The sequence below is a fragment of the Andrographis paniculata genome, unplaced genomic scaffold, assembly GCF_009805555.1.
Source record: "Andrographis paniculata isolate CXL003 unplaced genomic scaffold, ASM980555v1 Contig49END, whole genome shotgun sequence".
Lineage (NCBI taxonomy): Eukaryota > Viridiplantae > Streptophyta > Magnoliopsida > Lamiales > Acanthaceae > Andrographis > Andrographis paniculata.
In genome coordinates this window covers 3052839-3124927 of record NW_026137583.1, presented here as the reverse complement: position 1 = coordinate 3124927, position 72089 = coordinate 3052839, and the positions used below count along the sequence as shown (strand labels likewise).

Sequence of the window (72089 nt, the reverse complement as noted above, 5' to 3'; positions counted from 1 at the left end):
ATAATAATAAAATTTTAAATTAAATAAATTAAAAATTTAATATTATAAAATAATATATATGAAAAATATAAATAAAAATATATAATATTATTTGATTAAATACAATATAAAAATTAATATTAATTATAAAATTAAAATATAAATATAAAAAAAAAATATTTTTTCTTATAAATAATAAAATAAAAATTACAAAAAATAAAATAATATGCGTGAGAGTGCCCTTTTGCAGAATTTTGCCTCATCTTCTCATCTCCAACTCATTCTTCAATGCTCCTGTTTACACTTATCTTTGTTGATGTATTATTTTTCTTTTACAATTATTACTATTTTTTTATTTTATTAATATTTTCATTTGATCTCATAATTTTGAATTTAATTTATAATGTAAACTCTCTTTCTTTTAAGTAAATATGTTAAGGTTTGTTCTTTTTTATTTTTTCCCCACACAAAAAATATTAATATATTACACATATTTATTATTTTTATATTTTCTATATAATTTCTTATTTCACATAAAAATATATATATATATATTTCTTGAAATCATTTTTATAAAACAAACACACCCACGTAGGTGTGTATTTTTAGTTTCAAATCTCATTTTTTTAATAATTAAATTGTGTATTTTTTTAATTTTTTTTTTCTTTCATAACACGTCATGTCATACATTATTTTAATATATCAAAAGAAACACACCTTATATGATGTGAGTTTTAAATTACTTACATCAAATTCATCTATTTTATTATCAGAACTTTGTATTAATAATGAGACTATTTTGTATTTTAGTTCACTTTCGTCAAATTTTACATTAATTTTCATTTTTAATCACCTTAGCTTTATCGGGTTTGTTTTTTTTTTTATTTTTTCTACACATTTTTCTAAAAGTATTAATATACCACACGCATTCATTATTTTTATATTCCCTAAACAATTTTCTATATCCCACGTAAAAAAAATTACTTTCCAACCATCTCACAAAACAAACACACATCGTATTTCCATCTTATGATATTTTATCATTTTTTTTTTTAAAATAATAAAGTTTGAATTTCCTACTTTTCATTACGTTTTTCCATGATGTTTAAATGAATTTTACTTTTGTATGTCTTTTTCGTAAGAGATTTTCATTCCACTTATGCTAAGAGCTTGACATAATAATCTTACTTCCTCAGCATTTGGACCTATATTGGCTTTTATTTTTTATTTTTTCTTTTTTATGAACATTAATAGTTAATAAAAAATTACTTTTTCAAAATTTATGAAAATTATTTCCTAAACTTGTTTTAAACTACTCAAAATTCTTTGTGAATTTTATTTTCAATATTTTTTGCAGTAAATATTATTTTTATTATTACTATACAAAGGGTTGGTCAATATTAAGGCTGCTTACTAGGCAGTGCATGGATGCAACTGTTTTACCTACCAACTGTAATTTATAATTAAAAGACTCATTTTTAAACAAAAAATAAAATAAAATAAAATAAAATAATGCAAGAATTTCCATAGCTGGTTCACCCACCCTGCCAAATATATCAATATAATTAACCACAATGAAATAAACTCCATCCATATAATTACATATGTGACACAAAAATATCAAATTCCCTAAGTTATGGGAAAGGCAAAATCTGTGACTCAAAAAATCTTGAAAACCCTAAGGGAGAAAAGAAGCTTTACAAAAATCAAAAGCCTGATGATGAAGAGGAAGAACAAAGTGGGCCCAATCTCGTCGTCGTCGCCGCCGTTGTCGGCGTACAAAGGGAGCGCCGATATCGTTGCGCTGAGTGACCGGCTCGGGGATCTTGATCGTTGGGACGACGAATACTTGCAAGCGAGGAGGGCGATCCTAAGAAGCTATCATCTTAAGGATTGCGGCCGCGGCCGCGACTATAGTTTGAGGAAGAGGATGAAGAGTATGACGAAGGGGCTTTGCCGGGGCGTTGCGAAGGTGGTCCGAGATAGGGTTGTGTTTAGGGTTTTCCGGTTCACAGTGGGATGGCCGTGGAGGCGCAACGGCGGCGGGAGCCGAGTTCTTGCCTTCAAATGCTACCTTCCACACCTCAAAGGTGTTCCACCATATTGAGTACTCAAGAGATTTTACCCTATCTTGATATGCACATGAAAAAAGTTATGTTTTTGTATAAATAGTCATATTGTGGGTGAGAGATGGCTTAGTTTGGCTTGTGTTTGTATTTTGTATTTAAACGGTGATCGAATGTGATATTTTATAAGAAAAAAAAAATGTGTTATTTCATAGAGGGCGTGCCGATGACAAATACTAGAAATCACATACATATAAAATAAAATTGACAGTACGTACTAATATAGTATATAATATGTTTTGTCTTATATATATTTATATGCTATTTATATATATATATATAATATTTTTATATGTTGATCGGGGAATCACCATGATATATCCCCAATCAACATCCTAACTAAAAGAAATATATACTAAAAAAAGAGGAAAAAAGCCATCGATATTTAAAAGGTAGAGCCTATAAAAAAATATATTTATTTTTTATTTTTTACTTCCTCCATCTTGTGTTCCTTTACTAAATTTATATGAAAATTTAGAAAAAAAAAATATTATTAGTAAATAATATAATTAAAATTTTAAAAGACTTTGAATTACACTTTTTAAATAAAATTAAAATATATAATATTTTTTAAAAGAAAAAAAAACGAAATAAGTGAGACAAACACGAGTAAAAAAATGAACAAAATAAATGGATAAAGAAAAATATATTATACTCTTTCCGTCCTGTTGGAAGGGTACGGTTTGCTTTTTGCACATAGACTTTTTAATATTAATATTATATTAGATTGTAATAAAAAAATAAAAATACCCATATAGTACGGTGTAATATAAAAGTAATGACATTTTTGTAATATTTTGTAAGTTGAAAGAGTATTTATTATATTAAGTAAATAGTATAATTACCAAATTAAAAAATAATAATGAGACGGATTAAAATAAAAAATGGTAATCTTTCAATAAAATAAAAAAATAGTAAAAATTAATTTATATTCAAAATATCATATCAATAATTATTTATATAAAATAAAATAACTATTTTAATTACCTTTTTTGCGCGTAAAGTTGTGCATGCTAAAAGAGAGGGCCAGTCTATTGGACACTAGTGTATTTACAGCGAGGTGAGAAGATGGGCGCGTTAATAATTAATTTATAATAATTAATTTTAATTAACATATTGGGATGATCTGTACTCTTCATTAAATGCCATATGAAACAGAAGCAGAGCTGTAGGTGTCAGCCAGGCAGGCAGCCATTGCTGTCCACAAACAAGAATCAGAGAGAGCTCCCCACAGCCATACATTTGGATTCTGCTTTCTTGCCTCAGCCCTCTCTCGTGCTCTCTTTTGATACGCCAATCAATCCTAACTGCCTTATCCCTTCCCCTCCCTTCCTTCTTCACAACTCTCTACGGAGACAGACATACATGCATCTGAGATTTTTGTGTTAGGAGAGCTCTCCCTGCCTGCCTGGACTATACGGACAAATATTCTTCTGATCAGATCAGGATCAGGAATTCAGATTTATATTGTGGTTTTGTTGTGTGGTTGTTGAATTTTGGTGATTAGTTTCTGCCATCGGAGTAGCCGATTTTGATTTTAGTTCGTGGTAGGAATTGGAATCGGAATCGAAATTGAAATCGAAGAAAAGTGATTATTGTTGTTGTTGAGATGAAGATCCAATGCGACGTGTGCGAGAAGGCTCCGGCGACGGTGATCTGCTGCGCCGACGAGGCGGCATTGTGCCCTAAATGCGACGTGGAGGTGCATGCCGCAAACAAGCTTGCCAGCAAGCACCAGCGTCTGCTTCTCCAATGCCTCTCCAACAAGCTTCCTCCCTGCGACATCTGCCAGGTACGGTACCTACCTCATTCGCATCTCCTCCGATAAATATCCATTGCTGACGTCACTCTGTTACGAAGGAGGTAAAAATGCCTCTTCTGATGTGAAACTCCTTTTCGGTATGATTTTGCACCTTGATATTGCCTTCTTTCATTTGAATTTAATAAATCATGTAGCTCAAAATCACGAAACCTAACTGCACAATCAAATAGTGGCTATAACCTGATATATGAATCTGTTCTCCACAGCTATCCAACTTTACCTGTGATTCGTTATGCAAAATGACTTTAGATTTAACTTTAAGGAGCATAGAGTGCTGTGTTTGCAATTGCATCCTTCGTGACCTCCTAGGATCGATAGCTATAGAACAATGGATTGATTTATGGATTCTGTTCTTGTTCCAAACCTGTTTGATTGAACCAAGTTATTAATTATTGCCATGTAACTTGCATTGAACATATAATCAAGAACTACCTGTGATCATCTGCAAGTTTTAAGGCACAAGGTGTCTTCTGTAAGAATTAACAATGTCCTGAGTTTCTGTCGATTCTCTTTCTGTATTGTCGATAAAAGCCACCTGTTGTGTTGCTTCTTATTTATTTCGGTCTGTTACCGAACACAGGAGAAGACGGCATTCATATTCTGCGTCGAGGACAGAGCCCTCTTCTGCAAGGAATGTGACGAACCGATTCACTCCAACAGCCTCACTGCAAACCACCAACGATATTTAGCTACTGGAATACGGGTAGGTTTGAGTAGCAGCTGTAATAATGGAAGTAGCAAGGGCAATGTGGAGCCAAAGCCCCCAAAATCGAATCTACAGCAGATTGGTTTGAAGAAGATGCCGCAAAATGTTTCTGGTATTACGTCGCCATCTTGGGCTGTTGATGATTTGCTGCAATTCTCTGACTATGAGTCCTCGGACAAGGTAAGATTTGCTATTGTATCTCTGTTGTTTCTTACCTAATGAATGTGTTCATTCAAAAATGGCTTCATAATATTCGGAAAGTAGACTTGTTACACTTAGCTCACTTTCTACACTTAGTCATCTCATTTTCTTGGAAACTAAAATCTTACACGATCTAGCTATTCAAGAAAACCATGTTGGCATAAATAATATTGGCTCCATTCCTAATCAAATGAGCCCTTCGGAATTTTGTAATAAATTGAAAAACAATAGTATATTATTAGTCAATGGAAGTGTGTAAGAGTTCTTAATATTTTTGCCGTAATTGCATGTTTAATGATATGTTTGTAATTTAAATAAAAGTTAAATCTATTTTAGTAGTAGTGTACGATTACTTTTTCTAAAATAGAAAATTAAAATGATAAAAAGGAGTATTTTGAAGTGAGACAGAGAGAGAAAGAGTAACATTTCTTAAAAATGTGTTCACTTTCCTTCTATGTTCGTCTCTTAGAAATGTTGCTATCATACTACTTTTTATATTTTTTTAAAACCAAAAATACTTACTTTTACTTAAACTCGTGTCCAAAAGTATGAACATATTTTTTTGAGACAGAGGAAGGAAGTATCGACAAAGTGCCAAATGGGCCACGGCATAACATATTTACTATGCGCGTGTTGCTTCCGCCGTCGCTTCCTAACCAATGGATTCGGAGACATCAAATGACACATCCGAATACCTTAAAAACACAATCTATCCAAATTGCTGAATTTTTACTTCTTGTCCAAACATTGCAGCAGCTCGAGTTTAATGAGCTGGAGTGGCTAACCGACATCAATATATTTGGCGATCAAGTGGTGTCCGAGGAGGCTCTGGCGGCTGCGGAAGTTCCTCAGCTGCGCGGTTCTCAGCCTAACATGGCCGCCATGTGCAGACAAGGGAAACTTTCCTCGGCAGCACACAAGAAGCCGAGGGTCCTATTTTCCGGCGACGATGAAGAGTATTTTACAGTTCCCGATCTCGGATTGGGCGGTGATTGATGACTATAAACATTGGACTTGAAAAAACCTCGATCATACTGCGCGGCTAGCGAATGTGTCATGAACTAGCAGTAATGTAACATATGTCGTGCATTTGTACTATAGCTTTGATAATATACATCAGTGTGTATATGCAAGCTCGAGATTTTGTAACGTTTATTACGAAAGTATTTTTACCAAACTATCGTACGAGTGTAGTTTCTACTTTTGGTAAGCTTTCGGTAAAATAGAGTTTGCAGCAAAAACTAAAAATAGCTTAGCATTATGCCCTCGAGTTTTTTTAGAAAATATTATATCGCAGGGATCCGTTCAAAATTCATTCAAAATTTTGTACTTCTATTATTATTTAATAAACAAATATTTTTATATACATTCAAAACTTTCTATATATTTCTAAATTAATCTATATTAAGTATAAATAAATATTTTATATATTTTTTATTTATTTATATTATATAAGTTTTTATTCTCGATATTCATAATGTATATTTTATTAAAATAATTAAACATATTTTTAATTTTTTTAATTTGATACTATATATTACTATCGTAAATCAAATATTAATTAAATAAATTATTTTCTTCTCCGATATTTTCATCTACTATCAATTTATCGACACTTTTGAGGACCTTGTTAGGGTAAATCTTGCACAAATATATGTACTACACAAACTTTTTTTTTAAAAAAAAGTATTTTTAATGCTCTAAGAACTATTTACTATTCGGTATTTATAAATAAACTTCATACTCTTTTTTATATGCAATTCATCTTCAATACTCAATAGATAGACAAGATTATTTAGATTTAAGGGTTAAGATTATCCTCTTCAGATTATATGAAATTTTTATGTACTTGTCAACAATATCTTAAAAAAATTGTTTGAATAAATAAAGACGAACTTACAAAATATCCAAAAAAATTTCAATTGTTCCGAAAAGTATCAAAATTTTATATATTTTTTTCTCTTACTTCACCATATTGAATTTGATCCTAAACGATTGAAACCATTTAAATTATTATTTTACTAATTAAATATAGAATATTTGAATACTTAGTTGTTTGGTTATAGTTTTTTATTTAAATTTAAATTTAAATAATATTTTGATATAATATTTAATAAAATAAAATAATTTATTTTTATTATGAATAATGTTGATTTTAATTTGTGGTAAAAATAAATTATTAATTGTCCATTTATCGTATATACGGTTTCGAAATAACTTTTGAATTTATTTCGAAATTTGAAATTGAATGTTATTTTGAAAATATCATTAGATGGATCCAAATGTACTTGACTTCCATTAAAAGCTAATTTTTTTTTAAAAAAAAATATATATATATAATTTTATAATTGTTTTGCATAGCGGTGCAAAATTACAAAAAAAAAAAAATTAATTTTTTAATAATAATAAGTTCGTAAAATATATAATATATATATATGTCATTTTGTAGATAATAAAATTTTATATAATATAATTACATAAAAGTAAAAATATTTATTTATAATTAACACAAATTAATACTCAAATTATACTATTATTAATTTCAAAATTTTAATTTAATATATATTTTATATCATTATTTTTTTATATATCAAATCAATGCACATCAAAACTCTCAAATTCAAACCAAACTTATAAATAAAAAGAAACATAAAAATTCAAACCCAACCTAAAATTTAAATTCAATTCAAAATTGAAACCTAATTCTCTCAAACTTACTGAAAAAAAAAAAAAAAAAAACACCCTTAGTTTTGTAATAAACGAGGTGACTTCATCGGATGGTTTAGTAGACCCGCTCTCGCTAGTCTGATCTTTTAATACTTATTTTTATGTTGTTTTTTTTTTTAAATTTATTTATTTATTGACATTATTAAATAGTATTTTCATTAATGATGCAATTTAAATAAAAAATTATTAATATTTTTTTATTTTGTTTTACTTGTAGTAAGGGTCCGTTTTGTTTTTTTATTTTGTTTTGCTTGTATTTATTATTATTATTAAGAAGGATAAAACAATAATTTTAACTGAAAAGTACTTCTACTTATTTCAAAAGCTACCCCCAATGTGCTTCTGAAAAAACACTTTTCAGCTTCAAAAGCTGCTTCTGCTTTTGGATAGAAGCCAATTCAAACAAGTGCAAACTGTTTTTTTAGAAGCAGAAGTCAAAAGCTCATGCCAGAAGCCAATCCAAACGGGGCTAAATATTATTTGTAGTTTTATTATTAATTGTTTGCCGTATTTTATTTTCTAAGATTCTCTTCTGTGTTAAACATATATATTAACATGGTGAACATACATTTATATACTATTTTTTATTTTTTTTAATTAAACATTTTATTAGTTTTAAAATATAAAAAAAATCTAATAAAAAGTTAATATAATTTGTATTCATAATTTTAAATAATAATTTTTTATTTTGATAATTATTTTTAATATACATGTACTACTTTAGAATACACCTACACATAAAAATTAACTACATAATACTTTTCATCGCATTCAAAATTCTACCACTTTTAAATAAAATAATATTGTGTTCAACAATGTAAAAAATAAATAAAAAAAATAGTTCATGACAAAACATACAAATCAAACAATGCCAATTAAAAATTTGAAATAAAATCAAGAGTCTTGTCTTATTTTTGCTTTAAGTTCGTCAATTATACTTGAACTTGGTGTTGCATATGGAAATAACATGGATTACGACACACAATTTTCTCCTAAATAGAGTTGTATACTTGGACCTCCTTGAAAATCATCACATGATAGTATGCTTTGACTCTTTTTTTCAAAAAACATTTTTTCCTATAACAATAATAAACATTAAAATACTTTAATAACAAATTATAATATAACGTAAAAAAAATTATATAGCATATAATGTAACTTACTTGATGCGATAATTTTTCCTTTATTTATTTATTTATTTATTTTACTCTTGTCATCTCAATGACGCTTATGAATATTTACCATGATTCGTCTCTCTTTCATAGTCGGTAGATCGTGTACAAGAACTTCAGTTCCATTGGGAAACACATTATTGCAAATATTTGCATTATTTAAATCTATCATTTCCAACGAAGCTCACATTTATTTCTTCTATGTTCTTCGTACCCCCAATTATAACCAATCTTATTTTTGCATTGGTTTTGGCTAATGAAGTAAGATCATAAAACTTCTTCATTGTTGTATTGACAAATGTCACCTCAATAAACAAATTACTATTACTATTTTGAGTTGCATTGTCACTTGATGTAGAGAATATGCACTTTTGGCATCTTTGGTCCATCTTTTCAAAATATATTTTTCGGGTATCATAATTTGTCTATTATTTATAAATAACAACAAAATATGTCGACATAATATACCCGTAGTTTCAAACTTATGACAATAGCACCAAACTTCAGCAGTATTACTTTAAAGTCGCACAATGTACTTCCTCGAACTACCATTAAGAGACATGATCTTAAAAATCCTCAAGTAACCATCCAAATATTGAGGTTCTTCTACACATCCAATAGATAACACTTCTCTCATTTTTGTATCAAACAATTTGAAACTTTTGTGTGTGAATATCATGACAGCTTGCTTGAGTAACGGGTTATGAGGACTAAAAAGTGGGGGTTGTTTATAGCGTGATTCAATGTCATTTACCTTCTCTTTTGCTCGCCAACAACTTATGACTTCTTCATAACTTTGAACAAAATGTAGCAATGTCGAAGTACTATTTCCAATTTCAGCCTTCAAAGTTGTATTAGTACATTCACTCCGAGATATAGCCATAAGCCAAGCACTAAACACCTCAAGGCTAAAAGTAGTTGACCATCTTTGTCGTAAATTATACATCTTATTAAACCAACTATTTTCATTAATTCCGTGATCAACCACCATCTCTTGTCATGTTGCCTCGAATTCTTTTTAAAATTCACAAAAACTCATGCACTTTCTCCATGATCTTTTGAACTTTAAGTCGGAGTTCAACATTCCAAAATATGATGTGAAATTTTGATTAATATGCCACTGACACAATCTATGATGAGTAAGGAGAAACTTGTTGTCGACTGCATTCATGATTGCTTGACTTTGATCCGTAAACACAACTCCCAATTGTTTATTGTCCATGGACTCATGAAACACATCAACAAGCCATTCAAATGATTTTTGACTCTCGTCAGTTAAAAATGCAAACCTGAACATGACATTTTCATTTTGATTGTTAATTCCGACGAATGGATAACACACAAGTCCATCTTTATTAGTTTTGTATGTTGTGTCGAATGAAATGACATCACCAAAACAAACATAATCTGTTAAGCATGTGGAGTCTCTGAAAAATAAATTTACCATCGTAATATCATCTTCATCCACCTTTATGTTCCAATAAAAATGTGGTTCATAAAGTGACTTTTTTCTAAAGTGTTGTACCACTCCAATTGCATCACGTCCACTAATTTTTTGTTTATTTCTTCTCTCTCTAGCAACTTCATCACATGTATCTTTTTGAATGAATCTTAAGTTGGTCTCTCCTTGTGCCATAGTCTTCATCAATATATATGCTTTAGCAGGCTGCATACCGGCATTCAACAGTGTATTATATACTATTCTATATTATTCACTCAATCCATTGTGAGATTACAGTATATATGTTTTGTTTCATCGGAGCTATACAATTCATTGTTATGTTCACGGTAAAAAATTGTAATATTCCAAATTTGATCCTCACTCTGAGAAAGTTGTTCTTTTTGTAGTTTGTTACTTTTTGATTGAAGATTTGTCGTCCTTTTCACCTTCACAAGACTATCTTCCTATTAAAAATCCTGCATTTTTTTTTTTTTGCTATACACAGTCTTTCCTTTTATGACTCCAAAACACTTTGCACGAACATATTCTAAATATAACGTATATGTTGTAGCTTCATTTGGTACACTTTGACGGGGATAATGTCTATTTTCCATCTCTATAATTGACATTAAATTTTTCTCATTCATTTCAATTCATACTTCATTCTCGTGACTTCATCTAATGGAATATTTAAATCTAAATTCATTTCTGTTGTTGCCTAAAGAAAAATTATTATTATTATTTATAATATTTTATGATATTAAACTACATCTGTTGAGTTAAAAAATAAAGGAAAAAAATCTAATGAAAAAAAAAATATTTTTTTATTAAAAAAATTGGTAAATCAATTAAAAAATTGTGTAAAATTTTCCTAAATATAATATATAATTTCTTTTCACATGCTTAAAATATCTTGATACATAAAATAGTAAATAAAAAATTTCTAATAATAATAAAAATATTATAATTATATAAAATCATGTGTAGTTATTAATTTTTTTTGTCACTATCTCTTGAAATAAAAAGGAAAAAGAAACGTCTGACTGAATTAAATAAATTAAATATTTTTTTATGAAAAAAATATTAAATTAAATAAAAAAATATTTATAAATTACTTAAATATATTGTGTATATATTTCTTCTCATACATTAAAATACATTGATTCATAAAAATAGTAAATAGAAATTTTTTAATAATAAAAAAAATATCATTAATTTTTTTCACATCAAAAGAAAAATAAAATATTTCCAATTAAAATAAATTAAAAAAACTTTTTTCTTTTATGAAAAATTCATTTTATATAAATAAAAATAGCAAATAGAAATTTTTTAATAATAACAAAAATATTACTATAATTATATGAAATCATGTGTAGTTATTAAGTTTTTTTCACTAGTTGAGATAAAAAGAAAAAAAAATATAATTGTAATAAATAAGTAATATGATTTTTAATGAAACATTATTATATCAAATAAAAAATTGTAAAAATTACGTAAATATTATATATATTTTTTTCATAAGTTTAAAGTGTTTTGATATAATAAAACACATAATATTAGAAAGAAATAATTATCTTGTACGTATATATTATAACTATATAAAATCAATAAATTATTTTAAAAAATATATATATATTACATAAAAAGGAATAAAATAAAAGAGAATAAAAACTTACAAAAATTTAAATTTGGATTCTTATGTGTCTAAGATTTATCTTGTATATTACTTTACCAATTCAAATTTGTCTTTGTTATTTTTCCACATCAAAGTTTTATTAGTCTTATAGATCAAAATATATAATGTATTTTAACATTTAATTGAATTTTTTTTAAAAAAAATAAAAATAAAAACTCTTACATTTACAAGAAAAGAAATAAATTATATTGCTAGCTACTGATTGATTTCAAAAACTGGTGAAATGTTTCCCCCCATTTCAAATTTATCTCACAAAAATTGATCCAACAATTATTATTATGTTTTTATTTTTTATTTATTTATTTATTTATTTTTCATATAAGCAAAATGCTACAATTGTCCACAATACATTATTAAGTGATATTGCTAATGACAGTGTTTGTTTGGGGATTTGGATTTTGAGTTGAGATTTGAATTGTAACAGTTTTGTATTTAAATAGTTGTATGATGTGATATAAATAGGTGTTGATGCGATGTTTTGATTGTAAAATTGATTTTTAGTATAATATTAAAAATGAAAAATATGTGTTTGATTTGATATTTTTGGGGAAAAAAAATGAAATGAATAGTGAAAATTAAATCCAATCCCCCGAACAACCCACCTAAAAGCAAATACAATAGTTTTCTATCTCAGATTCTCTCACTTTAAAGCGAAACTTTTTTTTTTTTTTTTTTTTTTTTTTTTTTTTTAAATTTTTTTGTTTTAAGTTTGTAAAAATTCGCACAGATTGGCTTCTTAATTGAGGCCAAACTATCGACCCTCCTTGGACATTGCCCGGTGCAGCAGAGGTGTCGTCCAAGCTTATTTTTCTTTCTTTATTGTTCTCTCTCTTTCATGGTGACCATGAATTGAACAAATTTATGTTTCAATTGATTGAAGAAGAGATCACAAGAGCTGAAGAAAATGAGAGACTATTACTTTTACCATTTTTATTCAATGGCTTGAAAGCGATTTTGATTGTTTGGTGCATTTATTTTGATGAATTTGAAAAAATTTAATTTAAATTTATATGAAAATAATGTTTGACAATGAGTTATTTTAATACCAATTTTACCAAACATCCCATCCTTTCTTTCATTTCTTCCCCTTTACCCCCGTCCACTTCTGCGGGCTTGGTTTCCGAATTGCGAATGGCTGAAGAAGAATTGTGTTTGGAAGGAACCGTGAGGGTGATTGAGGCATCCCTATCTCAAATCAAATGGAGGCTCAAGCACTCTTCCAAGTCTCGACTTCAAGTCGGTCAGTCCCAACTTGTACCAGCTGGGAGAAGCCGAATTTGATACTATTTTAGTTTTCTGATGATTTTACATTGGATAGAAATATCTTTGACTGTTGGGGTTTGATTATTATTATTATTTTTTTAATTTATTTTGGTTATCAATTTGAAACCAAATTCAATTGTGTTTCTTTGGCGATTGATAGATTAAAGATTGAAATAATTCAACTGTTTGTGCAGTTTCCTCAGTTCTTGTTTCGCATTTGTTTCCCTTCTGGATTGATCCCTTTTGTTATATCTGTCTGCAGATATTTTGGCTTTGCTCGCAGGGATGAGGCCCTGCATCATGGTGGATTATGGTGGGATGATGCCTGAATTGGGAGATCATCTTTGTGCATTTCTCAATCATTGCAGAAAGGTCATTCTCCTGTGGTTCAGTTTGTTACATTCATCACTTTGTTATCTTATTCCCTTTAGTTTCATTTTTGTACCTTATTGATTATAATTTGTTGACCTTACTGTGGTGGAGTTTATTGATTTTTGCTTGATTGGTAATATATGTTGCATATCTCAAATTTAAATCCATGAAGTAATATAAGCTAAATTGGGTATAAGAATTTTGTTGCTACCTAATTTTCATGTATACCTGGAGTTCCACTAATCTTCAAGCAGATTAGGGAAAGAATATATTCTTTCTTGCATAAAGCTCCCCTTATTTTCGTTTCATTGAGTCAGTGTGATGTAAAAAAACCTAACAAAAGATGGTGAGAATGATTGGAAAGGAAAAAGAGAACACAGCGAGATGATGAAAGAGTGAAGAGGATAAAATTTAGTCCAAAGCAAAATTTTATTGACAAATCCTAAGGAGATCTTCGAAGGACATCACTAAATAAAAAGGTCACTAGCTACATTACATTTTAGGTTGAGGGTGAGATGAGCAGCCTTTTTATGCTACTAGAGCGCATGTTAACTTCTGTCACAGGAGAGAGCTCTGCAACATTAGCTGTTATGCATCGATGTCTTCATGAAGTTTAACAACCCATAGTTGTCAATAGTGTGCAATAGCAGCGTAGCGTAGCGGAAAGGCAGTCTGCTGCTACGGCCGCTCCGCGATTTCGTGTTTACGCAATAGCGGTGTAGCGGCTTGTAGCGGCACTCTGCTACGTTAAGCTATATCGCGATTGTAGCTTATTGAATTATTTATTAACACGTAAATAATTGAAATCTTACTTTAACCTATAAGATGTATATTTTTTATTATAATATAGACAAAAAAAATATTTATTTTAAATTTTAACTAAATTTTTAGATTCATTCCGAGAAAAGAAACAAATTAGATAGTCAAAAGTTGATTTATATCAAGTATAACCAAAATTTGTTAGATCATTTTGATAGCAATGATGTGATTGGTTCTATTGTTTTGAATGATTCTAATGAGTGGTTAATTAAAAAAGTTGATAATTATAGAGGATAAGTTAGTATTTCACAATGATAATTTGACTAGGGGAGTTATTGATGCTAATAGGTCTGCTATCTACACTAAGATACAAACATCAATGAGAAAGAAAGCTATAGGTACTTCTAACTCTAAAAAGGGAAATGATATTATACAAGGTGACAAACATACAATTGAATAAATAGATGAGAATGAAGAAGAGGAGAAAAAATATACAGACAAAAGTAATTAAGCAGTGAGGATGAGAATGAGGAAAGTAATTAAGCAGTGAGGATGAAAATGAGGAAAAATTTTTTTTATCAGATTTTAAATCTGATTAGCTTTGATATATCTATTACACAATAGTAATCTAATTGTTTTTGCTTATATAACTATCTAATAGTTATGATTATATATATATATTAATCTTTTATTGGTTTGGGTGATAATTATGAAATTAATTTATAGGTTTTTCTTATGTATTTTTGTTATAAGTTTGTATATATAATAATTTTATATATATATATCCTTAAATATTTAAATAGCGGTCATACCGCTATCCGCTATCCCGCTATAGCATTTTAGATATTGACCGCTACACACTGCTATCCGTGATTGACAACTATGTATCAACTATATTTTACTTTAGTGCATGAACCCAGTGACTTTTTCCATTCTTTCTTCAGAAAATCTTTCAGCATCATCTGAATGGTGTTACAAATTTATTTAGACCCACCTGTAAAGAGCACACTTTACTGATAGCTACCTAAGGTACATCCAGATGCAGTTCCTCTTTTTCCACTAAAAAGGAAAAAGAATATTCAGGATGACTACTCTTCAACCTTTAAGATGTGTGCTTTTGCCTTTACGGTAGGTCCTATAATCATTCTTTCAGCATCTTCAAGCATCAGCCAAAGATATAGTTTTGAGCTATACAAAGTACTGAATGGTATGAGTGCATTAACAAAATGAATGCTGTATTTTTGTTATTTTATCTAATGGTCATTGGTAAATTCATTTCTAATTTATCGCATGTTGTTGTAATGCTTACTGTTGTAAACTTTCATTATTCACTTTGTATCGATCTAAATGAATGACGTACATTGAAGATGTCAAGATTGCTGGAAGACCCGTTTATCTTGTCAAACTGTTCTTTTTGCCTACACATTGTATGTCAACCTATAGAAGGTCAATATTCATTGCTAGGATGAACAGTTGTTTTGTGGTGTGAAACAGAATATACGCAGATGATCAAAACAAATGTATTAGCGTTTTTAGTCAACTATTACTTGCGACGCCTTCATTTTCTTCATCTTTTTATCATGGCTTCTTGCAAAAGTATTAGTTTGAGAACTCTGATTTTGTCATTTATATATTTTTTTATGACTGATACACTATATGCAATTTAAACAACTATCAGGAATCTTCAGCCTTTGAGCTTCTGCGTGTTATGGTGATAGATGATATGGTCTACTTGATTCATGTCAAAGCATTTGCAGATTTTGTCAAATCAAGCTTGTGTTTGGAGACTCCGCCGCTCTTTGTGAACCTTGAGCATGATCCTCCAAAGGTTTAGAAAAGAACAAACTTATGACTTCCTTCTTTATTCCCCTTCTCTGATAATATCTCAATTTTGTGATTCCAGATGGTAACAAGTTCAGAAGAAAGTCCTCCATTAATGCAGCTTCTTTTGGCTCAGAAAATGTTTTCCTCAGTTTTCCTTGCAGATAAGATCGGTGGTCACTTGCAAAGACATGGTGCTTACAAGGCCATTTCCCCTACCGATGGACAAGCTGATTCTGTGTTAGTTGATCTCAGTTGCCACCTTAAAGAATGCCAGGTCACAATCCCAACCCTTAACGGGTAACCTTTTCGTCTTACATGGAATAAGATTATAGTCTAATTTAAGTTAATACACTGCCTGATCTAATTTACCAGTGATTGCATACATCTTACAGCTCTTTATAGCTTTTTGGAAGATAAGAAGTTATATTATAGCGAATCTAGCTTGGAATTATAGAGGATATAAAATCAAGTTCAAAAACCAACAACAGATCTGCCTTTAATGCTCTAATTGTGCATGCCTGAAGCACTGAGACTGATTAGAAAGTCTTGAAATGAGCTACTTTGGAGAGACAAACAATACAATCCTTCACATTTGCAGCCTCTAGCAAGATATAAAGTCCTTATCTTTTACCCCTCTAGGGCATCTTGTGAGTTTTGGCCTAGCTTTCGAGCTTTTTATTAAATGAAGGTCCCTAACATATTCCGGGACAATATGTTGGATTTGAGACAGGCTCCACAAGGCAAGTCTTTGAAGTTGTGGAAAGTGCACAATGGTGTCATTTTTAACAACGAGGATTTCTCAGTTGAATGGCTTACTTTTGGTTTTCGACTTACGGTAGGGGATTGGTATCTTTGCCTTCTTGGTCAATAATCTACGGATAAATTCTCAGTCTTTCAGCTACACGTAGGGTTATATCTTTGGCTATGTGGGTGGCTCTGGATATTGGTTAGTGGAAGATAAAGGTGCATAGAGCGACATTTGGGAAGCTGGCATTAGGGGGGTAATTAAAGATCATCAAAGCCTTGTTAAACCTATCGAACGCACTAACAATTTAGGAAGTGAATCCACATAGGCAATATGAAATTGGGTGTAGAAAAATATAAGACTGGTTTCATTTCCAAGTGGCATAGAGGTAAATGAATGTCTATAACCCAACAATCCATAGATTGAATAAACTCTCTAATGAGTAAATCTCCTCTGTCAGCTTCCAAATGAACGAGTTAAATTCTTTTCCTAGATGAAGTGGCCTAGATTCCAGATTTGTCCATAGAAGTTGATCAAGGTCAAGCAAAGTATGGGTTTTATTGATCCTTGTCAATCTTTTGAACTATTTAACAGATGATAATGATAACTCAAAAAACTTTTTAATTAAGTTTATTTGATCAAATCTGATGAGAGATTAGTATACAATAGAACATGTTCAAATTACAATATGCAATTTCATAAAATTTATCAGTACTTTGTGGCAGCTGGGTCCATTCGAGAAATCAAAGAGGCTCTATACATAACGAGATGCATGTACATGATGCCAAAGTCAACATTTGTTGTGTTCTATGTTGAACACTACCAATTATGTCTTTTTCATGAACATTGTAATGTTATCACAGATGGTTGCTGGGCTACCCTGTCATTTATTTGTTCGGAAAGGACTGCATTCATCGTGCTGTGTATAATCTCTCAACGAAGTCTCTTCACATCTATCAGATTTTTGTTGACAGGTACTTTTGCATATCGTGTTGGGTTTTTTTTTTTCATTAATTCACCTTGACCAATTTGCTCTTTTTCACCTCCATTTTCATCTCGCTTCATGCTATTCATTATTTTACCAAATGGAATCACATATAGCTAATTAGTGTTGTTGTAAAGACCATAATTTGTGTACAGAGAAGTATATTTTTTTCTCGACTTTGTCACATCTAAAGTCTTGAAATTCCTTTATTATCAAAACATGTATGTCTTTAGTTTTAAATACTACAAATGTAGCCTGTTCATCTGATGGACAATCTCCAAGTTTGAGAGGTGTAATGAATAATGATGATCTTGTTTGATATCCACATGGCATAGGAGCAACGGAAAAGGATCTCAGAAGGAAGAACTAATGAGGTAAGACTCATAATTGTCTGTATTCAATATGCAGTGCTCTCTGTGACCATTTTAAGAGAATATGAACCTCGTCATCAAATGAATTGCCTTAAGTTAGAAAAAGAAGAGCTTGCACTACATGGCACTTCAAAACATAGGAATTTCAATGATAAAGATTAAAGAAAATATCTTGTTAGGTTTGACTGCCCACTATGACTGCCTGTTAGGTTTGAAATGAAGATTAAGAACCCAAAAATTATTTATTTATTTATTTTCAATTCGGTTTCCTAAATCAAAATAGAAGAGCTTGCAATCTATTTCAGTGTATTTTCTTAGCTCAAATAATCTCCTTCCAACTTTGGTGTTATAATTGTTCCTTTCATCTGCAGAATATAGCATTAGATGTTTGCATTAACGATGCTTTTCTGGGGCTTGTGTTTTTGAACTTTTAGGGTGTGTTTGTTTGAGAGTTTGTATTTTGGGTTTGGGATTTGTACAGTACAAAGTTTAAACTTGAATAGTTATATGAAAATGAAAATTGCATGCTTGATTTGATGTTTGTGGGAGGGAAATTTGAGTGAATAGTAAAAATTTTGTGAAGTTTGAGAAAAGAAAAATATCTTGAATAATTGTTTGGGGGTTTGGATTTTGGATTGGGATTTGAATAGTAAAAATTTTGAATTTGAATAATTGTATGATGCGATATAAATAGGTGTTGATGTGATGTTTTGAATGTAAAATTGATTTTTAGTATAATATAAAAAATGAAAAATAGGTGTTTGATTTGATGTTTTTGGAGGAAAAATTTTGGATGAATAGTAGGATTTTGTCAAAATCCTACAAACGAACACACCCATACTGTTTGAACCTTTGTATGCAATTGAATGTTCTTAAACATTTCATGAGATTGTTGGTGAATTATCATCACAAAGCACTTTTAAGATTGATAAATATTATTGAGTTATGAGCAATAAGCAAAATAACTGATTTTCTTGGAACTTAAACATTTTTTTCTTTCTTAAATGTGTGGATAATTTCATCTGACAGATCAGAAAAGCCAGATTGTTGCCAAGGATATGTGCCTAGACCATAAAGATACCATTTGCCATTGAAGTTAAATTGATTTACTGTTTGCTTATAAAAATTCCATCATTTTTGCAGTTTTACTGTGCCTTATGAGTTGAGCTTGGAAGGAGGCAATGAAACGTGGGCGAGATCATTCTACGCTCTCATGCAGGCTCGGTTGGAGAAGTGCCGACATATCTGGCGATCTGTACACATGGAGGTCATTAGTTCTTATCCACAAGCAATTGCTTTATAACAAGTTTTCAAGTGTCACACTTTTCAGGTAAAAACAAATGTCTTTGATGAATAGTATTCCTTCCGTCCCAAAACATTCTACAATATTTTTTTCTTACGTGCTTCGAACTTACCGCAATATTTTTAAATTTAGAAATAATTAATTACATATATATATAAATATATATTTTACTTTATTTAGAGTCGGCAATAGATCGATTCGTGTCGGGTTGACTATTTTAAATGGGTTAAATTACTCAACCCTAATCCGATCCGTTTATTATCGTGTCGGGTTCGTGTTAATCCGTTTATTATCGTGTCGGGTTCGGGTTGACTTGTGTTGACCCGTATACATAATTAAGTCTAATTTCTTGATTTAAATTAAATAATTTTTTGTTTTGTTGTCGTATTATATTAGTTTTTATTGATTTGAGCTTAAAGTAGGTTCAATTATTTAAAATTGAACTTAGTTTAAATTAATTTATGAAAAAATTATTAAATTATGATTATTTTATATATATAATAAATATATTAATCAATATTAATATGTTATAATCGGGTTGTCATGTTCGAGTTGAGAGTCTCAACCCTAACCCGACCCGTTTATTATCATGTCGTGTTTGTGTGAATCCGTATACATAATCGGATTGAAATCTTTGACCCAAATTCAATTATTTCGTGTAGGGTCGTGTCGGGTCAATTTTTATCAGCTCTAACTTTATCATATCACATCACTCAGATAAACGTAAATAAATATATATTTTTATTTTTAATTATATCACCTAATTTTTAAATTATCTCAAATTATCCTATTTAATACTAGCTACTTAAATTCTAGTGTCAAAGTCAAATGTTGTGAGGTGTTTGAGACGGAGGGAATAGTTTTTTTTTTTTTAAATACAGTTTCGAATTTTTTGCTTGAGAAGTTCATAGAATCCACTCGAGTTTCGGCCGGTTCGTTCTGAGAAGTGTATGAAAAATATATCGGGCGACAAAAATAATTTAATTATTGTGCTTGTTTTATTGTTAATGCAATATTTTAATTGATTTCTAATTAATTTATATTTCATGCATATACTTTTTTTTTTTATTAAATATAATTATTTGATGATAAAATATACAATTGATGAAAACAAATTTATTATAATTATTATATAAAATGTAATTGCTTTTTATACAAATATTTAAAATTAATATATATTGTATTAGTTATTTTATAAAATCAAAATAAAACGTTATAATTTCATATAATCCTTCCCGGATAATATGATTAAAGGGACAAATTATATAAAATGAACCCAAATAAAAAAAAAAAAGTGCACGTATTTTATATGTGACAAAAGAAGTAATATTTAATGTTTTTAATATAGATATAAATATAATTTTTATATATTACTAATATTATAAGGGTGCGATAACATCTTCGTACTAATTTATTCGAATTTAACAAAATATCCAAATTACCCTTTCTTTTCATTTCTTCTTCGAAAAATATTTGTTCAAGTACTTTTGCAATAATTTATTTTAATAGATATTATAGTTAAAAAATATTATAAATATCAATAATTTTTTTGTTTAATATTTATTTGAAGTTTATCTTAAATTTGTAATATTTTTAATCAATGAAATATAAAAATGTAAGAATAAAATATAATATATTCTAAAAACTAATTTATATATATAATAAATAATAAAAAAAATTAAGTTATATATTATATATCGTTATGATAATATTATAATTATAATTTAATGTATTATTGTTTTAATTAAGCCATTGTATGATTTTTACATTTTAATATTTGTGTCAAACTTGTGTTCAGGCTAATTATCTGACACTTCCCAATTTCATTTCAAAGTTGCACAATATGAAATATAATTTTTTTTCCAAATCTTCTTCCTGTTCTAAAATTGCAAATGAAATTATACTTACACAATATATGTTTTCTATTTTAAATGAAAAATAAATATTAAATGTAAACAATAATTAATACAACAAATAAAAGGAGTCTTGATTATACTGAATTAAGGCAATTAAGGGAGGGAGGGTGGGTGGGTTCCCTACCTTACGTATACCCTCCCGCCTTAGAAAGCCTTTTAACGGTCCAAAAGTATTTTTCCTTTCTTCCCCGAAAATTCTCACCCGCATTTTCATGGAACTCATTGTTATTATTTCGATTATCTTCTCCAATTACTGTTAGCATTACTTTCAATGCCATGAAATGAGATGCCAATCCATTTGATGAATCCAAATACACATTCAGGAGTTGGGAGGAGGAGACCTTGATAATACATAAATTAAGCTTCCTTTTCTCATGGCCTTACCTTCTCTGTCTTCTCCATCGCCTCTGTCTCCCGCGCGCTTACTATTTACGCCCCTATTCATATCCTTCTTGTTTCTTCATTCATCTGTCGCCGCCGACGATGGCGCATCTACTGCAGGCCAAAGCGGCGCCTGTAGAAACGGTTCCGAATTGGTAAGCTGTTTTATATTGGCAGTAATTGATAATTACAAGTCATCGTCTAGAGAGGGAGGTCGTGTGTGTATATATATATATATATATTTGATTGATTGATTGCTTATTCGGTGATTTTAATCGCAGGCGAAGGTCAAATTGTGGGTAAATGGCGCGGAAGAGACGGCATTAGGCGCATTGCTTGCCAGTTTTGGGCCGGCATTGCCGGAGGAGGAAACCCTAGCTTCAAGACTGCCGGCCGTGATATCCAATTCCGTAACCGGTTGTTTACCCTTGTCTTTAAAGGTCAGTTTTCTTTTTCTTATTTTTTTCTTTTAACTGTACAATCATGTATATTAGAATTGATTTATGCTGAGTAGTGGCTTAATTAAAGAAACAAGACAATCTGAACACAGTAGTATGATTAACAAACCAACAAGACACTTGATTCCAAGTTAATGTTACGAAGAAAAGAATATATTATGAGTGTGTTTATCTGGGATTTTTATTTTTTATTTTTTAATCGTATTTGACCATCATTGTTCCAGAAACAATGATATGATATGCACTCTAAAATGGTCGCACAGAGTATGAGATAACATTTTTAGTCATATAAATTTGAAATCTAAATAGTTTTGTTGATAAAATTTAATAATACTTTTGATCCCATGGCTCTGTCGGCCTGGCCAAGATGCTGATGCATATGGCAATTCATCATATGTTGGATGCGATGTATTGAATAAAAAATGATGTTTGATATGATTTTTCGAAAAGAATTTGGGAGATTGAATGGTAAAAAGCTGGGGAATTAAATCAAAAGTAAACAAGCTTTGTTGATGTTTTCGAAGTCAAAGTAGCTGGTGGATATGATGGTTTGAGCAGAAGAAAATTGATATTGGGTATGATGTTTTTAAAGGAAAATGATAGATTAAATAGTGAGAAATTGAATTGAAACTTCAAGTAAATATTTGATCAACAATAATTGATCCCATATCCAACTAACATTCTTTTATGTAGCCAACAAATTATCAATATTTCATTTTTCAATGCCAATAATATCTCACAATTAGAAAGATTAGATTGATAGAACTGAAAACAGTTTAGTTGTCCTAAATATTTTTAGCACCTTGAGAATATATTCTGAATTTTCTATATCAAAAAATTATGCCGAGAAATGGGTTTTTTCGATTCCTTCTTGTGCTTTCTTTGTGTTCTCTCCTTTTTTTTTTTTTTTAAAAATTTCCTCAATTCTGCACATCATCTACTACTTTTCATGCTGCAATTTATGTATATACTTAAGAGTAGTGTTAAGGAATTAATCCTACATTGTTGTGCAATATGAAGAGAACGAATGTTGTGTGGTGTTGTAGCTTGTAGGTTCTATTGCAGTGGTTGTGCGTGGTGAATGTGACTTTCTAACGAAGGCTAAAGTTGCTCAAGTGGCAGGATCAGCTGGACTCGTAGTTATCAATAATGAGGAAGGTACCTACCTTAATTAATTTCTATTTTCATATATATATAGGAAAAATTAAACATTTAGTACTCTATCCATGACCAAATTTCACTAGTCTCATATTTTTTCTCTCGTTGTATCTTGTTTCTATACCTTAACAAAAATATCTTTTCTAGTCATATGGCCTCTGAAAATTCATGTAAAAAAATTCACCTTGTGTGTGTGTGTAGATGTGTCATTGGAATGACAGAAAGAGCAAGTTTATGCAAGGTATAGGACAAAACTCGGCTAAGGAAATATACTGAACAAGAGTGATAATAGACCATAAGTGCAGGACCAAATTTGCAATTTTCCCTATATGTATCTTCTACGCTGATTTCAGATATGGACTTGCACCATTGTTTGTCATGATGATTCATTTTCTTGGACTAATAATAATTCAGGTCTTGTGGAGATTGGCTGCGGAAGTGGCGACGATTTTGACGTCATAATACCAGTGGTTACAATATCGAAATCAGATGGCGATGAACTGATTAATGCCATTGATGGTGGTAAGAAAGGTAAGCCATGGTTTAGAAAAATCTTGTAAATCATAGGTTGATGGAACATGCATTGCATATAGTTTATGATCTCTGAGTGCAGAAGCATGATTTTGCTGTTGATTATATTGTGTTTAGATGCTATCTTGCCTTTGTTTCAGTGGAGCTTCTGTTGTATTCACCACCTCGCCCTGTCGTAGATTACTCTGTGGTCTTCTTGTGGCTGATGTCTGTTAGTACGGTGCTTTCTGCTTCGCTTTGGTCCGAATTTACCAAATCCGAGCAGCGCATCAACTATAATGACGACTACTCAGATAAGGTGTGACGAGTAAGAACAGGAGAAATTTCAGCTTTTGTCCATACACGCAAATAATCTGGTCTCGAAAGTTTCAGTTTCATCTGATTTTGATCCTCTTTGTTTAAGTGATTGAACCCAAGTTTCAAACAACATATGATTCACATATAGAATTAGGAGCAAATTGTGAACAATTAAAATTTACAAAATTAAATTACGACGGCAAAACAGGACAAAAGTTATAATTAAGAATATATACAAGACAATACGTGGGATTTCTTCTATGTTAGTATTATGTTTGTATCTTTTACTTTGAATATAAGCACTTCGGTAGTTCGGTTCATATGCTTTCATGTTCATTTGTTACATCCATCAGTTAATGATCTTTTAATTTTTTCATCAGCGTCGAGGAAGATTGATGAAGTATGAATATGATTTTTAAGCACACCTTATAATTTTTTTCCCAAACTCTTCCTTGTCTAGTAGAGAATTAAGACTTTATGTATTGTGTGTGCAATCAGGCTCAAATATATTTCATATACATGTTATCATTTTTATAATTTTCAGCTGATTTACCAACTTGATTCAAGATGTTTGTGTGTATAATTTACTACAACATAATCATCGCCATCGCCTGTGTTGTTGTTGTATATGTTTTTAATGTTCTTACCTCTGTATACTTCATTTTGTGATCACTAATTTACAATTTATGCCTTTAAATTAAGCTTCATATTTAATCATACGAAGGAGCACATTTTCTTGTTCCCATGGCAGGATTCTAATCCACCGAAGGAGGAAGAGGAAGAAGTCCTGTATATCAGCACAAAAACAGCTGTACTTTTTGTGATATCAGCGTCCACTTTTCTACTGCTGCTCTACTTCTTTATGTCATCATCGTTCGTCTGGATTCTAATTGTACTCTTCTGCCTTGGAGGTGTTCAGGTAATAATTTACTTATATCCAATATTTTCATGTCATATAAGATGTTTGATCATCTGCCCTATATACACATATATATATATGCTGAACTTATTACTGCATATGTTTTTGTTATTTGGTTACCAGGGAATGCACAATTGCATCGTTTCGATTGTTTCAAGGTACACTTAAAAACGTTTCTTTCAGAAACCTTGGTAGCTGTAAACCTTGTACTAACCTCTTGGTCTTGTCTTGTCTTGAGCAGTAAATGCAGCTGCGGCTGGGGACAAAAGTCGGTGAATCTTCCGGTTGTAGGAGAGTCGTCGATTCTCTCTATAGCTGTCTTTATGTTCTGTCTGCTATTTGCCATTATTTGGGCTGCAACTCGCAAGGCATCCTTCTCTTGGATAGGCCAAGACATTCTTGTAAGCTATTACGTAAAATCGATAGTTCAAAGTCGCAGCATGCATTTCTGAACTATATATAACCAAATATCGACGATTTTAATGGCAGGGTATTTGCATGATGATATCGGTGTTGCAGTTGGCTCGGCTGCCAAACATAAAGGCATGCGTTGACACCATGTCTGTGTTCTTGGTTGTGTTTGTGAAAATATGCTTACGTTTACGTTTATATAACTTGTGATCGGATTAGGTTGCAACAGTACTCCTGTGTTGCGCGTTCTTGTACGACATCTTTTGGGTTTTCCTATCGCCTTTGATATTCCAAGACAGCGTCATGATTTCAGTGAGTAGTAATCTTAATTGCATCTACATTGTTCGATCGAAGTCCTGTCCTAATTATGGAAATGGTGCGATCATAGGTGGCTCGAGGGGATAAAAGCGGTGGCGAATCGATCCCCATGTTGTTGAGGGTTCCCCGGCTTGCTGATCCTTACGGTGGCTCGAACATGATAGGATTCGGGGACATTCTATTCCCGGGCTTGCTCGTTTCGTTTTCTCGGAGGTAATTAAGCTCTCTCTAGTTCATTCTTGGCTCGACTTTATAAAAAGAACATATATAATAAAGATAGACAACATATATCATATAAAACATGACATATTTATAACACATTGTATAGTAATGCATAATATATGCTGTCGTCTATCTTTATTATATATGTTGCATGTTATGTTTTGTGTGGATTCTTTGTTATGTTTTGTGTGGATTCTTTGTTTAATAAATAAATAAGGGTAAACTATTTTTTAGGCTCGTAACTAGAGCCCTTATCATTTTAGTCCCGTAAGTGGAGCTGTTGCAAACTGGTAACATAAGTAAAATTTTTCGCTGTTTTAGTCCTCCGGTGCTAGAGATGCTCGCGTGGCTCACCGGAGGCTACGTGTCCGCCAGGTGTCGCTGATGTGGCGGGACACCCAGTGAACACGTAGCTTCCGGTGAGCTACGCGGGCATCTCCGGAGCTAGAGGACTAAAACAACGAAAAATTTTTACTTATGGAACTAGTTTGCGACATGCACCACTTACGAGACTAAAATGATAAAATGGTCCAGTTACGAAACTAAAAAGACGGGTTATTCAATAAATAAATGTGTTGGAAATATGAATGTATTTTGTGTTTGGGGATGTTTAGATTTGACAAAGCAAATGGTAAGAGAGCTGCGAAGGGGTATTTTCCTTGGTTGATGATTGGCTATGGAACAGGTTAGATCAACCAACGTTCTTGTTCATTATTGAAAATTTTGAAAATTAAAAAATGGAATATATATATATATATATGTATGTATGTATTGCAGGGCTATTCTTGACGTACTTGGGCCTGTATTTGATGAATGGACATGGCCAGCCTGCTCTTCTCTACCTCGTACCATGCACATTAGGTCTGCTTTTGATTTTATATCTTTATTATTATTATGCATAATTGCTTATAATATACTTTTTAGTTTAAAAAAATCAGCATTATATTTGCTGTAATTTAAAAACTATATAAGATTTTCTTATGTTTTAGAAAATATTGTATAGGATTCTTTAAAAATTGCACAAAATTCCATTTTATTTTGTAAAAATATTGCGTAGGATTCTCTTAAAAAAAATAAATTTTGTGCAATATTTTGAAAATACAATAAAGTTTTGTACAAAATTTAAAGGCAAAACTGCTTAGAATTTATCTGTAGTTTGAAAAGTCGAAATGATATTCTCTGTAATTTAAAAATTGTAAACATTGCATAGAATTTTTTAAAAATTGCATGATATTTTTTTATATTTTTGCATAAAATCCCCTGAAAATGGGATCCTGTGCAATGTTAATAATATAATACAAATTGTAAATAATAATAATAATAATAAATTTTTTTAATTTTTATTAATTACTTATTAATTATATTTTTCTAAATTCTCGTGTATATTATCGTTGTTGTTGGTGTTATTATTATGATTATTATTATTATTATTGGAATTCAATAAATGTAAAAACAAAAAATATTAATTGCAGGGCTGTGTGTGGTGTTGGGTTTGAAAAGAAAAGAACTGAAGCTACTTTGGAATAACAAATCTGACTTGGACGAAGCAATGCCTCCCCCTTTCTGACTCAATTAATTAAATTATAATTTTTAATTAATTTACTACTTAATTTCGTTTTCTGAAAATATGTAGTATTAGTTATTGTAAAGTTAGTTAGCGCATGTAAATACGTAATCATTGCTTCACATTCTTTTTAATTAAATCCCCATGTCACTAATACACACTATTATTCATTTTCTATCCATGTACTAATTAAGCCATGTTTCTTTTTATTTAGTTTTGAAAAATTTTGGTTTGGATTTAGTATTAAAATAATGTATGAGGAGATGTTTTATAAGAGAAAAAAAATATTTTTATTTTTTATCGAAAAATACGTGTTAGAAATTTTGGGGAGAAAATAATGAAATTGTCTTATTTATCATCAAAATAAGGAGCATAGGCAATACAAAACAGACTCGATAGACTAAATCTAAGTAATCTAATCTATGAATAAGATCTAGATATAAATCTATTAAATCTAAAACTGAATATCTAAAATATCTCAACATTCCCTCGAACTCAAGTGGTATAACAGAAACCAACTTAAGTTTGATGAGAAATTTGAATATAAACGCAAAAAGAAAACATAAATAAAATTAGCAGTTGACTCTCCACCCATCGGAGCAAAAAACGAGAGGACTCTACACCGGAGTCGAAAACGTGATACTCTCCACCGGAGCAAAAAACGAGATGACTCCACCGGAGCCGAAAAACGAGATGACGCTCCACCGGAGCCGAAAAACGAGATGATGCTCCACCGGAGCCGAAAACAAGATGACTCTCCACCGGAGTCGAAAACCATATGACCACCGGAGCCGAAAACAGACAAATCGCAAACATCGGACAGATCAGATCTCACGCAAGCAACAGACAAACAACGGATAGATGGCAGATCATAGACAGATTTCCGGCAACAAATAAGCAACGAAAGATGGCAGATCGCACGCTGGCAATTGACAGACAACGACAAATGGCAGATCGCACGCAGCAACAGACAACAACGGACATATGGCAAATCGTTTCAGATCACTCGCAGGTAACAGACAAACAGCGAAGATTTCAGATTGCACACAAGCAACAGACAAGCAGCAGACGTATGACAGATCGGAGACGAGACGAGACAGATTTGCAAAAAGACAACTTGCAAAGACATTAACTCAAAACCACAAGACCTCCGGATACAATCTAGGTTGAATGTACCGGAGAAACACGGGTTGATAGACTATATCTACGGCACGAGGAAAATAGGCTCTGATACCATGTTAGAAATTTTGGGGGGAAAATAATGAAATTGTTTTATTTATCATCAAAATAAAGAGCCTATATATAGGCAATACAAAACAAGATCAATAGACTAAAATCTAAGTAATCTAATCTATGAATAAAATTAAATATAGATATAAATTTACTAAATCTAAAATTGAATATCTAAAATATCTCAATAATACGGAATGTATTTTCTATTTTAACTTAGAGACTATGTGGGCCAAGGGAAGATTAATTTATTTGAATTTAATTATAACAAAATTTTAAAAGTAATTTGGAATTAATTCTGTCATTTTAAAAGTACTAAAAAAATTAAAAATAAAAAATAAAAATGAATGTTTATGTGAGAGATAATTATTTATGAAACTCACCAGGCTGAATATTAGGTGCTGAAATTAAATTTACATATTGTTGAATGTTTGAAAATTAATGCTACATATGTGTGTTAATTACATTCCCTTGTCCCAAATATTTGTGGAAGCATTAATATAAATAAGAATTTAAATAAAGTATAATTAAATAAGTAATTAAAAAATATATTAGTAAAATTAGTTATTATATATTAAAAATAACTTTAAATTATGACTATAATATCTAAATAGTTTAATTAAGATTAATAAAATTATAAATTATAAAATTGAAAATGTAATTAAAATTTATAATTATATTTCCAAAATTAATGACTAATTATATGAGATGAATAAAAAATAGAAATAAATTATGTGAAAGGAAAGAGTATTCCCTCAGTCACACTTCTCATGTTCACATTTCTATTTCCTCGTACACTTTAATTTTATTTTAAAAAATTTAATTTATAATTTCTTTTTAAATTTTATTTATACTAATCAATTATTTTAATTTTAATTTATAATTATTTTTATTATAAAATAATTATTTTCACTGATATATTTTTAATTATTTACTGATTATGCCCCTCTTATATTTTCATATCTACAAAAAATAGACAAAATATTCGAGACGAAGAGAATATTATTTAATTGTATAAGTTAAGAATAATTAATTTTTAGTAACACTGATGGGTCAAATCAAGCCACCTATATAATAAAAAATAACACATACTATATACAATATTATATATTTATTAATAACATATACTATATACAATATTATATACTCCTTCCGTCCCATAATAAGATTGCCGTTTACTTTTTGCACGTAGATTTTTTAATATTAGTATTATAGTGGATTGTGGTGAAAAAAACGAAAATACCCCTATTAGTATTGTCTAATATAAAAGTAATCGCATTTGTGTAATATAGTGTAAATTGAAAAGATATTTATTATGTTAGGTATGTAGTACAATTATTAAATTAGGAAATTGTAACCTTATTTTGAGACGGACGAAAATAGAAAATGACAACCTTTCAATGAGACGGGGACGGAGGGAGTATTTATTTGTTAGTATTATAACATAGGGCGCTATGTATGTAGAGGCATATATCGTTTACTATTAATACGATGACTTGATCAAATCTCTTTTATTTATATATAAATATTCAATTTTTCATTGAATATATAAAATTCTTAATGTAGTGATTTTTATTTGAAAAAATAGTTTAAATTTGTATAACAAGAATTTAGTATGTATTATATAAAATCAAATAATTTGTTTTTATTAAGAATTGTGAAAAAAAATTTATAGTGCCCTATATTAATGTAGTTTGTTTGTGGATTTTGGAGTTAATTTGAGGTTTGGAATAATAAATTTTTATGTTGAAATAGTTATGATACAATATTATAAATAAATATTGACGTTATATTTTTAATGTAAAATTAAACTTTAATATGATATAAAAAATAAATATTTTAATATAATATATTTTTTAAAAAAATTAATTAATAGTAAAATTATGTTAAAAACTCACAAACAGAGTTTGTGTAACTTGTTTTCATATTTATCTTCTTGATATAGACTTTACCATCAACTGATCCACATTAGCACGGTGCTAATTTGATCGAGTCAGTATATGTCACATGGGTGACCAGCATATGTTTATACATACATATATTGTGTCATAAAATAGTATATACTGAGTTATAATATAATATATTATATATATATTGTATTACAAATATGCTAAAATATATAAATATATACCGGTCACTCTTATAATATATATTAATCCAGTCAAATCAGCACCATACTGACTCTTGATCGGATCTTTGACCGAATCAACAACTGATCCATGGCCATCAAAATTTGACATGATTAAAGCTCAATTGTTCATGCCACATACGAGACCATTAGGAACAAATTTGCAAATTGAGTCTATTCTAAAAATGAGTCAAAACTAACAACTGCGTCTTTATAAAAAAAATTTATACTCCCTCTGTCTTTAAGGGTCGGATTTACCTTTTGTGTCATTGTATTAACATTAAAAAAATATCCTTATATATGTATAAATTTTTGTACAAATATCTTTCTATTAGTATTATAAGACACTAATAGAAGTATTTTTATAATTTTTTCTTAATTTGCACTACATTTTGATATAATAATTAATATTTAAAGATCAGCACGCAAAAAGTAAATAAAACCCTTAGGGCCGAACAAAAATAGTATCTTTTATTCAAAATATCACATCTAAAAACTATTCACTTGAAAATAAAAATAAAAATTCTCATTTATTTATCGAAGCATAAGGCAACAAGACAACACTAAATCAAATTAAGTTAAAGCGGATTTGGTAGAGGGATAGATTTGTATCGAATCACTGCTGGGAAGGTAAAGGAGTGTCGGAGTTGATCCATGTGTGCGACATGAACGCGTGCCTTTCGCCCTTCACGGCATTAGCACAAGCGTATGATTCGAGCTCTTCCTTCTCCCTTTGGGTCAATTCCACCAACAACGATTCTATGTTCTGGCAAAGATGCTCGATCTTGGTGGTGCCCGGGATGGGACACACATCCCGTCCTTGCATGAGAACCCATGCCAATGCGAGTTGCGCTGCCGTGCATCCCTTCCCCCTCGCCATTTCGCGGATTCTTTCGTAGATTTTCTTGTTGTGCTCGAGATTTTCTTCCTTGAATCTTGGAAACCTCTAAAGGTATCAAAGGAAAAAAAATCCTAATTTTAGCTAAAGACTTGGATTATACAATTTCATGCATGTAGGGAGGGTTTTGGTAATGATCAATGTATAAGTTCGGTTGAGAAGATTGCAGAAATATCTTACATGTATATCACATTATTATTTTTTTCTCGTATTTATCTCGTTGACAAGATATATCCTACATATTTGCAAAATTTCTTATTTCTATCATTTGGCCTTGCGTGACTGCGAGTGGTGTGAACGTCACGCACGGCCAAAGGACAAAAATAACGACTTCTGCAAAAATGATAATGGGGTATACATATGGGATGTTTTTTGCAATTCTTCCAAGTTCGGTTCATTTTGAATTTTATTTTAAGTTTATTTACTATGTGAAGTGTGATTCTTGTAAGAATGTATTCCTTCCGTCCCGATAAATTATCTATGTTAATATATATAAAAGAATTTAGGTAAAATATAATTAAGAAGTAATTAAGAAATGTACTAGTAAAAATAAATATAGATTAAGATTAAGATAACTAAAAATAATTATATTTTTAAAAAACGACATATTATATGTGACAGACGAAAATAAAAAATATAGACAATTTATATAAAAGTGAAGGAGTATATATTTATAAAATTATTACATTCAATCAATGGGAATCAATATTGTGTTGATTTTCCAATCAGCACACGTAAAACAATCATGCATATAACACGGCATTCAACACATACCTTGTAAGATAAAATTATATATTTTTTATTTAAATTTGTTGGCGTGTTGTACGTAAATATATTATGTGTTAGAATCAATGATACTGTGCGCAGTGCGAAACTATATCATATATTGTTAGTTCATGTGATATATTTGTACTATATTATTATAAATAATATATTATTTGTGGTAATATTTTGCAATATCTATTAATGCATGAGGTACTAAAACTTAAAATTCAACACAGTCACAACATTCAATCACACTATTTAAATATATATACACAAATCAGATGTATTCTTAGTATTTTTAAAACTTAAAATTAGGTCATATACATATAATATATATATATATATTGTATAATGATAGTTATTTCATGAACTGATAAATATTTAGAATATAAATTAATTTATTCGACAATATAATTGGTGTTAAAAATTAACCTATTGTGAGCCTATATAACATTGTGTCGATTATATAAACCAATACATGAAGCTTTATTATTGAATAACCACATAAAATATAATCGATGTCTCGTATATCTATGATTATTATCTCATATATAAGTATTTACAAATTGGTTATGCTTTTCATCAGACAAATCAGCATCATGTTGATTTTTCCGGTTAACATACACTATGTAAAATAATTAAACAATACATTTTTTTTATTTAATTCAATTTTTTACGGTAAAATCAATTATAGTATATGTTGTGTTAGAATATATTATATGTTGTCAGTTCATATATTATTGTCTTTATATTATGCTAACATAATTAATTATTTATGTGTTGTTTGTTCTATAATGTGCTATGTCTAACATTATTTCATGTATTGTATAAGACTATGTCAGTTATTTTATGCTAACAATAATTTATAATCATGTGTTGTCTGTTTTTATATGATGCGTGTATGTTCCTATATCGTGTCTTATCGGTTCATGTACTATATATGTATATATTAGGTTAATATAATTTATATATTATATGATGCGTGTATGTTCCTATATCGTGTCTTATCGGTTCATGTACTATATATGTATATATTAGGTTAATATAATTTATATATTATTTCTTTCTATCGTACAAGGCTGAATTTTGTATCTCGTACTATTTTGATGCATTACCTTTCGAAAATCGGTGTGGGATAAATCGCGAATAAAAGTTGGACCGGCTGCAAGAAAACCTCTTCCAAGAGGACTGTAAGGAACAATTCCGATCCCAAGTTGTCTGAATTAAGCAGAAGAAGATGATGACTATGAAGAAAGAATCAAGAAGAAGGATAATCGAAGAACAATAATACAATAATACAATAGATATATCAAATTAATTAACTACATCAATCAAACAATGGATATGTTGATGTTAATAATTAAATCCACCTGCAAGTTGGAAGAATTTGTTGTTCGAATTCTCTGGACCATAAAGACCACTCTGTCTGAACAGCTGTTAATCGATGAACAGCATGAGCCCTTCTGATCGTCGCACCCGATGCCTCCGATAATCCGATGTGCTTTATTTTCCCTTCTTCCACCAATTTCTTTAATTCTCCTATCTATATATTATTATTTGATTTATATATAAACATGCAGTGACGGAACTAGCTTTCAGATTTCGAGGGCAAAATTATTATGTTATTTTTATTTTTTTATTATTTAATTTTAGTTTTATGTTTTGAACCGTTAATTTCCAGACATTTTATTTGAACCGATAAAATAACCTATTTATGTATGAAAACATTATAAGAATTTATTCATCAGTTCGCTACTATTAATTCGACTCCACTTTATTTTATTTTTTATTTTTATTTTTTGACACTATAGTAAAATTATGAAAAATAAATAAATAAATGAAAATTGAAAAAATAGAAGAAAAAAATATACAGTATATGGTAAATTTGTATTAAAATTTAGAATAAAAAATTATATTTTTTTATATAAAATATTTATAATTAAAATTATTATATAATATTATAAATTAAAATAATAATTTAGGAATAAAATAGAGTAGAAATTTTGAATTAGGGGGACAAAATTACATAATTAGATTCAATAAAATTACTTTTACTCTTTGGGTCCTTCCATGTATATATATATATATATATATATAGATGAATGAAATTAAAAAGACATACAAAATTAATAGCAAACAGACCGTGTCTTCAATTGGGACTCGAGTATCGATCCGATGAACGTAATAGAGATCGATGCAATCAATTCCAAGGCGCTGCAAGCTCGACTCGCAAGCAGCCCTTACGTACTTAGGATCTCCTCTGACCTCTAATTTTTCGTCGCCTTTCAAACTCACTCCAAACTTTGTCGCCACTTCGACTTTGTTCCTCCACCCTCCCTTTAATGCCTATACCAGAAAACTTCGTTATATATATAAATATATAATTTTTATTACTATTCAATTCATAAATTTTCTTTTAGAAATATTTTTCATGCAAAAGTAACTACTTTCAACAACTATATATTATTCTAGTGTGAGATTAGATTTGTGATCGTGAAATTATGGGTTCAAACTCCCAACGTTTCTGGGTCTTGTTTGTCATATTTGGCCTATTTTCCACGTTATTTAAAAAAAAATAAAAATTGTGGGTTGCTAAAATGGAATGGGCATTGAATTCAATGTTATATGTTTTAAGTAACTTAGATTTTGCTTTTTACAATAATAAAAGTTTTTAGTGAGTTGATTTTGTATTTTTGGGTGACATGATTTTTTATAAATATTATATAAAGAAAATATAATATATATATATATATACATAATTATCACTTTTGTTCACAAGCGGCTGGAGAACGTAAATGACGACTTTTATATAAATCGCGCTGTATATATTTTTTTACAACAAAATAAATTACAATTTAGTAGAGGTGGAGAATCTTTTTTATAATTTTTCTTATTTTCATATTATTAATCAACAACAATACTAAAAAAAAAATCAATTATATCAAATATATATTTTCTCGAACAAAATAAAATATGACATTAAACATTCAATTTTTTACTGTTTTCAAAATTTTTAAAGGCGCAAAAATCTCTATCTAAACGAACGAGCTGTACTTACTTTGCCGAGGAGAATCTCGTTCGTGTGCGGTCCATAAAAATCGGAAGTGTCAAAAAAGGTGATTCCCAAGTCGATGGCACGGTGAACCAATTTGATCATTTCCATTTGGGGCGGCGGCGGCCCGTAGGTGGCGGACATCCCGACACACCCCAACCCCATCTTCGACACCTCCAACCCCTCCGGCCCCCCGAGCTTCACTCTCGGCACCGCTACCCCCGTCGGGGTCGATGTTGTAGCTGCAACCATTAATTTTGCTTCCATGCAGGCTGGTTTTCTTTGGCTACTATTGCTTAGTTATGAATTAAATTATAATTGGAGGGTGGGTGAGCTATGCTTGTTAGAACAACTATATTTCTTGAGACAAATTGATCTCTATAGCCATCCTTAATTTATATATATATATATGTGTATATATATATATATATGTTAATATGTATTATGAAGATTATTTAAATGTAATAGAGATAAAGCATTCAAGTGAGTAGGTAGGATCATGGACTAGGGGTTTGTTTGTGTAGAACATAAAAAATTGTGTAGATATATTGTCAAATCGAACAAATCTTTATATGAAATTAAAAAAAAAAAGAAAATAAAAATAAATTGAATGACGATGGGAGTAATACTTTTTCTAATCCATAATTTTTGTTCAATTTTATCTTTTGTCACATTTTTTTTAAAAATAATTATACATTTAGATCATATTTTAAATTTTATAACCTGTATTTTTTTTTCTCAATTTTAATTTATAATTATTTGTATTGTATTATACTGTAATCAGTTTTATTAATATATTTTTTAATTAATTACTAATTATATCACTGCTGAAATTTTGTTTATACCGTATACATGCCAAACGATGCAGGGCAGAAGAAGTAACATATTAATTTATTTTTTAATTTTCTCATATTTATACGATTGTTCACTTAATGTTTTTAGATGGAATGATTACTTATAAATATTATTAAAAAATATTTGTTTCAAGTAAGTATCATTTTTATCATTTTCTTTTATCTCATTTCAACGTACTTTTTTCCTACTTATAAATATTATTAAAATATTATTATTTTTTAATCTACTACAAAATCGAAAGATCTCGTTTGATAAAGAAGGAATGGAGTATATAAATTTTCATATATAACATAAAATTTCATCCATCCAAGAATACAAAATTAACAATTTCATTACTTTTACTGGTTTGACTTTTTGGCGACCAGATGGTTATGGTGTATTTGGTTTTGGTCGGAAATTGGAATTTTAGTTGGATTAAGATTTTAAGAAGTGTTTGCGTTGGTATTTGATTATAAATTAGTTTTTTTTCTAATGATGTAGTTGATATTTAGTTAGCTAAAGTAAAATATACTCCATCTGTCCAATTTTTATTGTCCTAAAGTATATTTACACAATTTGTTAGGCGATTGTCTTTTTATTATAAATTGACAAATTTGCCATTAATTGTATGGTAGAGATTAAAAGTAATAAATGAATGAAGGGTAAAAATATAAAATTTGTGTTTAAAAAAAAAATAGGACAATAGTTGTTGGACGTCCCAAATAGAAAAGTAGGACAATAGTTTGTAGACGGAAAGGGAGTATTAAACAATGTGATGTTTTAAATTTAAAAAAATGAATGAATTTAAGTATAATACTCCCTCCGTCCAACTTTTTATTTCCAAATTTCTATTTGTGTCCGTCCTATTTATTTTGTCATTTTTTTAAAAAAAGAATTATATACTTTTAATCTTATTTCAAACAATTTAATTTATAATTTTTTTTAATTTTAAATATATTAATCAGGTATCTTAATCTTAATTTATAATTATTTTTATTATATGATAATTATTTTCACTAATACATTTTTAATTATTTACTGATTATACTCCTCTTAAATTCTCGTGTCTACAGTAAAACGAACAAAATATCCGGAACGGAAGGAGTAATATACTATAATATTTTTTTGGATTATTTTTAATTCTTTTTAAAATAGTATAATTGATATAATTATACATAAATTTAAAATAATTCAAATTAAATAATTTAAAATTCACATGAAATGCAAGTTTGAAAGTGTGATCAAAACATATAAACAAATCGAAAATGTGTCTATTATTATATTAGCTTAATTTTTGAATATAAATTTATCCTATGTAGATAGGGGTAGTTTAATTAATACGTACTCCCAAATCTTTAGTATAGGGCTGCCTACGGCTAGGTTTCAACGGCGGCTTTGGACAAGACCGAGTTACTAAAATTCCAATAAATTGGACAATATCTCTTTATTTTTATTATAAATATAATATATATATATATATACTCCCTTCGTCCGATTCTATCTAAAAATTACATTTATTTTTTATGTGTTAATTTTTTAATATTAATTAATATATTATTTTTGTCCGGCTCTAAATGTCTTATTTTCTTTTTGCATGTTAATCTTTAAATATTTTAATTATTATATAAAAAAACAGTACAAATTAAGAAAAAATTACAAAAATACTTTTATTAGTGTCTTATAATACTAATAGGATATTTTTACAAAAATTTATACAAATATAATACTCACTCCGTCTACCGCCTATCTATTTGTTTACTTTTTGCACGTAGATTTTAGTATATCAGTATTATATTGATATGTGGTATAATTGATATACATAAAGACTATTATACCCTTTAACATTTATGGTATTAAGTAGTGTTATTTGATGGCATTTGTATAATATTATATAAAGGATGATGTAATTTTATATTTTAGTGGAAGATACTTTTACTAAAAAAAAAAAGAAATAGATACATTTGTGATAGACAGACTAAAATGACAAAATGGTTAGATTGGCGGTGGACGGAGGGAGTAATATTTTTAATGTTAAGTACAATGACGCAAAAGATAATTGAGAGGGTATCAAAATGTAGTACACATTAAAAAAAATAAAAGTACAAAAAACTTTTATTAGTGTCTTATAATACTAATATAATAATATTTGTACCAAAAAAATTATATAAATATAAAAATATTTTTAATATTATGTACAATAACACAAAAGATAAATATAGCTGCGCTCAGAGGAGGACGAAAGTAATATTTATTTATTGCTTAAAATTATTTTGTACTATATGTTAAAGTATGCAACAAATATTTTCAATATTATTTTTAAATAAAATAAATATATAAATAATTGATCAATTTTTTATTTCACAGTAACTTAATTTTTATAAATGATGAAATGAAGGACCGATCAATTTTCTTAAATTTTTTTATTGAAAAAAATAATATTTAACATATTTCATTTCCTTTCATTTGTTTATATAATGTTTGTATAATTAGACACATTACTACCAACAAAGTTAGTTTTTGAATGGAGATAACATTTTGCAAATATTTTAATATAATATAAATGAATTTTATATAATAAATAAATAAAACATAATGCATTATTTTATTATATCATTTACATATAAAATTAGAGGTGGACACAATTGTATATTTATATATATATATATTTGGTATTTGAGAATAAGTATTCAAAAGCGTTAACTACATTTGAATTGAAATTTTTTGTTTTAACTGAGTTTTCAGTTAATTAAATATATTTTTATTTATATTTTGATCCAATTAAATATTAAATAATATTTAATAAATAAACAAAAATTTGAATTTAACCTAAAATATTTATTAATTTGGAACCTAACTGAATTGAAATAGCAAATATATTTAAGTATGCAAATATATAAATACAATATTAATGATATTTAATTTCTATAATATAATTACTAATATATAAATTCTTCAATATAGTAATATCAATCGGGGCGTGTTTGATAATTAGTTGATTTAATTAGCTGGTTTGATTAGCTGATTCGATTAGCTGTTTGTATTAAAATGTTTGGTAAAACAACTTTTTGATATTAGCTCTTTATACGTAAAATGACAATTGATAACATTTCTATTTTATTTTTGTTTCTAATATATTCAATTATGTTCTTTTGAGTTTAGAATGTTTAAAATTTTTTATTATTAGTTATTGAAAATTGTAAAAGTGTTATAAAAATATTTATTTTTATTACAGTTAGATTTTAAAAAAAATAGATTTTTATTAAAATATATAAATAATTTTTTTTATTGAAAATGATGTAAAATATAAAATAATAAATTTTTCGTGTATATATTTATTAGGTTAGTTATCAATTAGTTCATTATATTTATAATTTTCAATAAATTTAATTTATTTAATTTATTTTTAGTATTAAAATTTATATAATGTAATTTTAATAAAAAAATAAATTATTAATATTTATATTTTTTATTTTATGTTAATTTTAATAAATTTATATATTTTACAATTAAAATAATTTTTATATAAAAATTAATTATTTTAAATTTATAAAAGTAAAACTATAATATAATAAAATATTCTAATATAATTAATAAATAATTAAAATATATTTATTTGTGTAAAATGTATAATAAATTTTTAAGGGCATATAAGGAATAAAAAAAATTTTACAAAAAAAACTATTTCAAAACGCTGGGTAAGTTAGCTTTTCATAAATTAGCTTTTTGGATCCAAAAAGTTATTCCAAAAAGCTAATTTACCTAAATTAGCTTTTTGACTGGTCAAACAGCTAAAAGTTGTTCAATAAGTTGTTCAATAAGTTGTTCGTAAGTTGTCAAACAGCTAAAAGTTGTTCAATAAGTTAAAAGCTCTTCAAAAAACTATTTGCCAAACACCCCTCAATCTAATTATTTTAACTTACGAAAGAAATAAAAATTTGAAATATACTTGAGCTAAAGAAATAAAAATTTGAAATATACTTGAGCTAAACAAATATTAATCAAATTTATTTTTATTTTTCTATTTAGTCTCACCTATTAAATTTACTTAATACTAATTTTGATAAAGTTAGCAAATTAATATTTAACTATTAATTTTTATTTATCACTTATTTATAACAAATAATACTATTTTATTAAATTCTTTTTTTTTCTTATTTTTAATTAAAATTTTTTCAAAAATACTTTTAATTATCTTTTTATTTTTATTATTTTTTCATAAAATATTCATTTTTTTTTATTTTCGTACTAAACCCAAATATTCTCATTTTATCAAACGGAAGGAGTATAATATTTGTATCTCAGTCAAATTAGTAGAGTGTTTGTTTAGGAGTTTAAATTTTGAAAAATAAAATTTTAAATTTGAATAATTATTTGATGCGATATAAATGAGAGTTTATGTAATATTTTGAATGTAGAACTAATTTTTAATAAAATATAAAAAAATATATATTTAATTTGATGGTAATTTTTTATTTTTTTTGAATAGTTAAAATCGATTTGATATTTCTTACCCCTAAAAATCATAGCTACATGTTGATATCAATATATTTGTTTGATTTTTTTTAGTGGTTTAGATAATTTTTATTCCATCCTTTTTTTTTTCATATTTCTTTTTGAAATAATTTATAAATTAGTAAAATTTATATATTTAGTGATGAAAATTGTATATAAATAAAAAAATCGCAAAAATAAGAGATAATCCAAATAAAAAAAATAATATTTAAAGACATAAGCTCTATTTGTACATATATTTTTTAACTGGGAGATCAGGGTTTGTTCTTCTACCGTTCTTCATAAATATATATTTTCCAAAACAAGTAATATATTACACGGCACTTTTATTTTTATATTATTTTCAAACAAATCTTACTAAACAAACACACCGTGTTGATTTGTTTTAATTGAACTATTGTGCTGATGAGTAATTAGTTATGTAATTATATTACATCATTAATAATGATTTATTTAATGACATAATTAGTTGTTAAATTAAAACATAAGTTCAATTTAGCACCTGATCCACTTCTTATGATTTTTTTTTTGTTTTAATAAAAAGAAATTGTACTATTCATTAATACTTATTTTTAAAAAATATATCACTTTAAATATTTTATATATAAAATATCATATTCAATAATTTAATTTCGGATAAACTATTTTTTTAATCTCATAACTGAATTCTTTTATCATTGTAGTACGTGGAGGATGTATTAAAATAGTCCGTAAGTAGAAAACTTTCGCACATTTAGTTTTCCAGCGGCGGGATGCCTACGTGGCACACCAGAGGACACGTATATGTCAGATAAGCACCACCTTTTGGACACGTGAATAATTTTTCTATTTTAATTTTAATCCCCTGTAAGTAAAAATTTTTTGCACATTTAATTCTAAAAAATATAAAAATTATTCACATATCCGCTAGGTGGCTCTGACCTGGCAGACACCTGTCATCCGGCAAGCCACGCAGACATCTCTGGCTTCGGAGAATTTTATATGCGAAAATGTTTCACTTATAGGACTATTTGAAGATAGTCTTCAAGTACTGGACTAAAATAATAAAAAAGTCCACCTCCAAAACTAAAAAAATAATTTATCCTTTTATTTTTATTATTTTAAAAATTCAAATTTTTATCTAAACAAACCTTACATACTTAATTATATATTTTTTTATATATATCTACAAAAATTTAAACATTGGTCAAATATGTATAAATATAGATATAGGAATAGATACGACTAATTTTTTTTATATATCTACACAAATTTAAACATTGTCTTTCATATTAAATGTATTGTATTATTTTTAACTTTGTTGACCTTTTACTTTGAATCAAACAACTTGCGTTTGTTTGATTACTGACTTGAGATTAGAACATTGATCAATACTAATTCTTCTATACGTTTTTTGTATATCTAACTTAATTTTTTATAAAAAAATATATCGACTAACTAATTTTTTAATTTATTTTCTAAATATATGTATACACTTTTTATTTTATATTAACTAATTTATGTTAACAATGTACAAATATACACATTCTATTCTATGCATTTGTATTATATAAATATCTACTTTTAATGATACTCAATTTGTGTCACTTATATATATTGTCCCAAAGTTTTTTACGGAAGATTAAGAAAAGAAATAGCATTATGCTAATTTAGTGGATTTAATGAGTTTGTTCATTTTATATTTTTAAATGAATGTATTTATTTACGTTAGATATTGAAATTTATGTTGGTAATATAAAAATTAATATTTTTTTGTTAAATTATTGATTTTTTATTAGTAAATAAAGTATATATATTATATATATTGTGTTAATGTATATATATGTATATATATTATTATAGGGTAAACCGTTTTTTAGGTCTCGTATCTGACTCCATTATCATTTTAAGATTTTAAGTGGAATCTGTTTGAAAATTGTCTCGTAAGTAAACAAATTTCGCTAAAAATATCCTTTGGCGTCGGATTCGCCATGCTGGCCTACTAGTACTGACGTGGCTGACATGTCATCGCCACGTAGATTTTTTAAAATTATATATGTTTATATTGACTTTGGTCAACATTGGACCAAATTGTAAAATATAATTTTAAAATTTGATCCAATTGGACCAAAGTGTAAAATTAATGCATGCCTTCAAGATAGACATAGAGACGAATACACTCATTTCCTCTTCCAATCATTCTCGTTTGCCCTAAAACATTCCCATCGCGATTCTTCTCTCAACGAAATTGATGCCGCAGCCGCCCAAGAAGCTGCCGGCGGATGACTTCTTCTCCCCCGCATAAGTAGCTCTACTTCATTTCCTTCAATTTGTTTAGGGTTTAGAGAATCTTCAAAAAATTTTAACAAATCGGGCAAAAAATCGAACTTTCGGAAATTTTCGAGAGGTTTAATAATTCATTCCTTTAGAATCATTCACCCAATCGCCTGGTTTAAAAGTTTTAAAGTTGATTTTTGTTGAGTAAATTGTTTTGTTCGAACATAATAACTTAGGTATTTTAAGTTGTTAGCGAATTTGTATTCTAATTTTGGATTTATTTGTATTTCAGCTCGATGAGACGACGTGGGTGTCCCTCAACCGCTAGGACTAGGTGTGAATATCTACTATGGGGGTAATATATTTCGAACGTCTTCTCATAAGTATGTTGGAGGGTATATGAGAACATTTCAAGATTTTACCGTAGAGGCCATTACCGTGGCAACATTGCATTCTTGTGTTGCTAGTTGTGGACTTGAAAGACAGTCCGAGTATGCATTTTTCATTTTTAATGATGGTCGTTTTGAAGCTGTAATAGACGATGTCAATATTGTTGAATATGTGAGGGAGACAATGGGTTTAGGGCTTGGTCAAAATGTGAGTTTTTTCTTGGGGAATGTTTGATAAAAGACAATGATGAAATGTTGTCAAATGAAGATAGCGACTATGTGGTGGAGAGCAAGAGTGTTGGGGAGGATGATATTTTATTTTCAGAGTATGTTGACTTGATAGATGAGGGAGAGGGTCATGTGGGTAGTTGTGACGAGGTCGGTTGTGTAGTTTGACGGTGGATGGTCAAAAGGGGCCATCTAAAGTCATTGATGATGAGGCGGACATATGTTTATCTGATTTGGATATTGGAGATGATGTTTCAGAAGAGAAAAATAGTGAAATTGTGCATGGTGAGTTAGATGTTTCTCCTGATTGAGGCGATCTGAATGTGAGTGACAACGATGGCGATCACAATGAAGTGGTTGTTGTTGGCAGTGACGAAGAAATGAGAGATTTGATTGCGTATGATGAGGACCGGGCTGGCCCAAGCAAATTCAGCACCTTCCGTAAGGTTGACTTGCTTAGTACGAAATTTGAAATTGGAATGCATTTCAACAATAGGACAAAGTTTAAAGATACTTCAACTTATATGCGGTGGTAAGTAAAAGGCCTATTCGGTTTTCAAAAATAGACAAAGAAGGATGTTATGCTGTTTGTAGGAATGAAAATTGAAAATGAACAATTAATGCTCGTGTGATGAGTGATCGAAGGGCATTTAAAGTCATTCTTTTTCACAGTGAGCACAATTGTGAAGAGAAGTTTAACGTTGCCAATATGAAGACAAAATGGTTTAGTAAGAAATATTGTAAGCTTTTCAAGTCTGATCTGAAACGCAACATGAATGCATTTCGTGTTGACGTGGTTAACGAGTTGAAGGTCAATGTGACGAAGAATATGGCTTACAGAGCCAAGAAGAAAGCGCTACAGGACCTAGAGGGCGTTCCTACCCATCAATATACCCGTTTATGGGATTATGCCAATGCGCTCAGGGGAGCAAATCCGGGTTCAACTGTTTTACTTGGTTGTGAAAGGGATGGGGAGGATTCTATCTTTGATAGGGTGTACATTTTTTTGATGCGTTGAAAAGGGATTTCAAGGTCGGATGTAGACGTTTAATTGGTGTGGATGGTTGTCATATGGATGAGTCATTTTTACAGCTCTTGGGATTGATCCCAACAACTGTATATTCCCCATTGCATATATGGTAGTTGCTAGAGAAACAGTAAAGATCTGGACTTGGTTTTTGACGATCTTGAAAAGGGATTTGGATATAGGAAACCATCATGAGGTGTGTTTTATATGCGACAAGCAAAAGGGACTTGTAAATGCATTAGAGAGTTTATTTCCGGGTATGGAGCATAGAAGTTGTGTACAACAATTACATAACAACTTCATGAAAGCAGGATTTAAGGGATTAGCGCTAAAGAATGGATTGTGGAAAGGTACAAGGGTAGCAACTGTGGGAGAATTCAAGACAGCAATGTTGGAGCTTAAGCAGATTGATAAAAAAAGTTGTGAATGGTTGGAAAATCAGCCGGCAAACGAGTGGAGTAGGTCACATTTTAAGTGTCTTTCGAAGTGTGACTTTCTTGTGAATAACCTGTGTGAGAGTTTCAACAGATGTATTAGCGATGCCAGGGCATATTCTGAGCATGTTGGAATCGATTCGGGAGTACTTGATGGAAAGGCTTCAAGAAAATAGGGATTATGCCCGGAGGCGGTGGACTGATAAAGTCATATGTCCAAGGATTATGAAAGTACTTTATAGAAATCGGGCTAAGGTAGGTGATTGTATCCCATTGAAATCTGATGATACACATTATCAGATTTCCTATTTCGACGGTAGTTAGCACTGTGTGGACTTGTCTGCTCGGAGCTGCATGTGTAGAAGATGGCAGCTGACTGGAATCCCTTGCCAGCATGCCATTTCAGCCATCAACAACCAAGGAGATGATGCGATAAATTATGTTGAGCAAGTATACTATGTTGAAACATATAATCAATTTTACACCTTCTCCATCAAAGCTGTTAGCAGTGAAAAGTTTTGGGAGCCAACCAACTTCGTACCACCTAAGCCACCACCAATAGAAAAAAAAGGCGTTGGTAGACCGAAGAAGCTGAGGAAACGGGAAACTGGAGAAGGCAAGAAAAAGGTTAAGGTAAAAGATAGCACCCAGAGGCTGAAATGGTAGCAACAATCAATAAAATGTGCGACTTGTCGAGAAGTTGGCCACAATGCACATTATTGCCCCCAAAATGTCGATAAACGGATTGTTGAAATTGTGGCTGTTGAGGTGTTCACATTATTTCAGATCTGCTTTCTTAATACTACTAGCTATTAATTTCTAATAATTTTTTTGTTTAGGCCGCAGTGCCACTATGAAAGGGAATACGCAATACATCTGCAAGTTCCATCCAACCGAGGCGTAGTGTAAGTTTCATTTATTTTAGGTTGTTCACATCTCTAATGATTAATTGTGAATTATTTTTTGGTTTTTTTTTAGCTTTGGTTGCAGTCAAACAGTGAGGGGCCACAAGAACAAGTTGTTTCAATATAGTACAGTCGGACAGTTGGTTCGGAGATTCTCACACAAAATTCACAATTAATCCCCACGAAGAATAGTCGGTTACAAGTAAGTTGTTCAATACTCACACAAAATTCACAATCATTCTCCAAATGATTCATTTACCATGTCTAAAAGAGTTACTCATCTAACTTTGTGTACCCTGTGTTGAATAGGATCCTCATAATTTGCCATTTCCTATTCCACGTCATTCAAAACGACCACAACGGAAGAGAAACATCACTCAGGCATTAAGCACATGTCAAGACGACTGCCAACCCACTTTGCAAGATGACTTCCAGCCCATATAAGCAATTCCACAGGTTTGTGTAACACAAGTCCGTTGTCACGTTTCAATTTCATAATTCCTAAGCTAAGTTTAATTACCGTATGCAAGCAGAGTACGCTAAAGGGAAAGGAAATAGTGAAGGTAGCTCCAATAAAGCCTTCACATGGCCCTCCAATGTTTGAACAAGGAAACTTTGGTGGTAAAAAATCAAAGAAGGAGATCCAATTACCACTTTCAGAAATGCCAGCAACTGTACGGGCAATGGAATTGAGATGACTGATTGAGAAGAACGAAAAGTTCCTTGGGGATGACAAACCACGAAGGAGAGGATGACCGAAGAAGAACGTATAATTTTATTTCTAACTATGCGCAAGTTGTGGTTGATGACACATGAATGCATGGTTAAACAATGACTTAATTTTGGGTTTAGTTATGTTCTGCTACAGCTTCAGTTTTGGGTACTGCGTTTTGTGTTGATGCTCACCTTTTTTTGTTTGAAAGTGGGAAGAATCTTTAATATGATATGTTAGGCTAACTTTTTGATGTTCTACAACTTAATTTTTCGTTTTGATGTTGGTATTTGGTATATGAAACATTACTGTTAGGCTAACTTTTTTCTATGTTAATATATCTTTAATTAATGTTTTATTTGGCAGAATCTGCATGCCCCATTTAACAACACCTTCTAAAAAATATGAGGCGTCCAATTTTATTGAATTGTGCAATGTGTGTTTTCTCTGCATTAGCTATACAAATTTAGATACCAAAATTAGCTTAAAATTTTCAGCTCACATAATCAAATCTTAATAAGATACTAACAATACTATCCACAATATAAAACTTCTCAAACAAAAGTCACATTACAATAATTGATATTCATCCAAGCTTCAAATTTTTCTAAAAATCAAAATCACAAAATATCATCATAAGAAAACTTTCTTATGAAACCATGATCATTCAAAACAAACAGTCTTTTCATGGCATTACAATGTATTACAAAGCTAGTTAGACAAACATTCTACTAGAGTAATGCAACATAAAATGGAACAAACAAAGGATAACAACATACAATCCGAGACATAAAATACAAGAAGCCTATTACGTTGCCTCAACAGACTTCTATTTTTTTCATCATATTTGAAGCCAGACCTTCAAAACATAGCCGCAAAACGCCGTAATAAAAAAACAACTACCAACAATGATTCTAAATAACATTTGGTTACGCTGCTTCAACCTCAAGATTTCTGAATCTTTGTCATTTAATTTTCTCAACACGCCAGGAATAATGGCCTTGGCACGTGCACACATTGGGGGATCTTCCCAGGAAAAGTATCCACACCCACCTTTTCCACCTCGTTGAGAATCCAATACAAAGAAACTAAATAACACTCGAACTACATAACTTGAACAAAACTAAATAATTTTTTCATACTTACACGATACTTCCCGCAAGAATTAAACCTGCGTCCTGGATTTTCATTTGTCCATGATGTTCTAACGACACTCCGACGTCCATACAAACACTTAGTGATGCCGGTTGTTGTTGATGAAGTTGACATTCTGGGAAAATTATTGTACACAATTTCACAAACTTGGAATTAAGATAATATAGCACTAATATTAATGAAATTCAAAATTTTTACAAGATACTCAGGTCATGTTCTGAGTACAACGAGAAAATCACTATGATTACCATATAATGACACTTCCGCCATACACAAAATCCAAATATTTATCTTCATCTATCTGCAAGAAATATGTAATTAAAATGAAAATACTAGCCATTTTTTATTTTCGATATCCAAATACATAAGGTAATTTGCTAAATTCGAACAAAACAAAAGAAAATTTGAAAGCTACTCAATTTGGACATAACAAACAACTCAACAACCTAAAGTAAATTACTAAATTCACCTAAATTTGTTATATATGAAAGTTTAAGAAAAACCCACTGGAAACCCAAATATAAAATTCCAACACGAAAATCAACTTTAAAACTTTCAAACCAGGCGATTGGGTGAATGATTCTAAAGGAATGAACTATTAAACCTCTCGAAAACTTCCGAAAGTTTGATTTTTTTCCCGATTTGTTACAAAGTTTTGAAGATTCACTAAACCCTAAACAAATTGAAGGAAGAGAAATAGAGTTACTTACGCGGGGGAGAAGAAGTCATCCGTCGGCAGCTCCTTGAGCGGCGGCAGGGGCGTCGATTTTGTTGAGAGAAGAATCGCGACGGGAATGATCTAGGGCAAGCGAGAATGATTGGAAAATGAAATGGGTGTGTTCGTCTCTGTGTCTATCTTGAAGGCATGAATTAATTTTACACTTTGGTCCAATTGGATCAAATTGTAAAATTATATCTTACAATTTGGTCCAATATTGACCAAAGTCAATATAAACATATTTAATTTTTTTAAAAAAAAAATCATGTGGCGTCACGTGATGATGACATGTCAACCATGCCAACGCCACGTCAGCGCTTGCGGGCCAGAGTGGCAAATCTGGCGCCAGAGGACCTTTTTAACAAAATTTGTTTACTTACGGGACTATTTTTAGACATAGTCCACTTAAAGTCCTAAAATGATAATGGGGTCAGATACGAGACTAAAAAATTAGTTTACCCTATATTATAATTAATAATATTTGTGTGTTTTGTTCAACATCTGCTTTAGTTTTCATAACATTAATTTGATTCGATACAACATTATTTAAATTCTGGATTCGTGCTTCATGTATTCCCACAAGTTATGGTAAACTGTTACTTGGTTCTGTCATAGATACCGGTGTATCTTCTGATGTCCGAATCATTGTCGGCTGCAACGAGGGTGGATGCCAGCGTATCAATTGCCATGTAATTCCTTGCATTCATAGCTTTCGCATCGAGCTCACATATATCCGGCTACAACCTCTGCAACAACGACTCAATTTGAAAAAGCCTCCCATACCCGAATGTATATATGTTTGTATTCACCATATTGTTTCGTAAATGGTTTTCTTTCGATCAAACTCTATAAAAAGTTGTACCTGCATATATAGAGATATATAGAAGAAAATGTTACTTTGATTTTTGCCCTTGTTGTAGCTAGCGATAGGTGAATAAATGAGTAAGGTACTAAGATGTATCGAACAATCGTCGATCTATATTTCTTCTCAACTTTGAATTGAATCCTTTATCGTGGACATCGTATTTTTCTTCTATTTCTTATTCTTCATACTTGTTCATTGATCCGGTGAAATGATCAGAAACTATATATAGTTTGATAACACTTGCTAACCAGAGAATAGATTGTTAGCATATGCATATATATATATGTGTGTGTGTGTGTGTTGTCTTAATATACATTGTATACTTAAGATTAAATGTAGTATGAGCAGCGTAAATTGGTATTAATATTTGCTAAGTTTACTTTGAATGATAGTATTATAATCAATATAGTTATTTAAATAGACTATATAATTATGAGATTAATTAATATAATATTTTGTTAGGAATTTGTTTCATTTAGGATCGATGACTCGGGTTATTCCTGCAACCAAATAATCTCACTAAGAGTGTTAATAGGTTAATACCAATATTCAGAATAATAATAACAAATAAAAATAAGAAAGCAATGCTATTATATAAACGAAATATCTGGAATAATTAGGAAGGCTCAGATCACAGCTTACTTCGTGCCAACTCCAAGCCTTCCAATGAGACAACACTACAAATGGGAGAAATCGAAGGTTTCATCACCAAGGAATCAGTAATCTCACAAAAGGGCAAAAGGAACACAAAGTTTAAGAGGGAGAGGAGAACCGGCAAAACTTCGGCTAGCACAAAGAAAAAACACAAAGCAAAACACAAAGGATTGACGGCACCAAGCGATTGATCTTTCCTTTCGGCTTCCACACCCCAAACCAACAAACCCGGCAATATATTTATAGCCGAATGGAGATAACAGATAAACCCATGAAATTAGGAGCAAAACTTACCTTATCGATGAAGAAATGTAGGACAAGAGTGTATGAATAGCAAAAATCAACAAAATTCCACATTCTTTCTCGCAGGTGAACCAGAGTAAACAAAAAATAGAGGAAGTGAATTCGGGATTGTAACAAATGGATGAGATTTGATTTAAGAATCAAATCGGGTCATAGTATTGGATTGGGTCAAATCGGATCCGGGTTTGGGCTGCTTGGTTGACGTAACATGTGTGTCTTCGTATATTTTTTCCAGGTTGAAAGAATAACCTTAATCAATGTAAGAAATTCGAGAAAAAAATATATAAGATATAGCAAAAATTTGGTACCCAACCTAGTTGATTAAGAACCTCAATAATTTAATCTTGGACCCAAAATCCTAACTATAGAAAATGAATAAATCGATAGGCTTAATTCTTTTGCAAGAATTTAGAAGTCACGAACCAATGAATAATTTCAAAGACCCGATTTGAAAACAATGTGCAATGAATCACTCACTCACACTTTGAAAGTAAACACAATGAAAAACAAAAGTTTTTAAAGGAAGATATATATATTATGACCAAAGTTGAGATGAAAATGAATACAAGAGCCTATATATAGGCCAAAGGGAGGGGGACAAAACACTTACTACCATTAAATTGGCAACACATTCCCATAGAGAACGTATTTTAATATACATAATTGTTACATGTCCCCAAAATCATATTACCAATATCACGATAATGGCAATACATTCTCAAAAGAACATATTTCTAAAATTGTAATTAATGGTAGACAAAAAGTGATGTAAACAATGAGGTCAATCCTATGATGTAAGCAATGACATCACCATATGTGATGTAAACAATGATGTCAATGCTTATGATGTAAACAATGATCTCATCACATGTCTTCAATTATTTTGATTTGTATAACCGTTAAGCTCGAATCGATAGGTCTCCATGCTTCATCTTTGTTTATATTATTCATATCGAGCTTTGAAATTAAGTGATCGGAAATTTTTGGAGAGTTTTTAAAAATATCTTTTAAGATACAAAAAAAAATGATATATGTATAAAATGAAAATATTGTCGTGTGTGTTCGTGTAGTCACTCCAAAAACTTCGTCAAAAATAAAAAATCTCTTTAACCGGTGAGTGTCCGGGTCGAACTCAGGGAATATGATGTGGATTATGACTACACAAGATGATTACACGAAACTTTCATTTGCTTAATGGAAAAGTGATTTTCTAACTGATGTGGATTTTGCCATTCGGCCACAACATTTTTCTTGCATTCATCAAGAATCCTCTAACATGTTCTCTATGCTTGTTGATAAGATCGGAGCTTCTTTTCTTGCCCAAGAAACCAGGATGGAGAAATTGAAGACGATTCAATAAAAAAAATTTTCCGATCACAATCAAGATTTGACATATCATTTGCATTCACACCGTGAATCAGAGTCGCGCCTAGCCCTCCCAACATCGCCGAATTCTCGCTTACATTTTGTTATTTTCTCAATAAATCATGGTGAGTATGCAAAGAAGTTGCGACAATGTTGGTGGCTTTAGTGAAGGCAATGACCAAAGACAGTGAAAATGAAAAATTTCCTTTCCAACCAACAGTATATTATAGATCGACAAATAGTGCTTTATCCACGTCCGTCGTCCCTGAGGATGAAGTTGGCAATCGGCTTTCTTTTTGAATTTCTTGTTCTCAGAAAATTTAAGAATGATTATGATTACGCAAGATGATTACACAAGACTTCCACTTGCTGAATGGAAAAATGATTTTGTGACTGATGTGGATTTTGTCATTCTCTATGCTTCTTGATAAGATCGTAGCTACTTTTCTTGTCTAAGAAACCAGCATGGGGAAAATTGAAGCCGTATCAATGAAATTTGTTTCCGAAGACAATTAAAATTTGACATATCAGTTGCATTTACAGCGTGAATCAGGGTCGTGCCTATGCCTCGCAACATCGCCAAATTCTCACTTGTATTACGATATTTCCTCAATAAATCATGGTGAGTATCTAAAGAAGTTGCGATGATATTGGTGGTTATAGTGAAGGCAATGGTCAAAGGCAGTGAAAAGGAAAAATTTTCTTCCCAACCAACAGTATATCATAGATCGACAATTAGTGCTTTATCCACATCCGCCGTCTCCGTAGACAAAGTTTGTCATCAGCTTTCTTCTTGAAGTTCTTGTTTAGAGCAAACTTAAAAATGATTATGATTAGACAAGATGATTATACAAGACTTCCAATTGCTAAATGGAATCGTGAATTTGTGACTGTTGTGAATTTCGCCATTCGGCCACAACATTTTTCTTGCATTTATCAAGAATCCTCTAACATGTTCTCTATGCTTCTTGATAAGATCGGGGCTGCTTTCCTTGTCCAAGAAACCAGCATGGGAAAAATTAAAGACGATTCGATAAAAAAAATGTTCCGAAGATAATCAAGATTTGACATATCAGTTTCATCCACACCGTGAATCAGAGTCGCGCCTAGGCCTCCCAACATCTCACCAAATTCTCGCTTGCATTTTGTTATTTCCCTCAATAAAACATGGTGAGTATCCAAAGAAGTTGCGACGATGTTAGTGGCTGTAGTGAAGGCAATGGCCAAAGACAGTGAAAATGAAAAATTTCCTTTCCAACCAACAGTATATCATAGATCGACAAATAGTGTTTTATCCACCTCCGTCGTCCCTGTGGATGAAGTTGGCCATCGGCTTTCTTTTTGAATTTCTTGTTCTCAGCAAATTTAAAAATTATTATGATTACGCAAGATGATTACACAAGACTTTCACTTGCTTAATGAAAAAATTATTTTGTGACTAATGTGGATTGATTTTGCCATTCGGCCACAATATTTTTTTTGCATTCATCAAAAAAATCCTCTAACATGTTCTCTATGTTTCTCAATAAGATCGGAGCTTCTTTTTTTGCCCAAGAAATCAGTATGGGAAAAATTGAAGACGATTCGATGAAATTTTTTTCCGAAAACAATCAAGATTTGACATATCAGTTGCATCCACACCGTGAATTCTTACTTCGCGCCTAGGCCTCCCAACATCGCCAAATTCTTACTTGCATTTTGTTATTTTCTCAATAAATCATGATGAGTATCCAAAGAAGTTGCAACGATGTTGATGGCTATATTGAAGGCAATGGCCAAAGACAATGAAAAGGAAAAAATTCATTCTCAACCAACAGTATATCTTAAATTGGCAAATAGTGCTTTATCCACCTCCGTCATCCCTGTGGATGAATTTTTCCATCGACTTTCTTTTTGAAGTTTTTGTTCTCAGCAAACTTAAAAATGATTATGATTACGCAAGATGATTACACAAGACTTTCACTTGCTGAATGGAAGAGTAATTTTGTAACTGATATGGATTTTTCCATTCGGCCACAACATTTTTCTTGCATTCATTAAGAATCCTCTAACATGTTCTCTATGCTTCTTGATAAGATTGGAGCTACTTTTCTTGCCCAAAAAACCAGCATGGGGAAAATTGAAGACGATTCAATGAAATTTTTTTCCGAAAACAATTAAGATTTGACATATCATTTGCATTCACACCGTGAATCAGGGTCGCGCCTAGGCCTCGCAACATCACCAAATTCTCACTTGCATGTCGATATTTCCTCAATAAATCATGGTGAGTATCCAAAGAAGTTGCGATGATGTTGGTGGTTGTAGTGAAGGCAATAGCAAAAGACAGTGAAAAGAAAAAATTTCATTCCCAACCAACACTATATCATAGATCGACAAGTAGTGCTCTATCCACATCCGCCATCCCCGTGGACTAAGTTTGCCATCGGCTTTCTTCTTGAAGTTCTTGTTCTCAGCAAACTTAAAAATGATTATGATTACGCAAGATGATTACACAAGACTTCCACTTGCTGAATGGACGAGAGATTTTGTGACTGATATGGATTTCGTCATTCGGCCACAGCTTTTTTCCTGCATTCATCAACAATTCTCTAACATGTTCCCTATGCTTCTTGATAAGATCGGGGTTGCTTTCTTTGCCCAAGAAACCAGCATAGGGAAAGTTGAAGATGATTCGATGAAAATTTTTTTCCGAAGACAATCAAGATTTGACATATCAGTTGCATCCACACCGTGAATTAGGGTCGCGCCTAGGCCTCCCAACATTGTCAAATTCTCACTTGCATTTCAAAATTTTCTTAATAAATCATGGTGAGTATCAAAAGAAGTTACAATAATGTTGGTGGCTGTAGTGAAGGCAATGGCCAAAAATAGTGAAAAGAAAAAAAACTTTTCCCAACCAACAGTATATCGTAGATCAATAAGTAGTACTTTATCCACCTCTGCCGTCCCCGTGGACGAAGTATGCCATCGGCTTTCTTTTTTAAGTTCTTGTTTTTAGCAAACGTAAAAATGATTATGATTACACAAGATGATAACACAAGAGAAGACATGATGCATATATATGTATATATCTATATTCCAAATGGCCATTTTTTTCTGTGTGTAGACTTGCCCATTGGGTTCCAAATTGCCGGTTCGACCGATTGGTTCTCCGGTTTCCGGCGGTTGCGATTCAAATCGAAACTGACTCAAACCTCAAACCGCCGGTCCGCACAGTCATTTAATCACTAGGGAACAGAGTAGGTTGATAGAAGAGAAGAAAGGGAGAGAATGAAAGAAGTAGGAAGAAATATAAGAATGGGGAAGAAGAAGAAAGAGGAGAGCAAAAACCTGTTGCAGCCTGCGGACAGTAAGGGCGGTGGAAGTGTGGGATGTGGGTTGATTAGGGCAAAAATATAATGTTCGTTAATAAAAGTAATATATTTATAATTTAAATTATTATATCTTATTAATTTTTATAAAAAAATATTAACATTATTAATAAAAGTAAATAATTATTAATAATATAAAATATATAATAATATTGCATTTAGTTTAAACTAGTTATCTAATATTGTAATATATTGATATTCTTATAACGGGCAATTTGAATAAAATTTCTATCTTCATTTTCATATTTCAATTCAGTCCCCATGTAATTTTGTTGCTCTCTGCACTCTCTCTTTTATTAAAATCCTTACCATTAACTCCTTATCACTTTATCATTTCCAATTTTGCCCTCGTCTCAACCTAAAAATTCATTTTATCAATTTCAATTTTCTCTTTCTATTTGTTAGGTTTTTTTTTTTCACGAATAAAGAAAATTTTGTTCAGCGTTATGTTTTATTCTCGCAAAGAAAAAATGATTGTCTACATCGTTCAATTTCGTTCGCACGGAAGAGTGTGATCGATGGTGAATCCGATCAATAGTGCATCTGTGATGGGTTTCGAATTTAAATCTAAAAATTTTAGGTTTATTTCACGCAATAGAGAGACGGGTAAGATTAAGGTTCGATTCCTCAGGTGCGATGTTTTTTTTTTGTGCGATAATTTATTCGGTTGATTAGGATAATGTTGTTAGGGCTCGCAATCGATTTCGATAAGTATTTTACTATTGCTTCAGTGATTGTTATCTTGTTTGAGAATATAGTTGTACTAGTTGCAAAATAAGTTTCATTATAACCACTACAAAAAAAAATAGTATATTTGTAACGGAATTCCGTTCCTAAAGTTCACGTAACTAACATAATTTTATCTCTAATTCCGTTGTTAATATCATTAGTAACGGAAAAAGTGGATTTAGAAATGAAAAAATATCGTTACAAAATTTCTTGTAGTGAACCCTTCGTTAGGACAGTATATATAGAAAAAAGCTTTGTGATGGCAGCTATGATTTCCTGCTAGTATCCATGGATATTTTTACGAATACCTTTACCCAATGTAGTATACCTATAGTTATTAATCTTATACCCATGTTCTCTGATATCGTATGAAGTATTTGTTTGAAAATACCTTGGTTTTGTTGATACATACTATAACTAATTATCTATGAACCTTGGTATTTATTTTATATACTTATATTATGTAATGTTAAAATTTTGCAGCTATGCAGCGGTGTTTGCCGAAAATGATAAACTTGATAATTTTTTTGCTAGAGTTTAAGGTATATGATTCACATTGATGGTCGATAATTGGAAATAATATATTATTTCAGATAGACACTCGAAACTTCTAAAGTAAATTTATGTTGTATTTTTCAGAGCCCATAACGTATATTATCTCCGGCACTTAGTGGGCAATTTCCGAACTCAGGTATGTGTAAAATATGTCATTTATTATTATATGTACTAGAAAGTAATTAAATTTCATATAGGTAATGTGGAGATATACGATGCATAAAAAGAAATTATGGACATCAATTTTCAACGAAACAGATTATGTCCCTATATGGAAGGATTTTGAGCAGCATGTAACATATGTTGTGGAGGCCATGCCACTTGCCCAAAACTTCATTGCACAATTCCAGCGCTAGTGACGGGCAAATTATCTATTCCAAGAGACTTGTTAGGGGATAATAAATAATAATATAACATTTTCGTTGAATAGTTTGGTGCACTCAGCAAGATCATTACATTTTGTTGAGATGTTTGGAATTTTCTTTTGTTTATAAAAGATTGTACATTGAACGTAGATTTGTATATGAGACCACTATTAAATGATTTGAAAATTCAATGAGATTCCCATGTATATTATTGAGCGTACACAACTATTATGTGGGGTTAAATATCAGCCCAAATTAATTCTTCCAAAGTAGAAAACAATGGTATATGAATTCACAACGAAATTACACTACAAATATGTACATGAAATGTGCCATCAATGTTTTCAAAATATTTGGTGAGTACATATCTTCTTAATATACGTCAAATATGTATAAAATAACTTATAAAGTCTATTCATCAATACAAGTACATTCAATCAATTTAGGAGTATGTAACTTAGTGAAATAAATGAACAAATATCATCATTGGGGATATGTTGCATCCACTTAGGGGTCTCTCGATACCCAACCATGATTGTGGCTAGTTTAGATAGCTATGAGTTGAATAGATCATTGCAATTTCGTTGAATATTGGTGTCTATCAACAAATGCTACTGATAACTAAAATTTGTATGTTGTAAATTGGTACAAGTTCACAAAGAATTTATATACGAAAATCAGTGAGTGATGTATATAGAAAAGCGATCAGATATAGTAGATTTTGTGGTTGTAGACCCTGAGTAGTTATCACAATTATTTATACTCTTTTTACTGGTGAGTTTCCAGGTCGAACACAAGGATTTTAAGTCATGAATTTCAAATGGTGAAGATCTTGAAAAAGTGATGAGAATTGCAGGAAAGGATCTGCTTGTGGCGGATCAAAACTTTTAGTCTATTGAAAGCAGTAAATAAAGCGGTAAAATGGGATGAGCAGAAGCGAGCGAAGCGAGGGCGGACTATGAAGTGCCAGCGGTAACCAGGTGATCGGGACATGAGCGGGGCGGAAATCGAGTGAACGGGACATGGATGAACGGCGGTTACCGAGTGAATGGGACATGAGCAGGTGGCATATTATGTTATATATATATGTGTATATAGGTAAGCGACAGAGAGTGAAAGAGATGTGTTGTGTCTGACTTGTGTGTTACTAAATGGATAGATTCCCCTGGATGTAATGAGCAAATGGTGTAAGCGTGCTAATGAAAATATATGTATATTACGGAAACGGTTAGAAAGAGATGATGTAATTATATAAATTGAATGTAAAGAATTCATAACACTGGAATTTGACCTTAAGGGATTTATAACAAGACTTCAATGACACCCAGAATCGAGACATTATAAGAAAGAAACCCTACTGTCACTAGGAATCTATGTGACCTAATAGACCACCGTCTATGCCCCATTAATTATCCTAACTTTTGCCTCATTAGTGGCTTTACCCTTCTATTACCTCTTTTTAATCAAAATTGAATTCAGAACAGTAGTTAAGCATGTCGACAAGGCTCCCGTACTTAACTACATTGAACTACCTTGAGACCACTTTTGGCGCAAAACAAGCCACAGATTAATCAATTCTTCTCATGCTCTAAACCAGTGAAATGAAGTTCTTCAAATTCAAAGTTTATATAAGTATGGATAAAGTGTGGAAGAAATGAGGATGAAGAACTGAATGATATTTCATTAATTACTACTAAAGCTGGAAAGACTAGAACTACAAAGCTGTAATTGAAAACAGTAATCTAATCTAAGAAAACGGTAAAGACTTGGCCAAGGGAGGAGAGGAATCCCTACTCCCTTGGCCATTCATGTGAAGAACTCCCTTACAGGGTTGGAGCTCTTGGAGATAGGAAGACGACTTGACTGCAGTAAGTAATTGCTAAATGTACTCCAAAATCGAAGTTTTTCTACATAGAGATATCTGGCTCTATTTATAGAAGGTGAATTGGGACGGTTGCAAGCAGTTGTTTGGCGGTTCCAACCGCTGGGCAGTTAGGCAGTTGTTGGTAGTTATTCTGTTGAAGTAGTTGTTGGTCATAACTCTCTGGGTACCCGCTTCGCTTGCATTGAATTGTAAAGGCTCATATCTTCCTCATTTGCCGGAGAGCTAGAGGGCATCAGCGCAGCTAGGCTCGCTTGTGCTGGCTGGAAATGAAATGGCTAAACCGCTGCAGTTGGAATACTTAGTCGAAATATGGTGACATTCTGCAACGGTGGGTGTCTGGGCTGTCGCTTGCAAGCGGGAGGGGCTATCGCTTGTGAGCGGTGGAAGCTACCGCTTGCCTCTCGTGCCTTAGTCTTTTTCAGTAGATATTATGGGCGCTTGCGAGCGGAGGAGGCTATCGCTTATGGCGCATGCCTTAGCTTTTCTGGCATCGGACTACCGCTTAAAAAGGGCAAAAAATCGTTAATAATCTCAACAACGAAATCTGGATCATGCCAAGCGATATAGATCAATAATGTATGCCATTCACGAGTTATTATGATGGTTTTTATACAGAAATTCGAGTAATACACATTTTCGTCAAGCTAAGAATATGCTCATATTTGGAGTCATCAGCTACTGAAACAATCAGTGGGATCATTTGTTTATTTATTCAAGGGTGGATGAGAATGTCACGTAGATAGGTTTAACATAACATATGATGTTATGGATTATGGTAAGACATATTGATAAGTTATTGGATAATTAATGAGATACGTTTTGGTCTCCACACTGTTTATTGACTTTGTCTATGTTAACATTTTATGGGCTAGAAAAAACATCATAACGAACAAATATATTAAAAGGTATGAGAAGTAATTATCATACATGAGACATATTAAAACTATTCTTACTATAAGTAAGCATGTCATTAAAGTGTACATCGAATATGTCCATCGGTGCTTTCAGGACAGTATGGTGAGTACACATCTTTTTACTATATGTCAAATATGTATATAATTATTTATAAAGTCTATTCTTGAATAAGAGTACATGCAATTGTGTCAGAAGTATGTCAGTTAGTCAAATGAGGAACACATATCTTCATTAGGAGTATATTGTTCAAATTTAGTAGCTTCTCTGTACTCAACCATGAAATTTTGTGCACCAAGATATATTTTTTATTTTTTTGTGTGCATACCTCTAATTCAAACGATTATACTTATAGAGAATCACACATGTCATATGTGAAATTAGAAATTATGATAATTCTTAATATTTTTTGCAAAATATAACATCAATGACTAACTACTCCAATTTGAAAATCATATTATTCAAACCTCAATTGCTCCCAATTTATACATAAAATTTAACATACAAATATGAAAAAATGATACTAGACAACCCTTCCAAGGTCTCCTAATAAAATCTTTACAATAAATTTTGTTCAACATATTTTGACATCATCGAATTCGGTAGCTCGTCTGCTAGGCGGATAACACGACAGACATTATATATCATTTGTTGTAACTAAAAGTATTTGGATGCATTAACGCACAATAGTAAAACAAACAAAATTGAAATCAACAAAATAGATACATGAACAACAAAAAAAGTGAAAGAGATATCAACAAATACCTTCGAACTTAAAAAAGTCATTCCACATGAGAAATCGGTTGTGGTCACAACTTATGCCAAGGTAGTTTATTTTCGGAAAATTTAGAAAATATTCAAACAATGTGAGTTGTAGATCTTTCAGTTGTTTATCGTTCATCTCAACTTTAAGTTTAGCAATCTTTGTATAAATGAAATGTATAAAAACTCTTGAGGTAATCCATTTGTATTCTTTTTTGAGTTTGTCATCATTTCAAAACAAAAACATGTCTTCATGAGTATACCAAAAAGAAGTACAATTTTATGGCATAACTATGAAGGTAAGTAATCTTTTATTTTAGGCATATAGATTAACAATCAAGGCACACCAAAAACAATGGGAGACATTCGCAAATAATATAAAGAACAAATAAAAATTTTCATTACTTGGTAAAATAGATACATCTATAACCAACATCATGACAGAGGACATCGTCCAACACCTTAATACTTAAAAAATCACCCGACTGAGGCATAAGACAAAGAGATCGGAGCATATCACAAATTTAAAAAAATATACAAAATTAAAATATTGGTTTTAGCAAAAAAAAAAAAAAAAACTTTACTTACTTCTTGGAACTCTATTTTGGAGAGAAAATATTTTTGATATTTTCGAGTAGGCAGTGTATTTTTGTTTTATTTTCTCTTTTCATCTTTGATGCGAATAAGTTCCAGTGCAACGGTGTCTATGATAATTGAGGTGACGTTCAATGGAAACGGGTGAAAGTGGAGGGAAATGATTTTTTAAGAAACAAAGTAATTGGGATCATGAGATTGTTGGTATTCTTTGTTTTTTTAATTTTTTTATTGTATTATTTTTGTAACCGATTGAAGTACATAAATAAAAAAAACTCAAGTACATTACATTGAAATAATATTTGTACAGCGAAATAATTTTAAAGTATGTATATAGAGAACGTAAATTTATAATAAAATCAACCGGAGTATATATAAATTGGTTACACTGACTCCTTATTTCAGGGGCAAATTGGATAGTAGGGACTGCAGTGTAAGTATTATACAAAAGTAGGAGTGTAGTGTCTTCTATTAATCCGAAGGGATTGAACTTAAATATTTATTAGTTGAGACCGATTTAAATAAAGTCACCCTTTTTTATAATTTAATTTAATTATTTACCAAATTTATTATTTTATGTTGTAAAAATCTAATAAATATTATTTATATGATTTTTACATAAATAATAAATAAATAAAATCAAAATTAAAATTAATTCTTTGTGAATAAAATTTAAATTTTAAAAATTAAATTAAAGAAAAAGATATTAAAAATGAATATATATATATATATAAACACATATATAAACCGACAGTTCAAATCGAAACAGTCAATTCAAAAATCGTAAATTAAACTGTTAAATCATAATCAAAACCGTCAAAGTATAACTAAAACCTTCATTCGAATGGTTTCATTTAATCTTTTTACAAATCGAAATCGGTAGTTTGAACCAATTGAGCAAAGTCTAAATACATCCACTCTTAAAATTATTATACATTAAATATTAATATGATAACATATAATGATAATGATGATAGTCTGTAAATTTATTTTTTTTTAAATTTGCACAAATAAATATTTCATCCAACTTTTTGAATAATATCTTTTATTAAAGATACTATATTTAAGGTAATAATATTTAATTAGTTAATAATAATAAGTTATAATATTATTTTTTTTATGTAATAAATATTGTTAATAATTTTTAAAAATATATATAATCAAAAGAAATTTAGAATATATATTTAAATATTTTAAAATTTATATCTTAATAAAATATAATAATGTATGCAATATGAATATCATTTATAGATAATAAAGTTTTAAATAATACTATATATTTATGATTAATATAAATTAATTTTATAAAATATGAAAGTTTTAAATATAGATAAAAATATTTGTACATAGAAAGAGATAAATATTTTGAGTGATATGTTATTTGTTATAAAGTTAATTAAGTTGATGTATATTTGTTAAATATATTTTAATAGTAATTTGATATGATATTTTGTATTTGTATTTGATTGGGACTGGTAAAGAGATATACAAAATACAAGGTTTTATTTTAATAGTATTTTGACATAATATTTTATAGAAAAATAGTGTATTTTTAATAATAATCCTATTGAATAAATAATATTAATTTTAATTTAAAATAACACCCAAACACCATATTAACAATTAAACTGATCAGTAAATAAATAAAAAAATATTTATTTGACAATATATATATATTGATTTCACTAATTTTATCTTTCTCAACTTTGACTTAATACTTTTAGAGATAATTTCTACTACGAGGAGTACTGCTGATTTCGGTGGTCAGACTTAAAGTTTACGTGACTACAAATTCCCTATACTTTTAAAACTGCTGATTTCGGTGGTAGACTTAAAGCTTACGTAACTACGATATTGGAAGATTTGGTATGATTTCGTAAAACCACAAATAATTTTATACAATTTAATATATATATACATATATATATAAAAAGAGAGAGAGAGATATATGTGATGGGTTATGGGAAGAAAACTCTTTTAACTATACAAGGTGAAAATGCAGACAAAGAATGATAACCAAAAAAACCCCAAAACATCAAACACAAGCACAAACCACACTAATGTCAATCACACCTTAGCTTGTAGATTCTACCATGTATCTATATATTTATATATATGTACATTACATCACAACACTACTCCGGCTGCTGAAGATAATCCAACAGCGCGAACTTCACATGCAGCCCAATCCTCCCCCCTTCCGTCACTAGCTTTGCCGCCGTTACCAGCCAGTGTCCCGGGCTGTCATACGGCCCGCGCGCAACCTCACTAGCATCCACGTATTTCAGCAGCTTTGTCGACCGAACAGGGACAGGCGGCCCGTCCGGGTAAACACCCGAGTTCAACGTCGCCGGGAGCTGCTGCTGTTGCTTTGATGCGTCGGCCACGGCTCGTTGCGTGAACGAGAATGTTGTGCTCAGATTCGTGAGGAAGCTCGACTTGCGGGAGGAGTCGGGTGCGGCAGCCCATTCGGTCTTTCGAATGGTGCAGTTCGGAATGTGGGCGAAGAGCAGCCGGAGGTGAAGGACTTTTCTCGGCCATTTGCCCTTCACAATGAGCTGTGCGCCGGTCACAACGAAAACGCCGTTGGAGTTTTCTCCTTGCAGCAGCCAGCTCGGGTCGTGCTTGACTAGAGATGCGCATACTTTTGCATATCCCTTCCATCTCACTGCTTCCAAGAACTGGTTGGAGGATTCGTAGTCATCGGAGCCTCGCCACTGTGGTTTGTGTGTGGTTTGATTTCCGGAGGTGAAGGACATAATGCTCGGCAGACTTGATAGATGCTGCACGTGAATTGCCAACCGGTTGCTCTTCTTCCCTTCCAAATACAAACGGAGACCAATCACGGGTTTTTGATCGCTTGTGACCTGAAATGGTTGCAGATGAGAAATGTAAATCGTGGTGGCTAGTCGTAAAACAAGGCATAATCTTGCCAAATTGAATCGTGAATGCAGTTGAAAATGTAAAAAAGTTTACACAAATTTGACATTCTGACAATGGAATTCCGATACAATAAATGAGGTAAAATGGCAAACTCAATTAAACAAGAAAGAACTTTCTAACAACAACCACAGCCGCAAAGACAAACCAAAACTAAACAATGTAGCACTCAACTGTTCACAAACACATGCATATGCCTAGCAACAAATATACTATCATTCCAAAGTAGTTTTGCCTCTTCACATATATATACACACACAATATTTAAATTTTTATCATCACCCCTACTCCCAATCACATTCGGAAGTCTTCTTGAACATACATTTCATATGTAGTTATTTATTGAAGCAAACTAATAATTATCTTATAATACACATACAGCATATACACATGTATATATATATCTACTCCCTCTGTCCAGAATGTTTACACCACTTTCATTGGATACGGAGACCAAAAAAAAATACTACCTCCGTCCCATATAAAGAGTATCATTTGTCTTTTGCGTTATTGTATTTAACATTAAAAATATCCGTATATTTGTATAATTTACTCCACAAATATCATTGTATTTGTATTACGTATTGATATAATAATTAATATTAAAAATTAACACACAAAAAATCCATAGTACTTTCTTATGGGATGGAGGTAGTATTATTTTAATATAAAAGTGAAAGTAGTTAAAAAGTAAAGTTAGGTATTATGAAAATTTTATTAAAAAATCAATTAAAAAGTAGTGGGTAAGTAGAAAAAATAGTGGCAAATTAATTATTATTTGTTAAAGTAGAGTTAATAAAATTGTGAGTGAATAAAATATTTTTTTACTATAAGTGGATTGTGCATAAGTTTAACGGGCAATTAATTATCCCGGATGAAAAGAGTATATATTATGCGAGTATGTGTGTATCTATATTCTCACACCAAATTACATATCTTAAACAGAAAACTAACATAGAATTCGCTTCCAGCATAAATCAAATTTCTACAATCAAATCACTAGTTCATATAAGAGGTAACACTTAAATCAGGAGCAAGATAAAGTTCTTTGTGTGTTCTCATGACTCAAGAATATAAGAGCAGAGATTACCCCATTTAAGATATATAATGCGTACCTGAGATGAACTAACATACATCTTCGGACCTAGGAAGCTAAACTGCAAAGAAGGGAAAGATGTCTTCTTCCTTTGATGCCTTAGGGGCAGCTCACAGAATAAAGGAGCCCAATGGCTTGGAACTTGAAATTCCAAAAAATACGGCAAGTCCTCCAAAGTGGGTTTGTCTGGGTAGAAAAGCATTTTAGTCAAATCTATCAAAAATTGAAGGGGGGAAAAATAATAATAACACCTTTAATCATAGATTTCATAGACAGAGGTATGAGATTCAGGTTAGAGTGTTTGAACGGGACATACATCTTAGGTACAAATTAATGGCATGACTAAGATAGCCACTTCCCGGAATTCCATTCAGTAGAGATGTTATTGGCACAAATTTGAAGAGAACAGCTTCTGGATTGGCCGCCATCGTCTGGAGCCATCTGGAGTGACTTTGTGCAAACACATCACCTCCTCTTTTTGACCAAATAAGTGTAAGTCCCTGGACATTAAATGTATAAAGTGAATATCATATTCACATTTAGAAAACTTTGCAAAACAAGATAAGGAAACTTACATCCTTGCTTGATGTTTCGGTGATGCTGGTAAACTGCATTGTATGTGCCTGTAGCATACGATTAAATACCTCTGGAACCTGCACCCATCAACAATTTTTATTAGTTATAGTGTTAAAAGCTCAAATTAAACATTCTAAAATAACAAAGAGCATCACAAGATATTGTTCGAACTTTATATATTCACCTTCTTTTTGTTATCTTTTGCCATTCTCTCCAATATAGGACTATTAGCATCAGAAAATAGGCAATCTCCAAGTTCCTCCAAATATCCCTTCAGTTCGGCTGGAGGAATTGGAGAAGATGGCCTCTGTTTAACACACAGCAAATCTTGTCCTCCAACTGCCATTCCCACAATTATATGTGTTCCATAGGTCTGGATAAATCTGTTTGAATAGCAAGCTTAAATAAACAAGCAGATGACGAACACAATTTTTTCTTGAGGATATGCTTTTGAGAAGGCAAGTTTTAACCAAAAGTTGCATTGATTAAATGACATGTTGCAATGGATTTAAAGCTAATAAAAATAAGTTGAAAAACCTTTTTCGTGCTTAAATATGATTTATATATAATGATAGACCTTCCTGTAAACTTCAAAATCTAGACATGGTAGGTATTCAATTATTCATATGCCAAGATTTGCTTAAAATCTCATTGTAAGTGCAGGGGTTTGTTAGAGAAATCAACGTATAGTAGAAATAAAAAAAGGATACAACTACCTATGAATGATAAACTTTTTTAGGTATAAGGGTCAACATGCATACACACATACACACACGTACATATAATATAAACTACAAGGTGGCATCATTATGTCCTCGTGAGTTATAAAGTTTCTTTCAAGTTAAGGTGACATTCTACCAAAGGTCATCAATTCCAATTCAGGGGCAATGTTTTAGTTACTCTCAGGATTCCCACCATGCAACCTATGAGATGTAAGTTATTCTAGAAGCGTATTGCTAATACAGTAAGTTTCAAGCCCCCTAGTCGCAATACAACTATTTCTTCAAAGCAAATAGTGCGAAATTGACAACCGAGAGCATATACAGATCTACAAAATTTATAAGTTCTGGATGTACGCAGTTCATTACTTAACCATCATCTAGTTCATTATTTAAGAAATGAAAGTGAAATAAAACAATAATAAAAATAAAAATATCAATTACAAACACTTCCCTTATATATATATTTGCAGAGTTCCTAAATTTCCAGTGTCACAATCATGCTTTCTATAAATGATTAGTAATTAAATTTTGGATAATGAACTCTGACTGTAGAATGCCACAATTAAAGAAGAAAGTCAAATATGCATTTACCTGGACAGTGCAGCCGGATCCCAATGGCGTGGAACTGAACTTTTAACATGGTCATGCAGTACTAATGGTGATGCAGTTAGGTGTAAATAGTACAAAGAGATGAAATAGCCATCAAATGCTAAGTACTTCGCGTCAGCAGCATCGTTTAACCAGGCTCCACTAAGATCAAAAATGGCATTAAGATAGCCTGAAGGAACTTTTCCCTGAATTGATGATTTCTGATTCAGTAGCTCTGACATCTGCCATATATCATTTTCTTAGCAACAAATAATGCATAAAGCTTATACATACTAGATGAAATAAGGAAGTCGACATTCTAGTGATGTTTTTCATTCTTCTTTATCAGATTTCAAAGGCAGTAGGGTGTTAAAATGATGCTGTTTTTAATTTCGTTTTATTCCTTTAATGTCTCATTCCCCTTTAACTGACTACATTAGTCTTGTCGAACATTCAAAAGCTAAGATAACTCAACACAAAAGAATCCACTAGTATCTCATGTTTAGTGATTGACCTTTGCCGTTTCTAACCACCAGTAAAGTCACAATGATCTTAAGATAAAGCATAACGCCATGCAGCCGTGGCAATGGTCCAATCTTGAAGGTGAAGCACGCACGCACACACACACACACGAATAAAAATCCACCAGAATAATTCAAGCACTAAAGAAATTTTCGCAAAAAGATGTCATTTAATCATATGATATAATTACATCAAATTAGAAGTTTTGAAAATCATATGCTCCCAATTTAGCAGAGTATTAAAATTTCAAGATCCCAATTCAAACCACCATTTAATTCATGCTGCTTCGCATTAGGCTCAAGCACAACATGGTGAAGCATCCGCATATGAACAGGCTGCTTCACATTACGCTGCAAAATGGTACAGCAGCAGCTTGGATTATGTTTCTACAAGAGCATGGTAATACTGAGAAATAAACTCCCAATTCAAAGTATTTATGAGTTTATTATGTTGGTTGCATTATGCTGCATCGCTATTAATGCCAAAAATCAACTACCAAAAGTGCACCCTTAACATCGGCATGCTTGCACCATATCTCATGCTTTTACTTAACACTTGAGTTAGCGCCAAGCAAACATGAAGAAGACAAGGAACACAAAAGGCCAAAACAACCAAAGAGGCATACTAGTTAACATCTACGTAAATGAAACCAACTCCAACAAAAAAAAACTACACAGTAACACTCCACACTCTCAGGCTTCTACGCAAAATTCGACATTTCACATCGCCACATTCAATTCATGCTCCGAAAATCAAAAAAAACTACACAGTAACACTCCACACTCCCAGGCTTCTACACAAAATTCGACATTTCACATCGCCACATTCAATTCATGCTCCGAAAATTTTAGATTATACTTGAAAATGGTTCAATTTTTCTGCACAAGGTATAGTTCCATCTCACCAATAAGGCTCTGCATCTTCAATCACCTAACTCCATCGACAACAATTGTTTACAAGCTTCAAATTTCAAAGTACCAACACAGACTGAGAAGAACACTTTAGACTACTTAAAGCACAGCTAGATCCAAATAAATTACCAGCAGATATTTCAGAGGTACCAAATTATGCTGCCCCAAATAGATCAAAGGAACAAAAAGCTACATCTACCTCTTCAAAAATTCCAATTTTGTGAAAACCGACAGCTAATTCATAAACATCGCGCGTGAATTGGAGTGCATCGGAGAAAAATAAACTAAAATACCCATATACCTGATTGAATTGGAGTACATCGGACTTGAACCTAATGTGATCCCCCTTATCGACGCGAATCGATTCCGGCACACCTGGTACAGTGGCGCCTCCGGGGAGCACGACGTCCCGCTTGCGCTGCTCGTCGAAGTGCACCAGCCTGCAGCCATGGGGGCATCTCTTGACGAACTTGAGCCGGAAATCGCTGGCGAGGTCAAAGCCTTGGCCGAGGGCTTCGGTGGCCCGCACCTCAATCGGCTTCTTCTCCGGGTCCTGCAAGGACTCGAACATGGCCGGCGAAGTTAGAAAGAGGAGAAGCACGTGCCGATCGAACGCTGATGGGATGGGGTTTGGTTGGTGATGGGCAAGACTGGAATTCGATCGAATTGAACGATTAGAAAACAACAAATAGGGGAAGCGAAAGAGGGGTTAGTTAGAGAGAGGGGAAAGGGCAGCGAAAGGTGGGCTCTGAACGTTGACCGGAGTTGTCGTGTCGTGTCGTCCGCCGCCACGCACCGCCCGCCTTCTTCCTTGGGTCTGGGCTGGTGCCTGCTATCCTACGCCACCTTCCAGGTGCATTAATCGTTGAAAATTACTGCTACTAATAAGTCTCAAGTGCTGATTGCTGAACTGAAAGTGATTGATGCGAATAGGAATAGGGTTTTTACTTTACCTGTTCGTCGTCTAATGAAGTCCGCGTTTTGCTTACACTTGCACTAACACCTCATGCTTTGTTCCATTAAAGAAATCGGTAATGTAGGTAAGCTTTTAGCCCCGAATGGATCAACCAACCCCCTTCAACATCAAAAGAAAAACCAATAGCACTAAAAAAACAGAAGAGGACTAGTAGTGATTTCTGAGTTTTGTAACTCAATCAAGTGGAAACAAGATAGGCAACATCTTTACTAGCATTTGTTTCCATTATGAACATGATGAAGATAGAAAATTTTTAAAATAAAGGATTGAATTTAAAAAATTTTAAAAGTATAATAATAAATAAATTAAATTAAATTGTGTTTCGTTGGAGTTTTTCCAAATATTTTAGAGTCTTCTTTATTTACTTCTATCTTAAATTTAGTTTTTATATTATTAAAATAATGATTTTGACTTTTTTTTATTTGAATCAATTTTAAGTTTTAAATTTTTAAATAATAATTTTGATTTATTATCAATTAATATAATTCAGATTTATATTTTAATTATTATTTATTTCAAGAAAAATTAATTGATATATTAATTTTTATTTTTTTAATAACGTGGGAATCCGTAATCGCTACCATTAATATACTAGTTCAGTCATATGAATTATTATACAAGTAGATTATTCTTAAAAATTATTTAATAAATTATTCTTTAATAGTATCTATTAATAAAAGATGCATATGTCATTATATTTAATATCATACTCTTATCCACACAAGAAAAATAGAAAAAAATTATGTCAATAATTTAATTAAAATAAATAAATAACTAGCAATTATGTTGTTTTAAATTAATGATTTTTAAATTGAATATTTAAATTTATTTTGAAAAAGTTTGCATATAATAATATACTTGCGTAAAGATATTTGAAAAACAATATAATAATAAAAATTAATGTAAATAATGAATGAGGATAATACTCTCCGATGGAAATCATACGTTACCTTCTAAAAAAAACTTATAATTTTTGAGAATGAGTTTTAATTTTTATATTTTTAGCTGATACAGGTAGTAATAATTATATTTATTAATTTTTATTGAAAAACAATGTTTAAGAATTAAAATTAAACTAATTTAATGAATAAGATACCAAAATTATTATTTTAAAAATAAAGGGACTAAAATTGACATATTAGTAAACAAAATGGACCAAAAATGCATTTTACCTATATTTTTTATTATTTGTTCTTTAAAAAAATATATTAAACTAAGTTTTTTTATTATATGAAAATTTAATTTATATTTAAATATATCATTAATATTTATTTATATCATATTCTTTTGTTCTAACTAATTATATCACAATATCCTGACACAAAGATTAAAAAATAATACTCCCTCCATCAGTTAGAAAGTATACATATTTCTATTTTGGGATGTCCAATTACAAGGTAAATATTTCATTAAATACCTCACTTTTTTCCACAAATATTTTTACTTTACGTCACATCACTACTTTTATATCAAAAAACAAGGACAAAAATATCATTTTACTACTTTTAACTACCCACTATAATTAAAATACTATTATTTCTTAAACACCGCACCAAAAGTAAATGTTTACTTTGTGTGTGGACGGAAAGAATATATTTTAATATAAAAATAAAATATATAAAAAGTAAAATGAATTATTATAAAACATCTATTAAAAAATTAAAAATAAATTAATGAAATAGAAAAAATAGTGTCATATTAATTATTATTCCATCCGTCCCAACTAATTTGTCTGTTTTAGCAGGGCATAACATTTTATGATATAATAATTATAAATTACGATTAAAATGACTAAATAGTTTAATTAAAATAAATAAATTATAAATTTTAAAAAATGATTAAAGTGTATAATTATATTTCTAAAAATAAAATGATAAATGTGAGATAAATCGAAACAGAGAATTGACAAATTATAACAGTAACCGTAATTTTTAAAGTATGAATGAAAAAAATGATAAGTGAATGGAATTACTTACTACAAAAAATTTGAAAATTTCTAACTTTTTATTTACTAAATTATAGTAAAAATTAATTAAATATTTAAAATATTATATTAACCTCTATTCATATCAATTAAATAATTATTAAATTTAAAATTTAAATATAAAATTCAAGCTCACCAAACACTCCTACGACTACTTGTCTTAGTCAACACAAGAGTTCAATTATGATTGTCCACGTGTATGACCTTCACAACAATTATTCATTGTATATAAAAAAAAAGGGCCTTTTAATTTATCTAAATATATATATATACTACTATTTTTATTTTTTTTACATATTTATCATAAATATTAATTATTATATAATAATATAATATAAATTTAAAAAAATAGTAAAAATATTTTTATTAGTGTCTTATAATATTATTATAGTGACATTTTGTGCAAAAAATTATATAAATATAAAAATATTTTTAATGTTAAGTACAATAACACAAAAAGTAAATAATTCTTAGAATAGGAACGAGTGAGTATAATAAAAG

General features: G+C 30.6%; 5 protein-coding genes and 2 long non-coding RNA genes across 10 annotated transcripts; 4 read left to right on the top strand and 3 right to left on the bottom strand.

The window, feature by feature from the left end:
- The first annotated feature begins 3351 nt into the window (after window positions 1-3351).
- LOC127253100 (B-box zinc finger protein 24-like) lies at window positions 3352-6015 on the top strand. Of its 2 annotated transcripts, none has more exons than XM_051277540.1 (3): window positions 3352-3897; window positions 4508-4813; window positions 5591-6015. In XM_051277540.1, the coding sequence occupies exons 1-3, from the start codon at window positions 3715-3717 to the stop codon at window positions 5828-5830; spliced, it is 729 nt and encodes a 242-aa protein (XP_051133497.1). In that variant the 5' UTR covers window positions 3352-3714; the 3' UTR covers window positions 5831-6015. The 2 variants fall into 2 exon arrangements, with proteins under 2 accessions (XP_051133497.1, XP_051133496.1); XM_051277539.1 differs by having other exon boundaries at window positions 3362-3897; window positions 5588-6015.
- Window positions 6016-12727: 6712 nt separating this feature from the next.
- LOC127253044 (uncharacterized) lies at window positions 12728-19667 on the top strand. Its single transcript, XM_051277456.1, has 7 exons — window positions 12728-13110; window positions 13396-13505; window positions 15943-16092; window positions 16168-16385; window positions 17697-17807; window positions 18154-18192; window positions 19333-19667. Exons 1-7 carry the CDS (start codon window positions 12900-12902, stop codon window positions 19490-19492), a joined length of 999 nt encoding a protein of 332 aa, XP_051133413.1. The 5' UTR covers window positions 12728-12899; the 3' UTR covers window positions 19493-19667.
- Window positions 19668-21782: 2115 nt separating this feature from the next.
- On the top strand, window positions 21783-27856 carry LOC127253043 (signal peptide peptidase-like 5). Its single transcript, XM_051277455.1, has 14 exons — window positions 21783-21944; window positions 22071-22229; window positions 23294-23405; window positions 23820-23936; window positions 24077-24234; window positions 24985-25152; window positions 25276-25310; window positions 25394-25553; window positions 25642-25695; window positions 25783-25875; window positions 25952-26094; window positions 26718-26788; window positions 26881-26964; window positions 27576-27856. The coding sequence occupies exons 1-14, from the start codon at window positions 21783-21785 to the stop codon at window positions 27668-27670; spliced, it is 1611 nt and encodes a 536-aa protein (XP_051133412.1). The 3' UTR covers window positions 27671-27856.
- A 3751-nt stretch (window positions 27857-31607) lies between these two features.
- On the bottom strand, window positions 31608-36084 carry LOC127253033 (auxin-induced protein PCNT115-like). Its single transcript, XM_051277445.1, has 5 exons — window positions 35747-36084; window positions 34831-35034; window positions 34059-34231; window positions 33804-33906; window positions 31608-31971 (listed from the first exon to the last, which is right to left on the bottom strand). Exons 1-5 carry the CDS (start codon window positions 36005-36007, stop codon window positions 31642-31644), a joined length of 1071 nt encoding a protein of 356 aa, XP_051133402.1. The 5' UTR covers window positions 36008-36084; the 3' UTR covers window positions 31608-31641.
- Window positions 36085-43259: 7175 nt separating this feature from the next.
- On the top strand, window positions 43260-47300 carry LOC127253036 (uncharacterized). Its single transcript, XR_007839186.1, has 6 exons — window positions 43260-43370; window positions 43635-46188; window positions 46260-46325; window positions 46399-46527; window positions 46635-46781; window positions 46859-47300. It is a non-coding gene; the product is annotated as an uncharacterized LOC127253036 (long non-coding RNA).
- Window positions 47301-47682: 382 nt separating this feature from the next.
- On the bottom strand, window positions 47683-49041 carry LOC127253035 (uncharacterized). 2 transcript variants are annotated; one of them, XR_007839184.1, is made up of 3 exons: window positions 48903-49038; window positions 48441-48493; window positions 47683-48307 (listed from the first exon to the last, which is right to left on the bottom strand). It is a non-coding gene; the product is annotated as an uncharacterized LOC127253035 (long non-coding RNA). The 2 variants fall into 2 exon arrangements; XR_007839185.1 differs by lacking the exon at window positions 48441-48493 and having other exon boundaries at window positions 48903-49041.
- Window positions 49042-63286: 14245 nt separating this feature from the next.
- LOC127253031 (MACPF domain-containing protein At4g24290-like) lies at window positions 63287-69599 on the bottom strand. 2 transcript variants are annotated; one of them, XM_051277442.1, is made up of 8 exons: window positions 69582-69599; window positions 68930-69474; window positions 67199-67437; window positions 66070-66268; window positions 65885-65962; window positions 65626-65809; window positions 65329-65495; window positions 63287-64140 (listed from the first exon to the last, which is right to left on the bottom strand). In XM_051277442.1, exons 2-8 carry the CDS (start codon window positions 69197-69199, stop codon window positions 63409-63411), a joined length of 1869 nt encoding a protein of 622 aa, XP_051133399.1. In that variant the 5' UTR covers window positions 69200-69474; window positions 69582-69599; the 3' UTR covers window positions 63287-63408. The 2 variants fall into 2 exon arrangements, with proteins under 2 accessions (XP_051133399.1, XP_051133398.1); XM_051277441.1 differs by lacking the exon at window positions 69582-69599 and having other exon boundaries at window positions 68930-69524.
- Between the last annotated feature and the right edge of the window lie 2490 nt (window positions 69600-72089).

What these genes read in the sequence shown, in the direction of transcription:
- LOC127253100 (XM_051277539.1), top strand. Translation starts at nt 3,715, where the DNA reads ATGAAGATCCAATGCGACGTGTGCGAGAAGGCTCCGGCGACGGTGATC. An exon ending in CTCCCTGCGACATCTGCCAG is followed by an intron (nt 3,898 to 4,507) that starts GTACGGTACCTA and finishes TACCGAACACAG; the next exon opens with GAGAAGACGGCATTCATATT. An exon ending in ACTATGAGTCCTCGGACAAG is followed by an intron (nt 4,814 to 5,587) that starts GTAAGATTTGCT and finishes CAAACATTGCAG; the next exon opens with CAGCTCGAGTTTAATGAGCT.
- LOC127253044 (XM_051277456.1), top strand. Translation starts at nt 12,900, where the DNA reads ATGAGTTATTTTAATACCAATTTTACCAAACATCCCATCCTTTCTTTC. An exon ending in ACAATCCCAACCCTTAACGG is followed by an intron (nt 16,386 to 17,696) that starts GTAACCTTTTCG and finishes ATGTTATCACAG; the next exon opens with ATGGTTGCTGGGCTACCCTG. An exon ending in CAGAAGGAAGAACTAATGAG is followed by an intron (nt 18,193 to 19,332) that starts GTAAGACTCATA and finishes TCATTTTTGCAG; the next exon opens with TTTTACTGTGCCTTATGAGT.
- LOC127253043 (XM_051277455.1), top strand. Translation starts at nt 21,783, where the DNA reads ATGGCCTTACCTTCTCTGTCTTCTCCATCGCCTCTGTCTCCCGCGCGC. An exon ending in GTTTACCCTTGTCTTTAAAG is followed by an intron (nt 22,230 to 23,293) that starts GTCAGTTTTCTT and finishes GTGGTGTTGTAG; the next exon opens with CTTGTAGGTTCTATTGCAGT. An exon ending in CCTCGTACCATGCACATTAG is followed by an intron (nt 26,965 to 27,575) that starts GTCTGCTTTTGA and finishes TATTAATTGCAG; the next exon opens with GGCTGTGTGTGGTGTTGGGT.
- LOC127253033 (XM_051277445.1), bottom strand. Translation starts at nt 36,007, where the DNA reads ATGGAAGCAAAATTAATGGTTGCAGCTACAACATCGACCCCGACGGGG. An exon ending in ACGAGATTCTCCTCGGCAAA is followed by an intron (nt 35,035 to 35,746) that starts GTAAGTACAGCT and finishes TTTCTGGTATAG; the next exon opens with GCATTAAAGGGAGGGTGGAG. An exon ending in CCCACACCGATTTTCGAAAG is followed by an intron (nt 31,972 to 33,803) that starts GTAATGCATCAA and finishes TGATACCTTTAG; the next exon opens with AGGTTTCCAAGATTCAAGGA.
- LOC127253031 (XM_051277442.1), bottom strand. Translation starts at nt 69,199, where the DNA reads ATGTTCGAGTCCTTGCAGGACCCGGAGAAGAAGCCGATTGAGGTGCGG. An exon ending in ATGTACTCCAATTCAATCAG is followed by an intron (nt 67,438 to 68,929) that starts GTATATGGGTAT and finishes GATATATGGCAG; the next exon opens with ATGTCAGAGCTACTGAATCA. An exon ending in CATTAATTTGTACCTAAGAT is followed by an intron (nt 65,496 to 65,625) that starts GTATGTCCCGTT and finishes TTTTCTACCCAG; the next exon opens with ACAAACCCACTTTGGAGGAC.